This window comes from Trachurus japonicus, chromosome 12 (assembly GCF_045865225.1).
Source record: "Trachurus japonicus isolate A0001 chromosome 12, Traja_1.0".
Lineage (NCBI taxonomy): Eukaryota > Metazoa > Chordata > Actinopteri > Carangiformes > Carangidae > Trachurus > Trachurus japonicus.
In genome coordinates, this window is record NC_140918.1 from 12,879,579 (window position 1) to 12,951,667 (window position 72,089).

At 42.2% G+C, this 72,089-nt stretch overlaps 1 protein-coding gene across 3 annotated transcripts; it reads right to left on the reverse strand.

Moving 5' to 3' along the window:
* Positions 1-2,047: 2,047 nt before the first annotated feature.
* znf462 (zinc finger protein 462) lies at positions 2,048-49,565 on the reverse strand. Of its 3 annotated transcripts, none has more exons than XM_085793282.1 (13): positions 49,261-49,565; positions 26,928-27,178; positions 21,482-26,703; positions 20,726-20,860; positions 17,880-18,262; positions 16,200-16,318; positions 14,337-14,534; positions 11,477-11,732; positions 11,211-11,350; positions 10,057-10,280; positions 7,539-7,875; positions 6,513-6,657; positions 2,048-6,111 (listed from the first exon to the last, which is right to left on the reverse strand). In XM_085793282.1, the coding sequence occupies exons 2-13, from the start codon at positions 27,136-27,138 to the stop codon at positions 5,892-5,894; spliced, it is 7,590 nt and encodes a 2,529-aa protein (XP_085649408.1). In that variant the 5' UTR covers positions 27,139-27,178; positions 49,261-49,565; the 3' UTR covers positions 2,048-5,891. The 3 variants fall into 3 exon arrangements, with proteins under 3 accessions (XP_085649408.1, XP_085649406.1, XP_085649407.1); XM_085793280.1 differs by having other exon boundaries at positions 17,880-18,265; XM_085793281.1 differs by lacking the exon at positions 49,261-49,565 and adding an exon at positions 44,372-44,816 and having other exon boundaries at positions 17,880-18,265.
* Between the last annotated feature and the right edge of the window lie 22,524 nt (positions 49,566-72,089).

The window sequence follows — 72,089 nt, forward strand, 5'->3', positions numbered from 1 at the left end:
TCACCTCTCTGTCTCGTCTTTCTCTTCCATCTCTCCTCTCAGTCTTCTCCCCCTCTGTCATCCAGTTATTACAACAAGAGCAGTGCCCCCGCCTGCCCTGGCCTGAGCACACACTCATCCGGCATTCCTTATGTCGCTTCACTCAGCAGCAGCAGCAGCAGTAGTGTCCTCCTTTCCCCTCTCCCCACTGTGGCTGTGCCTCTTGCTCCTGTCTCCAGGGGTCGTCAGTCTGCCATCAGCCCCCTCTGAAGTGGTGAGCCACAGAGATCACAGCCTGATCTCAGGTGACTTAAAGATATTTTTAAGTGATGATGTTAGACGTGTGAAATAAAGACTTCTACTCACTCATGCCTTCTAAAAGAGGTAGGAAATGCAGAGGACATGTGTGAAACCAAGGTTTTCAATTGAAAAAGAGATAAGCAAAAAATGAAGAACCAGTGAAACATGGCAACATAGGTCATCTGAATGACTTGTGGTATGCAGGGTGCAAGAGCTTCAGCATTTCATGCATGTGCATTACACAGACACACAAACACGTACGAGTACACACTCACAACTGACGTTTGCAGGGTTTGTGGTTTTGGTCAGCAGATCTCTGAGAGGGTGTGGATTAGAGTAGAGTGGAGTAGAGGGAGGGAGGGAGGGAGAGAGAGAGAGAGAGAGAAACAGAAGGGTAGAAGGGTGTAACAGAGTGAGGGCCACTGAGATGCCTTCTCAGCCTGGAGCTATTTCCTGTGGACAAGCTGCTGGCACCATGAGTGCTTGTTTCCTAAGTCTCCCTGGACATGTTGGGAAGAAAAATCACATGTGTCACTGGAAATTGGAAGCATGTTGGACAAAAGCAAAAAGGACTGAGGAAATTAAAAAAGAAATGTGATGAACTTTGGAGGAGTTAAGCGTACAGTATGTAAGTGTTTGTGTCGAGTACTACAGCCTCAATAAACCAGAGTGTTTCCACTGAGTATCATTAATAACTACTAGAGAGACTGCTCACCATGTTCTTCATCCTTGTGTGGTGTATTATGATGCTAATATTTGCTAATTAGCACTACTCAGACCACCAAAGTTGTTACTTTAAATCCTGCAAGAGGCGAAACAGCGATTCACTGCAGTCCAATAGACTTTGGACACTTCACACTTCATACACAGGAACCTTGTTGTGGCACAGCTGGGAACATCATTAAATCACCAAAGTCATTAGGATACATCATTTGGACACCATGAACGTCCGTCCCAAATTTCATGACAATCCCCCAAATTATGTGAAATCAGTCCTGCAGTCCTCCCTATAGAGCCATGCTGCAAGCTGTGGTTAAAAATATCTGGTGCTTCCTGCAGGCCTACTCAAGACTGTCACTCTCAAATTAGCATTTTTGTCCACATATGTAAGAGAAGAATGTTATCAGAGGATGATAAGGCTGGCTCCAGAGGTTAAAGACAGGTATTTTTTCCTGTCTCTGGTCACTTCCTTAGGGGCTTTTCAGGAGCCCTCAGATGAGTTTCAGCTCTTAACAGTTGCCCAATAAAAAATAGTGGTGTCTTCTAATACCCATTATACAGTAAACTGTAAATGGCATAAGTACTCACCATTTGATCAGTCTTGATTGTGTCTTTATGATTAGATCAAAGGTGATTGGATTAGAAAAACACCACTTGTTTAACTGTAGCACTTGTATATTCCTTACTTGTCCCTTTGCCCTTCAAACACTTAACTTACACATTATTCTCGATTTGCTATTCAGCGAGCTTACTTATCAGGGAATTTTAATACTTTGACATCTGCACTGATATGCATAATTCACTGATTTAGAGGGCAGCGGAAGTTATATATTACACCTAAGGAAGTGATATGCGTGATATCAAGAGCATCAAGTATGCAGGAGATATATTAAAAAAATACATCATGTTCGCACAATTTTAAATTTAAATTATGACATACTCTAGCTCAGTCCTATCTTATAACATCCGAGTGTCAAGCGAGTAAAAGCCACATTTCAGAGGCATAATTACATTTTTATGCCATGACAGAAAGGAGAGAAAGACAATCAACCGTTATCTGATAACTTTATTATCAAGTTAAAAAAAGACAATGAATTACAATATTTACAGAATATCCAGAGATAAATGGAATAAAATTGTAAACAATCATTCTAGGCAACATCACAACCCACCATCAGGTAATCAGATTTATATGGGAAGAAAGGCAAGAAGGAGAGATTCTAGTGTCAAACTATGGAGACAACAGTCTGAAAAGAGAAATGCATCGGAAACAAACTAAACATATATACAAGTATCCAGTGTGTTGTCAGCAGGGGTTTAACTTTGGGTAAACTGGGAATATTACAGTCTATAGACTGCACACAGTGAGGGATTCATAGTCATTTCCTATTCAAATGATCACAGAACAACAAATAGTTTTGGGTTGACAGCTTTATTACCCAGGTTGTCCCAATTCATCATCTGGTTTACACTGGGCTATCAAACTGGGTAATAAGCTGCCTTACAAAGCTTATTACTACAACAACAGTTTTAAAACAGTTTTTACTTTCAAAAAGCTACAAGCTGGTCCTGTAAAGCAGAAAAAAGGGCTTTGCGATTCAGCACCAACTCAACTGGTTTTTTAAAGTATTACAAGGACTGAGGAGCAGAGGGGCTGCTACAGTCCCACGATACATTGTCGACTGGGTAGACTAAGGGCAGGCGAGCTGATGCCCCTACTGGCCATGGATAGAAGATACCGGAGTGTCAGATTGTTGGATTAGACATGTGCGAGCTAGATCTCAGAGGGACCTACAGGTTATACTGTAACCCAGCTGGTGGCCAAGCCCAGAAAGACACCGAGCAGTTTGAGGAAATGCTCCCAAAGGAGCTATTTTTTTTCCTTGCCTCCTTACTTTCCCATGTTTTTCTTCTTCAAAATAAAAGTCCTGACCATTAATTATGAGAGAACGGCATCGTTTTCCTTCATGTGTTTAAATATTGTACAACCACACTGCTCTTCCTATCTGCTCATTCCCATCACAGTACAAAAAAAGGAGATATTTTTCATCGTAACCAGACATTGTACAACAGCGTAATAATGTTGGATTGGGGACTCAAAAAGCCCCGAAGGGTAATCTATCATCTTTAGATTTATTTTTTTTATTTTTTAAAAATAAGAACACCTAAAGGAAAAAAGGGTTAAAGTATCCTTTCTGAAACACCACAGTTCAAACACTTAACGAGTAGTTTTGTTTTCTATACATGGCTGCAAACATGTAGTTTACCTGGGTTCCACCAATAGAACTCAAATTCTAAAATTCTATGGTCCAAACCCAGATTTCCCATTTCAATCAAAGGTTCAATGCTCAGGAAAGACAATCACAGCAGCAAACACAGCAGGCTTGGTAAATATTTTGGTACCAAGAACACAATTCGATTAACTGTGTTCCTCTACAAATTTTTAATTGTGGTTACCAGTCATAATATTTCCGACTGTTTAAATGTTCCTTATTGGATTTTTGGGGGTACATAAATTTGACTTAATTGCTATTCACTTCTTTATAAGGCTTTAGGGCATTCAAGCAGCAAATTCCAGCAAATACAATCTCTGCCTTTTGTCAATATCAACAATAACACGACAACTTTATCTAAAAAGAAGCACACAAATGCAGGCTAGGACAGTTGTGTCAATACAGGGGGAGAATTTAAAGGGGTCTTGGTTTGGGGGGGATTCGACACCTTTGTAAAGTCAATCTTCAACATACAGTTCCGGTGGCACATAAAACTCTATGTAGACACAAATGGTTGTGTGGCTTTTTGACCTAATTAACACTTGTCTTTTCAGTGGATTCCTTCATGTCAAAACTGGACCATAGCCAAGTCTGAGGCATCAGCCTTACATTAAGAGACATATTGAAGCCTGAATTTTGAGTTGCACCATGTGCCAGCCTGTCTGTGATTTGGAGCCTGAACATCCAAATATGGCCTCTGTGGAGGAACTTGGATGGAGCTGAGGTAATCATGAGGGCTGGCTGTAAAAGGCCAAGACACCTGGCAATCATGGCTTTAAATATACCCATCTTTGCATGGAATTTCATTTGTGGTGCTCACATCATCGGGAAAAAAAACAACAACATCAGCAAAAAAATAGACAAAACACACACATATACACACTAGCAGCATTTTTCCCCTAAACAGTGTCCCCTCCTTTACTCCAGATAATGGAGTAGAACACGTTCTCAACAGGTTTCATAAGGACTATTCATTTGGTAGAAAACAGTTCCAATGAAAACCGCTCTAACATCTCAATGCTGTGAGTGTAACGAATGAAATTCCCTTCATTTCCACTGGATCATGGTGACAGCAGAAATCTCAGACGAGATCTCAAACCCCTGGTAAATAACCTAAAGCATTTACCACTGATAGGAAAACGTATGTATTTTCTCAAAATCTGGTTCAAACCAAAGCTTCAAGCCTCAACATCCTCTTTGCTCTGAACTTGATAGACGCTTAAGTATATTTTGTTATTACAATAAAGCTGAGTCGAATTTTAATCTAATCTGATCTTAGCTAAATAAGGACTCAAATTGCCACTAAGGCACACGTTAGGAAGAGTGAGAACAGATGTTGAGTACGTCCTGACTTTATATTTTGTGAGAGAGGTTTGGAATTTTCCTAGTTACTCAAAAACAATTTGACTTTTTTTTAAAAACAAAACAATTAAAGCCATACAGTGGCCATTAGAGGAACTGCATTATAAGGCACTTACACGCTGGCATCAATACATCTGCCGTAGTGGTCAACACTTTGGCTGTATGTGGTGGGGTCTGATCCGGTGCACAGCGTAATAATCCAGTGAATCAGACAACATCCAGAGGTGCACGCTACATCTGTAATTAAAAGTATGTGCGCAGAGCTGGACTCTGGCTCATCTCGTCACACATTTTCCACTGAAGAGACAAGTGTAATTGGTGTGTCTTGGTCAAGACGCCACAAACCTGTTGCTATGTTCCAGGCTAACCCTTAACGGATAATTCATGTTACAAATCTCCTGGACCTGGATCACGGACAACATGATAACCTACAGGGAAAAAGACATTAAACGTATTACCATTGTTTCTATGATTTTATCAATGAAATTACTGGACAATAAAATAGTACAGTGAAAATGAAAACGGTGCCACAGGCTGAAGGCTTATACGCAGTATAATATTAAGGGACCTAAGATATAGCAATTTGCTACAAACATTGGGGGGAAATTGTCAGTAATTTCTACGAATGAATAAAAGATGATTGGTGATTTAGCTATAATAGATAAGGTGCGACTCTTCCTCAAGGAAAACCTCTACACATTTAACACAAGGCTAGGATGAAAAAAGGCTCAAACTTCAACAAGAAACAAGAGAAGGTAGCTCTACAGTGGGCCACGGTTGTAAATGCTTTTATATCTTGTTTTGATTCTTCTTGGTAAATTTACAGTGCCCCTGCTTTGGGGGAGAGCAGGGGATTGTGGGGGTTGGGGAGTAAAAGGTGCTTCAAATAATAAAATGCTAAATTTAGTTCATCATTTTGGACAAAGTTCTTTATAAATAGCTTACTTTTTTTTTTTTTTTATCTAGGTGGAATCTTTCACTGTAGATTTGACCAGAATGTCAGCAATAAAGAGTTCTGTTCACTATTGGTTACCAATATATTAAGATCTGTCCTAGGGGACCGCTCACGTAAAGAGCTCAGCCATTTTATGCAGCACAACCTAATACTTATATATGTAACACCTAAAATCTAATAATGTGCCAACTCATAGGAAGTCACTTTTTTCCATTTCATTCTTTTTGTTTCCTTTGACGTTGTATTTTAAGAGCCAACTCAGTGCTGATCCTACCCAATGTTACCAAGAGGCCACGATCTGTTCAACCAAACTGTTGATCCTTTTTGGTGTTGAGCGTTTCTTTGTCCTCCATATACTGGCTTTGACTTCTCAGTGTCAGATCAGCAGGGTTCCCTTCCTCTTGTCTGGTGCTGGACAGGTCCAGTCCCGTGTCCATGAGGACAGAGGAGCCAGTGGAAGAAGAAGCTGAGGCCTCTATTGCAGCAGTGGTGCTGGTTTCCACTCGACTGTTGTTAACGGTCCTGAAGATACGGGAAGAAGCAAAAATAAGTATAAAACCAGAATATGTTAACAATAAGACATTGGCTAATTGGTACTAAGCATTAAATAGAGCCGAGCTGACCCCGAGTAGAAAAGTAAGCCGAACATTTGTGTTTTGTTTTCGCAGTAAAAGGTTGTACTGTAATTCAAACTACTGGACAAAAAATTCAACAACAAAAAAAATACTTGACATGATGATGTGCAAGATGAAAAGACTGAGGATCATCAAAGTTATTACATTTCATCCTGAGGGGGGAACTATGAATGTCTGTGCCAATCTTCATGGCAATTCAACAAATAGAGAGAGAGAGAGAGAGAGAGAGAGAGAGAGAGGAAGGGAGGGAGGGAGAAGAAGAGAAAAAGTAAAAAAAAAAATACTAACATGCCATGTCGAAGGACATGTCGTTCCCACTCGAGGCTGTTGGTGAAGCAGCGGCCACAGAACTCGCAAGGAAGACGCTTCTCGACAGCGCTCGGCCCAGAGTTGCTGCTGCTGCTGCTACTGCTGGTAGGAGATGCAAGGACCTCTGGGAAATAGAGTTAAAGTGATTGGTTAGTCTCATACTATGGTGTTTATTTGCTATTTGTAAAGTTGAACAGACACATTACCAATTTTACATTTACATAACAAACATTATAAGTTTATTAATTTCATCATTGTTACAGTGAGCCAACAGTGGGCCTATTGCATATTTAATTTTCCACCAATCATCAGGTAAAAATACTAAATGTATCAGAAATAAATGTTGCGTCGTCATTAGCGTTAGCTTGTGTTAGCTCTACTTTTTCCTTTTATAGAGCAACTAACACCAGTCAAGTTTCAGTGACTTGCAGAGTTGAAGAATTTAATTTAAAAAAAGAATAACAATGAGACTCTGGTTATTCTGGAAGACAAACAGTGCTCCTGAAGGACAGCTAAAACACATTAATACGTATGTATGTAATGGGGCTTCCAAAGTAAATATTACTCAGGAGGTGTAATTGTCTTCTTACTTATGAGCACATTTATTTGGTCTCATACAGTATGAGACACAGGAGGGTGTTTTTTTTTTTTTCTTTTACACAGATCGCAATTTTGATATAAAATAACTGACAACACGATATTAAACGGCTTTTCAGCAGATACATGACAATGTGATCTCAGTGGGGTTGTGAGGAAGGCAGAGGTGAGATGAGCTCATATACAGCGTTAGATACAGTGTAGCACTTGGATGTATTTTTGACTTGACAAACCAGGTGTGAAGTAGACTACCTTATGTATGTTCTTTCAGCAATTGTTCATGTGAGAGTGTTTTTTTTCTTTTACTCTTCCTCTTTCTCAGTTGAATTAATGGGGTGTTACTTTGTTTATAAATGGTCACTAGATATGAACATTATGTAGAGATTTCATTGACCATCGTCTGTTTACCTTGTAGGGCTGGCTTCTCTTCCTCCACGGCCTTAACTTCCTCCTCTTCTTCCTCCTCCTCCTCGTCCTCCTCTTCGTCTTCCTCTTCCTCTTTGATGTCGTCCGCCATCTCTTCGTCGTCCACCTCCCTATGTTCGTTACCTATGTTTTCTATAAGTTCCATGCCATCGTCATCCTCCTCCTCCTCTTCCTCCTCCTCCTCCGTAGGTACTTTTCCATCTACTACCATCTCCATCATTTCTCGCTCCTCCTCCTCCTCTGCGCTGCTCCCGTGCTCCTTTATCATCTCCAGCTGGTCCAAGTTGACTCGGCCCATCAGCTCAAAGTTGCGGATAACCTGAGCAGAAATATTGCACATTTGTCAATTTGCTTTGAGACACACAGGAAAGAAAAGATACATTTTAGGTTGATTGTTCTTGTTATTCACCATTTTTTATATTATATAACATTTCCCAAAGAAGCTCAATAGGCCTAATCACCAACATTTTTGTCCCTGGTTGTCTGGTTCTTCCTATACTCCTGTACATTGGCCATGTTCCTTGGATCTATGTTCATTAATAGTGACACAAATTTATAACCCGCCTTGACTCAATGTTAAAGACCTAGTAAAAACAAGTTAATGTTTTTCTCAGAAGACGATTTTTCATCAGTAACTTTATGTTCTGAGGCAAAGACACTGCAATAAAAGACTCTGGCTGCAATTTATTTTTCACTAAAGTCCTAAATCAACTGAAATAAGAAGCCTTTGAAGGTGAAGGCCAGTAGTATCAGTCGACAGTCATATGCTCATGTCTTCGTTGTTCCCATTAGTAAGATCTAATTTGACAGAATAAAACACTGCGAGTCTGTGTGTATTGTACACTGTGTAATACAGGTGAGGACTGAACTAAAGAGGATCTGAGATATAAGTCATTTTAACAAAGATGGATGCCTTGATAACAGCTCTTCCTCATCTCATTGCTTATGCAACTTGTTGTACAGTAAATTATGGCACTCCCTCCGAGTAATTCCCTCCTCCCGTCCTCCCTAAAGACTCAGAGCTGGAGCCTGCGATCCACTTCCCAGCAGTGCCTGTCCCTCTAGTCTGCTGTGGATGAGCTGCATCTCTCCTCCTTTTCAACAACAAATACACCCAGGTCCACAACGGATATTCAAGCTTTTCCAACACTGCAGCATACGTTTATAGTATTCAGACAGCAAGAAAATAAAAATGAATTTACTGCCTGATGAGCGATTAAAACCTACGACTCTGTCAGATAGAGAAGTGCTAAATGGTTGCTCTGTGAAGCTGATGACTAATGAGTCACAGCTTTTAAATTATGGCTTAGCTTCTTGAATCCAGTGGTCAGACTGCAGGCAGATCAGAAATATACCCAGGCTACCCTCTTTGCTTCCTCCACTAACATCTTGACCCTTTCTCACCAAATGATGACATGAATGAGGAGGGTGCTTAACTGCGCTTAGGGCCACAATTAAAACTGCATTCATAAATAATACAAATAATGAATACATAATTATAAATCCTCTCTGCGTTTACCTGATTAAGAATCAGACATTCTCTGTCTATTTCACTGAGCTCTCCTCCTCACTGTTCCTGACATGCTTGGTCCCTCCTCCGACCTATATCAGATCCTTCCTAATTTCCAGAAATATCAAGTTCCTCCCTCTTGACAACTGCAGGGTTGGTCTCTTTACCCACGATCCACAGATGTCAGATTCTGGCCACACAGGAACTAAAACAACTTGAGTATTATTGTGGATGTATAGACGCGGGTGGACATGTTAATGTAATAATTATCCATTCATCCATCATCTGTAACCTCTTGAAAGTAACAGGTGGGCTGGACATCCCAGCATGCTTTGTGTAAAATCAGGGATCTCGTCATGTAATGAATGAAAAATAATAACCGTGTGCCCTTTAAAGTTTAATGTACTGTAAACTCCTAAAATACCATCTGCCTTCTCACATCATCTCATGAATTATCCCCATTGAAGCATCCAAGAGATGAAATCTTTCCTCTCCTGGATGTGGTTTCAGTATACAGAAGCTTGAGCTGTCTGATATATCTACCGGTATGCACCTACTCATCTCATCCTATTGTTATAAGTACCCATTTGTCTGCTATTTCTGTCTCCCTACAGTATACGTCAAAGACAGTCTAGACTTTCATTTTATATTCATTAGCTTGTATAGAGAGGCTTCACTTGCAGAAGACATAAGATATTTGACTATAAAAAAAAACTTTGTGAGCCAAATTTAAAACATTAGAACATTTACATACTTTCATACCCCTGATTGACTTTATGAGTGTAACGGATGTAAGTCATGCTACAGACATTATGCAGATTGCCGATTACCATAAAACCACGTTCTCTGACTGTGATGGTGAAAAACCAGAAATGACTTTCAGCTGCAAAATGTGGCCTCTCTTTATAATCACCATAACCAAACAATTTATTATATATCATTTAAAATTTAGTCACATAAAAGTAGTATTTTGTCTCGACTCTAACAGACCTTGTGCTCCAGGCGAAGATGTTCCTCTAGCTGATTCCGTCGACTGCTGTCATAATAGCAGAGCTGGCACTGGTAAGGCTTGATCTCAGCGTGCTTCTGCAGGTGCAGCTGCAGGGCCTGGTCACTCGAGCATGTGAAGGTGCATTTGTGGCAACGAAACACGAGGCCCTGAAGGTGGCGTGACAGCTTGGAGCGGCTTACCTCCAGCGGAGCTACTCGTTCCTCTGGTGTAAGGAAGAGGAGAGGAGAGAGTGATGTGGATTATTAGGTCGGAGGAGGGGAAAAGAAGTGAAGGTGGAGGTGGAAACAGAAGGGGAGATGTGGGGGCACAGGAGAGATATCAAATAACATTTGTCCCCACACACACACACACACACACACAGCACGAAACGTGTAATCACAGTGGCTGTTACCTTTCGGTGGTTTTGTCATTTTCTCAGTTTCAACACAAACACACTTCTAGGTAACTGAAGGCAGTGTGATATAAAAACTACCCAAACAACTCTCATCAACTCATTGGTTTCAGGTTTAGTTTTTTTTGTAAGTTTCGGTTCGTATGAATGTTCTCATACACTGTAAACAAAACTATTTAAAATCAAATCTGGGAGCTACAATTTCCCTTTGTGCATATTGTTTTTACCTGCTAGTGTCACACTAATAGTTCTTATGATGGACAACAAGCTGTATATCATGAAACAGAGTCTGTTCAGTCTCAGCTATTCATTTATATTTGACTAAGTCCTAACTCTGTAGAAATTTCTTACATCTCACATTTAACCAACCATCATTGCAAAATATGGTACAACTGCCAACAGAAAGGTTATGCGGTTTTCACATTTGTGGTGAATTACGGTTTCAGTTTTCAACATTATTCACTGTTTTGCCCAATAGTTTAGCTTCCTTAAAGACTGGGAACTTGGTGGGGACAGCTTGTCTGGGTCCATCCGCAGGTAATACACCTGCCTAAAAAAATTACAAGTTGCATTTTTATGAGGCCATGCTCTTGTTTTGGAGGGGTGCAGCAACTTCCTGGAGTCTGTGCTAAGCTACGGTAACCATCGCTACTGTGTCAGGCATAATCATCTCACCCTATCAGATGAGTTTAATTCCCTAAATGTTGAACTATTCCTTTAAAAGAAAGACTTTCCATGTACCTCTGTGCAGGACAATGTGGTCAATCATATTGCTCTTGTGTTTGGTGTGGTAGAGGCAGAGAGGGCAGCGCAGGTCTTTAGGGAGGTCCTCAGGTGCATTGTTGTTGTGTCCCGCCTCCACATGCATGGTGAAGTTATTCCTGGAACAGATTTACAGGCAGATAGAGGAATAAGTGGACTTCAACATATTGACCACGGCATGTAGCAAAGCATACTAGATTTCATTGATTTTCTTATTTCTCTCCGTTAAGCTGAAGTCTACTCACTTGTAGCAGGTGAAGAAGGAACAGTCTTTGCACTTGAAGAGCTTCTTGCCACCGTGACGGTCCCTGTAGTGGCGACGGAGGCTCTGCATGTAGCCAGAGCTGAACTCGCAGAACTCACAGGTGAGGACGCCTTCTGGTCGATTGTCTGGCACTGTCGAGCCACCAGGCGTCGAGGCGGAAGACATTTGACTGCGGGACGCCAGCTGGTAATGACTGAGCTGCTGACGAACATCAGCCGGCTCCAGGTACGATGGATCTGACAGAGGGATGGAGACATAAAGAAAACCTTATTACACAGAGCTTCACATATTCCCCACTTAATATCAAAGTTTTATTTAAATGAAATAAAAATTTGAAAAGACAGAACCTGATTTCATATAAAATGTTTAATTATGCATCAGTTCTCATTACATTTAGCTAATAAACATCTGTGCTTACAAAAAACCACATGAACTTCACATGTGAAATATCACATGTGTGTTTTGCACATGGGAATCATGTTATTTGCACATGGGAAACAAGTGGTTTTGGCCCAATTTTATGTGAATCACATGTGAATTCCCATGTGAACCCATTTTCCACATGTGGTAACATGTTCTCCACATGTGTTACCATGTAGAGCACATGTGAAACACATGTGAAGTTCATGTGTTTTTTCTGTAAGAGATATACTTTGAAAGGAGGGCTTTACTTCTTATGGACTATATTTATATTTGTGTACTAGTGTTTTTTATGAAGTAAATAATGTGTGCACATCTACCACATCTGGTCTGCAGGTCACATAACGATGACAGTGATGACATAATTAGCATATAACACAAAGCAAACTACTGAGAATTTATATTACTGTACTAGTATATTCCTCTTTCATGATTATTTTCCAACATAGACAGGCAGGAACCAATCAAACCAGATCATGAATGAATGAATAAAAGGATGCTGATATAAAGAAGACCTGGGAGCTAGTTTTCATCTCAAAATGGCCACTGAACATCTGAGATTCATGTCGCACCAACGCACAGTTTCTTTTTGCGCAGCAGAGTGCGGTTTAACCTACTTTATATATTTTCTCCAAGTTGATTCTTTTTGTGAGAGACGTCTGATTATTTCTTCAAAAGGATAAATCTGTGTTTTTAATTTTTTATTAAAAAAAGAAAAGAAAAAGCTAACAGCAGACATCAGTGGAGCCGACCATCCAGAAACTGAGTTGCGCTCTCACCAACTGTTCCCCACCCGTCTCACAGATGCAGAAGTGTAACTGTGACTGTCATCATTCGTCCCCAACCATTTTCCCTCCTCATCCCCTTTCTCATGAGCCTACAGTGAGCGAGCTCATCTTCTCGTCCTACTTTGAGCCTCCGACACATCAATAAATAAACCACAGTGACACTAATAGAATATCTATTCATGTGAAAAATGCCTCATTCAGCACTCAGAGTATGAGGAAGCATGGAGGTGGTGGTGGTGGTGGGGGAACTTTACTTTTTAACTTTTTCTTTATAAAATGCTCGAGATCCAATTTCTCAGAGCCAGAGGAATTCATATGAATCAAACAATGCCACAGTTGGCTCATGCTTTTAATATCCTCTCTGCATTGTGGAGATGTATGGATATGAGATACTGGATGGAGAACAAATTTTGTAGTCAGGTGGTGGTGTGTCTTCTTGAATGGATTAAAGGCCAAAACTGTCTATTACAGCACACTGCATAAATGACAGGTAGATTACTTGTGCAAGGAATTGAAGAAGACAGAGGAGTGGGAGGAGGAGGAGAAATATTTTACAGATGAGGTTGGATTTTAAAGAGTTTTGCGCAGGCAGGTGCAGGTGGAGATGTTAGGACAAACTGCAGCTAAGTTCAGGCCATTTTTAAGAAGTTTAAGTAACAGTATCTGCTAAATGAGAAGCAATCAAATTTTAAAAGACATTCCTCTTCCAAAATAAAAGCACAAACCCCTCCATTCCGCTGGAAACAGCAGAATTTTAGACATTCAAGTGAAGGTAGCTACTTTGGCACAGTAGTGAGACATTCAGTATGTCAGCTCTGTTCTTTCTCAATGCTTCATTTGTCTTGGTGGGGCACAGCTGACAGTGGTGGTTGGTGCATTGAGGAATGCTGCCCTGCTTCAGCTCCAGGGAAGATTCCACAGCTCCAGCAGCAAGGTAACAGCTGCTGCCAAGAACAGTCTGCGAGCTACAGCAGCGGCTGCACGGACACTAAAAACACCTCAGACATGGCATGGCATCAACGGAGGTAGCTGCCGCGCCAACCTACAGTGAAGGTGCTTCTTTAATTGAATATACTCTGCAAAGAAAAGTAGTGTGGGACAACATAAAAAGTAACGCAGCCAACTCTCCTGACTTCTCATACAACTTCTACAATCTGCGCGCACAGCCTTTTTCTCAGATACTGTGGGTTAGACACAGACTTGTTGACGCTGATGTTTGGAGATGTAAACAGGAAGTAAAACTTTGCTATGACCTTATCCTCAGCCCTGATTTTTCTTTCTTTTTTTTTGTTGATCATTTGTTTGTTTAAAATTTGAGAAACTGGCAGCATTAACAGTTTGTTGAATTAACTACTGGCAGTTCCTGTTTGCAGTGTACCCATAGCTGTACAGGCAGTTATTACTGGACTCATGTATTACTGAAGAATGTGATGATTCCTGAGCAACGTCTGGAGTCATTTCAAAGCTCATTTATGGATAATATCCCCAGGAAGTCAGGCTGCATTGACAAACATGTCCATCATGTCTCTGCGTTACAGTGGACGCTCAATTGAGATTTTCCAAAAGAATCTGGCCTGACAAGTATCATATGACGTTATATCCATTAGAATTACATTACACATGATCTCATACCATCTGAGGCCAAGGGAGTCTGCTCTGTGTCACTGGTCAGCCGGGAGGGCCTGAGGGTGGCATGAGCAGCCTGGGTAGCAGCCCGGAGTTTGGGGAGGGTCAGGGCCTCACCGTGGTCTCTCAGAGAGTGCTCCTTCAGCTGGCTGATGGTCATGGAGGAGAACGGGCACGACAAGCACTTGTACGTGTGTTGCTCACCTGCAGGACGAAAAATAATCACAAGTCAACACCTTGACAAGTTTATTTGTACAAAAGGATTATTAGATGAAGACTATAAATCGCTGATACTGAAGAAAACCACATGGTAATAATAAACACATCCTCCACGACAAACAAAACTATTCCCCTCTGAGCCACGCTGAAACAAATATGTCACCTTGCGTTCACTTAGCGCTCCCCTCGGACTAATTAGTGTAATTTCGATAGCGAAAAATGTTGAGCTGCGTCGTTTATCAAAGTTTCATCAAAATTCAAACAGAAACGTCTTGAGGTAATACACACAAACACAAAATCATTAACAAACATATTAAGTCTGATCCACATTCATCTACCTTTAACCTTCTTCTCAGGCAATTTGGAAATGACTATACAAAGAACATTTGGTATTATCTGACAAAAACTACTGCTGCAGTGTGAACCTGCTTTTGTTTTTATTAGCAGCTTTTTGCTACAGTATTTCTCAGTCAGACTTTACTTGACACAAAGACCAAGAGTTTTGGGTAAGAGGTGAAAACAGAGAACAGTATTTCATTATGATTTATGCTGCTGTGGTTTATCACTGTACTTATTCTGTTTTGGCTACCGTGCATGTTTCTGGCAAAAGCTTTGGTAGACTTTTGAATTCACCCAGGGGGGATTTACAGCATCTCGCTTCCTGTTTCTGCTGAATATATTTGCTTAATGCAAGCGGTACCCTGAGGAGTGAAGCCATTACTACCAAATCTGATCTGACTGTAGCATGTTGTTACCAGAAGCTGTTTTAATAAGGAAGCTGCTTCCTTATTGAGCGGCCTCTGGTAGGAGCATGTTGTGTGGAATAAGGCAGGACCTGGGTGTGGATCCATCAACACAAATGTTTCTTTAGCTTGATGGATTTGAGGGTTAGGGCTACGGGTGGATGTGAGGGATTTAATGTACAGTATATATTTTCCAACTAAGAATAAAAGTCAACATAATCACAAAACTCCACTTTCTAAATGTAATCACAACTCAAAATTGGTTTGTCTCAATTATCCATAGCAGTTGTTAACTCTTACTGCTGCTTCTCGTTCGCTCCAATCAGACAGTTGAGAGCACTCATGCCGTTTGAAAATTGGCCTTTCAAGTTTGCCAGTTCTACGATTGTTTCTTTTTCTGTGTGTATTGATTGTTCAGGTGGTTTTTTCTTCTTCTTCTTCTTCTCTTTTTGCATTTCTTGAATGCTTATGTCTTTGGATCAATGTTGCCGTCTGGCTCGCTCAAAAAACAAAAGCGATCACAGGTGGAGAATCACATCAAAGCAAAGACACCTGTATGCCTTCACCTTTTCAGCACAATGAGGATTTCTCCATCATATTCCCAAATAAACAATATTAACAATATATTCATCTGGGCTTGTTTGTGTTTAAATCGGGAACCAATTTTGACTCCTTTTGCATGTGTTTAATTAGGTGTGTCTAATGTACTCAGTGAATGGCGAAGCTGCTCCTCAAGCTAATCCACTGGTTGCTTTATGCTGGATGAGATAAATCAAGCACAGCGTCGTTATGTGGAGGATGACAAACACGAGACTGCTATTCTGGCCCGGGAATACCTTGTTAGTCATGGATACAGCTGTAAGATGTGGTTTAATGTATGTATGTGTGTGTGTGAGTGTGTGTTTACCTGTGTGTGCCTTATGCAGGTGGCTCTTCAAGCGACTCACGTAGGCAGATTTAAAGGGGCAGAGCTTGCACTTGAAGGGCTTGTGGTGCCCGTGGTGAGACTGCACATGTCTGTCCAGGCTAGTGATGACACAAAATATTAAAATAAAAAAAACAGAAGGGGAGGATAGGACATGAGATAAGAGGATAAAAGAAGAGAAAAAAAATGAAATGAGGACAAAAGGATAGCAGATAAAGAGAGAAAGTGATAAGAATAGGGTACAGGAAAGAAAGAGACAGAGCACTACTCTACTGCATCCACTTTGATGATTTCAACAGCAGGGTTTTCAGCTGCATCTGAAGCACTCGATTCTGTTTACCTCACAAACAACAGCCGCACATTTTCCAATGACTACAGAACAAGGAGCCGTGGGGTGAACTCATCTACCCACAATCCCCTGGTGGGAATGAGTGTGTGAGTGCCTGTGGGGACGGTGGCTGTGTTTTTAATGCCAGCCTCCTAGGTGGCATGGGAATGCGGCTTCTTTCTGGGTCAGGGCACATACAGTACAGAGGTATTACACCTGGGAGCTCAGAGGTGATGAGGACTCTCTCCTTTCCCTTTCGATCACCGCTTGTCTGTGATGGATAAAACAAATCACGCCACCAAAAATGTCTGTCTGACTCCTAATGTTTGTCTCGCTCTGTCTCCTCAGAGGCAGCAACTCTTAAAGATGGAGGATTCAACAGGGAATGTGACAGGGTAAACAGATCATGGTGTAAAACTGTGCTAGGCACAAAATGAGTTTAACATCCTGCTGATTTGGAGAACAGCTGGTCTGAGACCTGTAAGGTATACAAGGGTGAGGCTTTAAAATACACTTCTAGCATGGCTACATATAGTGACTCTGTCAATTCTTGGCTTTGTTCTCCTACTAGGCTTTAATGGCTGATGTAAATATAGCAGGAACAGGCACATCATGAGCCTTGAAAGTTATAATCAAACATTAATCATAGTTTGAGTAGCTATTTAAGGCATACACTCTGTGTTTATGTCATTTTCTAGAAGATTTCATTGTTTGTGGAGGAAATCATCACTCCTACGCTTTTAAATTGCCTTCAAGGGAATCAGGAGTTGATGTATGTAACAGAGCTGTATGCTAATGCTGATGCAACCCAAATATTTCCGATATAATACTCTACGCTTTTTTTTTTTTATTGTGGAGAAACGACAAGAAATACACAATGGGCTTTTACCCAGAAGTTTGCACTGATCAGTATCGCTAATGAAAATTGTTCCCACAAAACAAGACAAGGGGGATTTGGGTCTGATTTTTCTTTTTCCCATCAGCGGGAATAATAGAACAAGGAGCAGTCACAGTGAGCTGAGAGATGAAAAGCAACAGGGGAGAGCTACTTGCGCCACGGGCAACAATTATTCACAACTTCTCTGTTAAAACATTTCAAGTTTGTTTGGGTGCATCAGAAAAAGACGCACCAGTTGCATTTGAAGTTGGGGTATCAAACTGCTCTTACTGATGCCGCCATATCAGATCAATCAATGTTCAATCAAAAGAGGTAGAAAATGACATTCTGGTAAATATGTGTTTACTTTTGGCTTAGTTGCTTAGTCCAGTCCTTATAAATCACCACACTACTGCAGAGGAGGTGTCAATCACAGACTGGGTTTGTCTCTACTTACTTGTGCCTGAAGGGTGAGACGAACTGGCAGTACTGGCAGCTGTATTTGTCCTCTCTGCTGAACAGCGCCATGGCTGAGTGGCTCCTCTCATGGGACCTCAGCCCCTGCATGGACATGAAGACTCTGTCGCACTGGGCACACGGGTGGCCCCCCGCCGCCAACCGCTGCTTCAGCTCGCCCTCTGACACCACGGGCGCGAGGGCCGCCGCGCTTCCTTCGACGACGGCGTCCGTTTCCGGGCCGACCGTCTCCGCGGCAACATCGGCGCCACCGGAAGCCGTGGACACCAAGGACGGGCCCTCGGCTTCGGCTGCTTCGTCCCCCTGCAGGTCGCCGTTGGTTAGGCTCTCCGAGGGCAAGGTCAGCGGGACCTCGCTGACTTCCTGCTGAAAAACACAGAGCAGAAGCCTCAGATGTTCAGTGGTCTGATGCATGTGGTTTTTGTTTTCATTATGTGACACACAATACACCAATAACAATGATTTATCTAGATACTAGGACCAGGTGGCAAACTAAGCTGCACAATAAAGTATCACTCAGAGTCTGGCACCTCTAACTCTTCCTACTGCATTATATGTGCGATATTAACAATGCATAAGCAACAATTAAGCATCTGGTTCTGTTCATCTATGGTTCTGTCTACACTGCATCACTACTGTAGTTTTGAGTTATATTTTAGTTGCAACTCTCACTCTGTCTTCCTCTTACTCACTCATTGTGTATTTATGATGGACTGCTGCTGATCAGCCTTATGTTAGTCTGAAAAACTAAAAACATTTGGCCAAAATGCTTCACGTTGTGATGCGAGCCTCCACAGGTGTAAGATAAAACTTTATCTGGTCCAAGAGCGGATGATAAAAAGTGAGAAATGTCGGCGATTCAAGTCCAGTACAGATGAGCCTTAATCGTAAGCTCAGCCAGCAGCTGACTCCAACCCTGACCTGAGACTCTGCAGTCCACCACTGGTATTTATGGACATGCAATACATGATATTGAGTTGATTGCTCTATACAAATGAAAGGTGACAGGAAAATCTGAGTGCAACCTCTCGAATCTGGCAAGAAGCTTTGTTACATATCATTCCTCATCTTTTTATTTATCTGTCAACCACAGAAGTCTTAAGAACAACCATAAATCTTAATATAAAACCAAAAGCATTTAGTGCGAGCGCCTATTAAACTTGTTTTGACTACTAGACATAACAGTGATAGTAAATCACTGACATGACAATGAGAGGAGACATCCCAGGTACGGAGCTTATACAGGATGCCTTACATATTCGCTTATCATTTGACAAGTAAAACAAAACTCCACCTTCAGTTTCTACTTCCTTCATCTGCTGGAGTGCAGACTTGTTTCTGCAGTCGTCACAAGTAGACAGACAATCACCGTGACTTTTTTATTGCCTCAAGGAAGCTCATTCTTTCTGTGGAAGGACCTGACCCTGCACTTCATGCAGCCATAAATAAGATGTGGCATCCACAGGCCCAACCTTGCCATCCAGTCTGCCGTGACTGCACTGTCAGCCTGTTCTTCATCCAACTCTATCAGAAACCGTTGCAGCTCTAGAGCTGAAACAGTATTCGTGATGCTATAAAAAGCCACGTTTATTTTTATCCTCTGCGATGTGTAAAACATACGGTCTGCTCCATCTGGTGGAGATGTTGTACATAGACATGGTCGTTGCGCTGCAGGCCAGCGAATGCTTACAGTTAAACCAGGGTTTCGTGCCTGTTGGCTACACAGAACAACCTTTCATTCCTAAGAGTGAAAGTTGCAGGAGAAACAAGAAGTGTTCCCTTTTTGTTGGCAGATCTCAGTCGCCACAGTGAGTTCAGTCAGTCTTCACTCTCAGTGGCCCCAAACCATCTCATCTTAAATACATAAGAGACAGACTGAGTGTCTGACGGAGGAACCAGGCCTCTCCATTTTGGTGAAGCGATGGATCCTTAGGCCTGTTCCCCTCACTGGCAGCCTCAGTGGAATACTAATGTTGGAATGGTTACCCGCCGCTGCCCTAAAAGTTATGGCTCACCACTCTGTCCTCCTACCACCCCCCCCTCCCCTCCACCTCTTACACTCATCCACTGCAATGGGACAGCGTTGCTTGTTTTCTCTGGGGGAAGCTGACAGACTGTCTACCCAGAAGCCTATGTCAGTAATAAACAAAATGGGAAACAGAGCACCAGAGTCCAGTAAAAGAGATCGCTGCAGAGCAAGGAGGATGGGAGTAAGACAGAAGCTCTCGGGACAGACAGAGTGGCTCTTTCAAGTGTTGTTAATGTTGAAGTGAGGGCAATTAATGCATACTGTACATTCGGATGATCTCTGAAGAGGTTGATACACAATCTAGGTTGATGTTTTAGAAGCTTACATTGCTTTCTTGTTGAGCATAAGATGAGACCAGAGATACAACTTTTGATGTCTGTATGCTAAATATGAAGCCAGCAGCTGTGCAGCTTTGCTTAACATAAGGAGTGGAAATGGAGAGGAACAGCTAGCTTGGCTCTGTCTGATGGTAATAAAATCTGCACTACTTTGCCTGCTTCCAGTAGATAGATTAAGCTAACTGAAGCTCCATATTTAACTAACACTGGACATATGGAAGTGATGTCAAGCCTCTCTTCTAACTCTCAGCAAGAAAGCAAAAAAAAAGAAGTATTTCCTTTAAATATTATTACTCCTACTATCATTTCTGTAATATATTTTACAGACATTTCCATTAATATCTTCCACATTAATATCTTTTAACATTTAAATGTGGACAGTTAATATGAAAATATTGAAGACTTACTGCAGAAAATACAACACGTTAGAAATGTGAGGCTAAATCCAACTCCATTTACCTTGACATGTCCCTCTTTGACCTCTCCATACTGGACGTGCTTCCTCAGGTGGTTGCAGATAGCTCGGAGGGTGGGGTGCACCTCTATGCAGAAGTTACACCTGAATCCTATGGGGGTTTTATTTACAGTACTTTCCTGTTCAGAAAGGACAAATGCAAAAAGAAGGTGGTTCAGTCACAGTTACTGTTTTCTTTTTAATTTGTATTTGAGAGCAGTTTGTGATGATGTTTTTTTTTGTTTTTTTTTAAAGAAAGATGATGAAATGATGTTATACAACATTTTAAAGGCAAGCTCAAACACTGCTATATCTATGAGATTGACCTCATCTCCATGACACTGCCCCTTTTCTCAAATCTCACATTCACCTGAAATGGGAAAGTGGTCTCAGTCTTTTGGATTCCACTGTACTCTAAATGAGATCAATGGAATTTCTAATGAACTAATTATGAATCTAATTATCACACCTCATTATCATGCACTGTTATATACTCCTGGTGACAGTGAGGAGGCCAATCGAAATACATTATTATCACTTTAATTATTTTGTCACTTCAGTTTTGGCAGAACTGGACTATTTAGGGTACAGTACATCTGCAATGAATGTGTGATTATTAAGTTATAAAGTTATTTAACTCTCAGATATGGAGGGTGACCTTTGACCTCTGCAAGATAAGGAACCTAACCTGCAGTATGCTGGCTTGTGCCTTATGCCAGTCTTTAATTTACAGATTTAGAGAGGCTTGCATCTTCACCCACCTTGTCCAGTTTGGTTTCAGGTAGTTCTGTGGCTTTCTGTTTGCTGTGAAGCTGCTTCCTCCTCTCCTGCCTCATGGCCCTCTTCTGAAACTCCTCGTTGTGATTCAGTAGATGTCGGGCCAGAAGTGGAAGAGCCAGGAACTTCAGCTCACAGTGAGAACACTGGTACAACTCGGAGTCCTCGTCCCCAGGACCAGGTGACACCATGAAGTCCCTCTTCAAGTCGTTGCTGTGGTGGTCGTTGTAGTGCATAGACAGCAGCTCGCCCGTGCTGAAGGACAACCGGAAGCATTTTAGACACTTGAATGGCAGCCATTCACCCTCTCTGTCCTGCTCGGGTTCAAGCGGAACCTCCAGCACTTCCTTCTCCTCCTCTGCCATCGCACTCATAGCCATCTTCTCTGGTTCTTTGGCATAGATAACGGTAAAGTAGCGACCAAGCTTGCTAGCATGCTGCTTCTTGGGGAAGACACCTGGATGGCGTTTAATGTAATGGGAGACAATGCTCTTCCTGCTGAAGGCCTGGAAGGCGCAGAGGGAACACTTCCGTCTCTCCACAGCCAGACGCAGGTCTTCACTCATTTCTGAATTGTCTCCCTCTGATACAGCGGGGGCCAACACTTTGGGAGGCTTTTCAGTCATAGTCTTGGAAGCAGCCAGACAATGGGTGTAATAGGCATCGATATCATGTCGCTTCTGGTAGTGTGCTGCCAGGCCTTTGCGTATAGGATTTGTGTATGAACACAGAGCACATTTGAAGACATTGTTTTTGCCCTCTGGCTGAGCACGGACGTTGTTGTGCTTGATGCGGTAGTGGCGAGCGATGCCTTTCCTTGTGGAGCAGAAGTATTTGCAGAGCTGACACTTGAACACGGCATGTTTTTCTACCTTATTGATGGGTAACTGGGAGAGGGCAAGGTCCAATTCACTGACCTCCTGGACTTTTGCTGCACTTGATAGATTACTAGCACTGCATTCAGCTACTGGCTCTGTGTCTTTACCGGAAGAGAAATTAGTCAGAGAGGGAGAGAACATTTCAGAGGCTGACTGATTGTGATACTTCTCATAATGGATTTTGAGTTTCTCCAGTGTCCCATGTGTGTACGGGCACATTTTGCATCTGTATGCTCCGTAGCCCTGCCTTTGAGTTTTGCACTTGTCATCTCCTTCAGTTAAGTCATTGATGTGTTCTATGTCATCTGCAAAGTCTTCTGCAGTGACTTTCACTAACGGGTGTCTTTTCTGATAGTGAGTGAGGACACCATGGATGCGAGAGTTTACATAAGGACAGTGACGACATTTATACACAGAACTGGGGTTGATGTCTGCCTCCTGTGCAAAATCTGCAGCTTTTACTTTCATGCCTGGGTGCTTCTTCCCATAGTGAGTGAGGAGGCCATGGAGACTGTTGTACTCTGACAGACATACAGTACACTGGTAGGGATTGTTAGAGATGGAAAGACGTGGGTGGGAAGGATGGGGGTTGTTTTCTTGAGGTGGAGTGGCGATGACCAGTGCTCCTTCATCTTCAACAGGCTGGCAGTTGAAAGCAGCATGTTCTTTGGCGACCTGCTGGTGGATCTTTTCAACTGAGCCGTTCCCTTTGATGATGTCCAAAAGCACTGATTCGTCCCCTTTGACGGCCCAGGGGTGGACAGCCTGATAGTGACTGGTGATGTCCCATATCGAACAGGCCTCAAAGGCGCAGTCTCTGCATTTGTAATGTTTGGTTTCCATATTGCCTCCTTGTTGTTGGGTGGTTTCCGGCCCAGCCCATAGCTTGCTAGCCATGTACGTGTAATCGACATTGTGCTCAGGATGGCGTCTTTGGTAATGGAGCAGCAGACCCTGGGGTTCAGCGTGGGAGTAAATGCACCATTCACAGTGGTAGCCAGCCTCCAGGATGCCATCTTGGTAAGCCCAGTGTAAAATGGTCATGGCTGTGGCCTTCACAGTGGGGTGCTCTTTCTTCAGATGCTTCTTTATGGCGTAGACGTATGGGGATGTGTAGGTACAGTGTCTGCACTTGAGGGAACGCAGGGCCGTGGCATTTTCAGGGTCAGGGGGGGCTGGGGCCATGGCAGAGGAGACGCTACCTGATTGGACCATCTGCGCACGCTCCCGCTGACTCCGGACGACCGCGGTGTGACGACGTACGAGGTCAGCGTTGGCCTTGGTTTCCCTGTGCTTCTTCTGGTAATGAATGAGCACTCCTTTTACAGTACGGTTGCCATAATCACACTGCTGACAGAAGAACAGCTCATCCTCAGCTTTATCACCACTTCCTGGTTTGGGGCTTGAATTGTTAGAGCCGTCATGGCCGTTATTTTGAAACTGCTTCAAAAACTGTTTGGGAGTTGCAATTTGCAATTCATCCATTAGTTTCATCAAACCAGGGGTGGGGGCGCCATGTTTGATGTATTTTGCGGTCACTTTTACTTCTGGATGTCTTTTCTGATAATGGACCAACACACCAACAACAGATCTGTTGCTGTAAACACAGTGTTTACAGTAGTACATTTCTTCATCGCTTCCATACAGTGCTGTACTTGATTGCTTGGGGGGCGTGGACATGCTGAGGTTGAACGAAGAGTTGGCTACAGGCTGCGACTGATCCACTGACATGACCTTCATTGTTTTCTGTATACGGAAATAAGACGCTTTTTGCTCTGGGTGTTTCTTCTGGTAGTGTACCAAAACGGAGTGCATGTTGGGACTAGCAAAGGAACACACGTCACAATCGTAGACGACAACGTTACCCACGGCTTCTTTAAGAGGGTCTGCTGCTTCAGCGCTGGCTTCTGGGGTCTTGGAGACGATTTTCTGCAGCACTGGGCTGGTGGAGGATCTGGGCGTGGACGAGGCCGAGTTAAAAGACTTGGGGCCAGAGTTTAATATTTCCCTCAGAGTTTGGGATTCACCTGCTTTGTGGGGCTGCTCCACTATATAGCTGGAGAAGATCATGGCATTGTTGATCTTCACAGTGGGGTGCATTCTTTGGTAATGGGGCATCAGGCTCCTGACGTTGGGGCTCGTATAGGAACAAAAGCGGCACAGGTACAACAGGTGTGGTTGGTTGAAATTGAGCACATTGCTTGCTTCAGGGTGGTGATCCATATAGTGTTGGTGTAGATCATTGTAATTTGTGTATTCAATGTAGCACTCTAAGCAGCGGAAGACCGCACTCTGGTCTTCAGGGTCCAGGATGTACTTAAAGCTGAACTTGATGTACGGGTGCATCCTCTGGTAATGGGTGCTGACGCTACGAGCTGACTTGTTGTGGTAATCACAGTGTTTACAGTAGAAACGTGCAATTCCGGTGTCTTCTGAAAACTCAGTGTTCTCCTGGACAGTGCTGTCGCTGGGATCCACTGAGATGTTTTCACTATCATCTGAGAGAGTCAGAGATATAGGAATGTTTCTAGGTTTGGACTTGGGGTTACTTTTTCTTTTCCCTATTCTGCCTCCCTCGTGAGAGATTATCTGCGTGTTGTAGGCAAAGATTGGGTTTTGGCCGTCATGGTCTCTCCCCTCTTTATCACCACTGGCATGATTTTCTCCTGCATCTTCATCATCCATGTCATCCAGATTTATGATCATGTCTTGCTGGCTTTGGCTTATCTTACTTTGAAGGTTACTTGCAATTTCATCAATTCTAGTTCGCTTCTTGACTGAGGACAAGTCCAAAGGCAAGTCATTAATGGACTTCCTGGCTCTTTTCCCTGTCACAAGGGGCTTTTTGGTGGCAAGCCCTAAAATGGAGGTCTGGGTTTTTTGTAGAAAGATTGGAGAAGCTTCCACTTCAGAGTCTGGCTGGTCAGTCAGCTGGCTTTCAAAGGCAGAGGGATCTAGGTCATCACAGTAGGAATGCTTATGCTGCTGGTGAACCCTCAGGCCTTTCAGAGTGGTGGTGGAAAAGCTGCAGAGCGTGCAGCGATGAGGGTTCTGCTGGTCGTTGGGTGTGCTGGTTGTCTTTTTTCCATTGACTTTGGAGCTTACATTACCCCCATTCACTGGCTCTTCTGTGTTTTCACTCTGAGGTTCTGGACTGTCATTCGTTAGGTCCAAGGTCTCTAAATCTGAGGAATTGTGGCTCTGTTTGTGCGTGCCTAGTTTAAGAGGACTGGTGCAAATGAACGGGCATTCATCACATTTGTACACTGTGGTTTTGCCAGAAAGGTGAATGTTCTCAATGTGGCGGGAGATGCTCCGCCTGTGCATGGTGAGGAAGGAGCAGAACGGACACTGGAAACGGTTCATGTACTTTCTGAAAGGTATTCCTTTAGTCTCCAGCAGTTTGTTATCCTCATCAGTTAGAAGCTGCTTTGCGTCTGCTGACAGGGTTCCAGTATAGCTGGGATCATCTATGTCGCCCAGCTCTTCATCATCATCATCCTCTAAGCTGCTCCTGGAGTCGTCTTCATTGAGTAGGTTGGCGTCCATGTCTCTAATGCTGTTGGGAGCATCGGCTGAAGCAAACCTCTTGGACAAAATAGAAGAACCTGTGCTGTTAGGTGTCGCTGCGCTAATCTGAGCATACTGAAAGGATGGGATCTCTGGGGCTGACTTCTCTGTTGTGTTATCTGGTGTTTTTTCTCCCGCCTCCTCGTCCTTCTTCCCACTAACATCAGCAAAGCTCATCTTTGATCTAGACGGGCTATGGGAAGAGGAGGGAGAATCAGGCTTGGGGGAGTTTGCACTCGTCTCCCCTTCCAGCTCTGCAATGCAGGAAACTATCTTGACCTTGTCGCTGTGCTCCTTCACCACGTGATTCGTCCAGCTGTCCTTCTGGTCAGTCTGATAGTCACACCATTCACAGGCAAATGTTCCCTTCATGAGTCCACTGATCTGAGATTCCTCTGCAGTCTCAGCGTATTCGGAGGGATCTCCAGCGCTCTCTGAGGAAACCTTGCTGTGATACATTAGTTGGTGTTTCATTATCCTTGCTCTGCGCGGAGACTTGTACGTGCAATACTGACAGGAATACACTTTTGAATGGTCGTTGTGCATTACGACGGTGTAGCTGGGCTGCTTGACTGTCTGCGAGGAGATACTTGCATCCGGATCGTCCTCGACGACACTGTGCACTTTTTTGGTGTGGTTTCTTAAGAATGACTTTGATCTGAAGTAACGGACACAGAACTTGCACTGGTAAAACGGCAGATGGGTTTCAGCTGTCTGCTTTTGTGACGTTGGGTTGGAACTGTCAGCAGAGGTGGGGCCTGAAAAAAAAGAGAAAGTATATGAGATAATAATAGTTAATAGTGGAACTGTAACATTTTGTTGCCATTAGTTAGTCTTTCTGTGGTTTTTCAGTCATAACTCAATACATTTTTATGCTCCTCACTTAAATATATGTTCATCCTACTGTAAGAGTTCTCTGAGGAGTGTTTCCTAATCCCCCAACAAATTAACAGTAACATCGGAATTAATGTGGTAGACATACTCGTTCCAGCTTTAGGAGGCGTATAATCCGTGTCATCCTTATCCTCGTAGTCGTCCTCTTCCTCCTCGTCCTCGTCTTCGTCTTTCAGAGAGTCGGACTCATCTGCATCTGCAGGCTGCAGGAAAACAGTGTGTACTTCCTGAATGTGGGTCTTCAAGTCGTCATATGACTCGGCGCGGAAGTCACAGCCATCACACTGCAGTACCTCCATCGCTAAAAAGAGGCAGCACTCCCTGGAAAATCAGGGAAACCTGCAGAGAAAGGGAGAGAGAAGAAACAAAAAAAACATGAGGACGTGTCATTTTCAAAAGCGTAGATACGTAGAAGAATAAATGTTTAATTCAAGCAACCATGAATGACAAGAAAAGCAATTTATGAGAATCATGTTAAACCACGCACAGCAGCCATCAGTGATGCAAATGAAGGGGTATTTACAATAAACAATCACAGGGAGTCTTGTATAAACAGAACCATAACAAAGTTTTAACACTGAAGTCATTTCAGGACTAATGTCATCCTGTAATTCTTCAGTATTCAGTGCTGTGAATGCTCCTCCACAAAAATGAGCCTGCTATTATTACATGATTACCAATAACAATTCCAGCTGAGAACAAAGTGCACACCTTGCCTACATAACAAGTAAGACAATTTCAAATGAGAAAATATAATGCTTAGAAATGTTTATGATTGTGATTATGTGTTCAGAAGATGTCCTTTTAAAGTCTCATTTGCTGGATTTATGGAACGTCTTCAGGTTGCATTTGCCAGACTGGGCTTCAAAGTGATGTGGTATATTGTGTTTTTCCCCATGCTGCATTGTTGAGGAGGGGGAGCTTTTTTTGGGATAAAATATTATTGTTATTGCGCTTGAGGACGAGGACAGACACAATATAATTTGCATCTATTTTTTATGATTACTTTAAATCTAAGAAATGTCACAGAGGGATAAAACGGTGCAGTAAAAGCTGAAGTTGAAAAATAAAAGCCCTCAAAGTCTAAATCAAATATGTCACTGAAACACCTTCTTAACAAACCGTGTAAAATTAGAAGTCTTGAGTTTTGCTCCCAGAAACGTTTTTTTAAAATTGAACAAAGACAATATATCTGTGTATTATGCAGAGCCACCACAAATTCCTGTTGTCTCATTATTTTGACAACGTGGACGGAGTGTCAAAAATTCCTATGAAAACAATTTATCATCTCTACTCTACTCTAACGACCGGAGCCGTCTGCAAACTCTGATGGAAAACGCAACAAAACACGACAAAGAGGAGAATTCAGATGATGCTGATGTTACTCCGAATACTAAGAAGGTCCCATTTTTTAGCATAGCATCGTTCAAAGAACAATGGAGGGACTGAGGAGGGATTATGGGCTGATTTGTCCCATTTTTATTACCTTGGGATAAGCAACAGCTGGAGAGCAGCTCCACAGCTCAGTATTTAGAGCAGACTATTCCATCAGATTGTATCAACTGCTCTGAAATAAGATTGAATGAATCAACTGAGAGATGAAGGCTTTATGTCTTTGAGCTCCTCTGCGGTTCGGACTTGGCCAGCAAAATGTAAGCTGTTGATGTGGCCATCTTTTCACTGCTCTTTCATCACAGCTTTCTAATCAATTGTCATTTTGTCTCGTAAATATTGCAAATAGGATTTGTTGCTCTCACTGGTTATTAAATAGGTAGTTAAAAGGGCACAAGATTGCAAATCAAAGCCCAGTCAATCTGATTCCCTTTCACTTTTCTTTCAAACACACGCACAAAAGAAATGAATCAAAGTCAAAAATACAAAATCTGATAATGAGAGAAACACATCATGGTGCTCAGATACTGCGGTGGAGACATTTTGAATATCGAACTTCAACACAACGTAAAAACTTCATGAGGCTAACAAGGTGAGTCATATTTTAATTGTAGGGATCATAATTATGCTGTATGTTTATGTCAGGTCAAAAATCTGGATTTTCAGGATCAGAGCCCAAAATTGTCAGTGTCCAGGTGCATCAAAGTTGCCAGTTAAATATATACACACTGCGATGACAAAAGAAGCAAACCAGACAGAAGCCAGTCAATAAATGAGCCACTTAACAGAACAGCTATGTAACCACCTCTCAGCAAAACATCTCAACAAAAGCAGGTCAGAAGTTTTACCAAGGGCAAGGCCTCCACATTGACACTGGAACAAAGCAAGTGTGCAAGGACACATAAGCTAGAGTAAATATGGAGGGTCTGTAATGGTACGGGTATGTCTATACTATGGGACTCATTAGGTCTTATAACTGCTCTCAATGGATGCATTATGGCCAACACTTAGAATATGAGGCCATTTCACAGGAGCAGGTGCACCCTCTGGTACAAATACTGGTCCCTCATGATGTTTCCATATTTCAGGGTGATTACACCCTCAAACAGCTGAGTAAGTTTAAGAGTAGTTTTATTATGAACACTATGGAAAACTTAAGCTATATAATCTCTTGCACAGTTCAGACCATGTAGGACTGCATTTCAAGATGGGGTTAAAGCAGCACTGAGTGATGAATCGTGGAGTGTTTCCCTTATATTGTCCACCCATTCTATATGTAGAGGGAGAAAAAAACAAAAACTCGAAAGACGAGACTAAAACAAGGTTGTGTACACATCAGGAGCAGGTAAATTCAAACACTGTGTACACTGTGTGTCAGTTGTGTTTGTTGCAGTTAAAAATGACCAGAACATAAGCCTGAGGATGCAACAACCTTTTTTTGTTTTCTGAAAACACTCTCTTGAGGGCTGACAAAGTAAAAAAGTATTTTAAGATTTATTTTTATTTTTTTGCCTTCATTGTACAACTTGACAAAACAATATAAAGGAGAAAATGTAGGAAAAAAATGTGGCTGACATATTTAACTTAGAGTACAATAATTAAATGTAATTTAGAATTAAGATGTCTGCACACGTTCGTGTACATTTGTGTATTCCATTAGGCAAAGACTAAAATATTTTGCAAGTATTCAAAAAGGTTTAATGATGTTGATTCATTGTTCTTAATGAGACACAATGGCTCCTGTCTCAGTATGAGTCCAGTATGACCCCTATGGTTCTTGTCCAAGATGAGGAGGAGTCATCAGTGGCTGTAATAAAACCCAAAGAAATAACAATGGAATTATAATAAGAAGAAATTATAAAAAAAAAAAAAAAAGGTGTACTTGTGCTTTTATCGCCAAGCATGGAGGTATGCGTTTTTTCAGCACAATAAACTTTATAGAGATTGCATCTTTCTTTTTTCAGTGCAATGTTCTACATAAGGAGCAGGGGAAACATCTGAACATGACATTATGCAATTATCATATACAGTAGCCTACTATGATATAATTTAGATCAACTGTTAACCCAAATCTGATTAGCAATTAGTCAATTGAGGGTGCAAATTAGTGGAAGTCTATGTTTTCATTGGAAATACTGTAGCATAGCACCATACAGTATAAGCCTCCATCTGCCCCAGATAATTTTGATATCAAATAAAATGTGGTACAGCTGCTCAGAGTTGACTGTGTTGATCGTATACATCAAAGTGTCACAGGACTCTGGAGAGAGGCTGTATAGGTGGAAAAAGTTGTATACACCTTTCGATGGCTCCACAGAGGGAGCGGAGCTAAATCTGATAAAGTGCCTCAGGTGATGTCACCTGAGTCAGTGTCAGTTGGGGCTGAAGACAACAGACCTTTGTAGTCCAGTCCTTATCTCTGCTCCAGTCTATCAGCTCCAGGCTATGCTATAGCATAACACGCCCACATGGCTAAGCTGTTGGCAGGGAAGTTGCATTGTGGGTAATGGAGGCATCCAAAAATGATGCTACATCAATTTTTTTAACCTTGTTCTTTTTTAATCTGTCTATCATGAGTGAAATTCTAATTTAGTTAAACTTTGAGAAAATGAAAAGCTGCTTTAATTGCTAATGTGATCAAAGAAACAGTTTCAGGGTCATTTATTTCCACTGAAAATCAAAAATCAATTAGTGTAATTACCCAAAAGTGAAAGCTGACAAACTAAAAATAGAAACTGTTGTGTTGTGTGACAACGTAATCTTTGATGTCACCAGAAATACCGATGAAATACAGCGTCAGTATCACTATGATATTCAGTCAACTGCTCTGGACATTGAGACCAAGAAATTTCAAGTGAGATCCAGCCAGGGACAGTTGGGAATCCCGCCCTGCTTCCCACACCCAACTGGCCAGCCAGTGGAAAGCTCCATGCGAGCCGGCCAAGCCGCCAGTATGTCCCTGAGCAACCAGGGGATCCATTGTTGTCCAGGGTCAGGTTACAGCCTCACCACGGGGCCCCACCCTGCTCTCTTGGCAGTTCACGGCAGTTTTGAACAAAGTTGCCTACTAATGCCAGGTTCCTTGACATGGATATGAAGAGAATCCTTTCGGAGAAGGAGGGGAGAGGAATGCCCAGAGAGGGAAAGAAGAAAAAAAAAAGCCTCCTACACAACCACCATCTGCCTTAGAATTGGCTGTGTCTTTTCAGCCAGTCAGTCCCTACGCCACACCAAGTTAATGGGTGAGATTGTGTAACTGCTTTCATCTAGTCAGCTGGGGCTCTAACAGGCAGCGACTGAGCTGCTCAGATCCTCCTCTGAGCTGAGCTTCAAGGGCAGCCATTTTAGGAGCTGACTATGTGCGCTTAGGTGTTCAGCCAGCACACAACATGGACCCACAGATCTGATCCTCTTCCTCAAAGGCAGGCAGCCTGTCACTGGAGAGCTGCTGACAGAAATCTATCTGCCAGATGTACAGCGCTGTACCCAAGCCCTCTGCCCACACTGCTCAGCAGAAAACATCTCACACTCCTGCCAGCCCCGACTTCTGCCTAGTCCTTTCATTTCTCGGGGAAATTATCTCTCACATCAAGAGATTTTCAGAGAAAGACTAGAATCCCCGTTCCAAAGAAGGAACAGAATAGGTCGGCGCGAGCGGCATGCACCAACACTTTGTGCAAAAGAAATACTGCAAATGCGTTTCGTAGGAGCTGCCAACTGCTTTCCACAAGGGGGTCTAAAAATGTGAGGCATGTCTGAACTTCTTTATCTCAGAGCTCTGCAACCCCGAGCCCCGAGGAGAAGACGAGAGAGAGAGGGGGCAAAGAGAGAGGCAGAAGGGGCGAGCGGCCTGAAGGGGAAGGGTGGGAGGAGAAGGGAGGCAGCGAGAGAGCATGACGGAGCCACCTGGAAGACCTTCACTGGTAGGCAACAGAGGACAAAGCCATCAGACAGGGCTCCCCAGATTCCAAAGTCTACTGACATTTGTTAATCACCAACCGGTCTCTCTGCATCGGTGAGCTCTGCCAGCAGTCACACCCTCTACTCAAACTGGCTGACAGCAGCTGCTCTGTCTGAAAGAGGGCCTTTGAATAAGCCAGCATTAAGCTGATTAGAAGTACAGAGGTTTTGTCCTTAACTGTTGGTTAGTGCTACCACCTCACGCCGTCGGGGGAGACAAAAATCTACGGATGTGTTGCGTTCTTACATGGCCAGCATCCTGGCGACGGGATAATTTATCTGGCAAACAAGACAGGACATGCATCTTGTCAACCTGCACAGCCTCAATAATTAATGACCCATTGATTGAGAACGACAGGCCGCTTTTTAAAGGAAAAATACAGTCACAACAACAGCAGGTAGCCAGAGACATGGAAATTGATTTTTGCCGAGATGAGATGACAACATCAGGGGAAAATCAATACATTTTTAGTTTCAAGAAAGTTATAAAACAAAGAGAGGGAGGGATGGAGAGAGAAGAGCGCAAAGGTAACTGCACAATACTTCAAATGCTGATCTTCTTTGTCCACTGTGTTCACCAGGTTCACTCAGAAGAGAGTAGAGACAAAGAAAAAAAAAAGACAAGCAGAAAAAGATCTCATTGTGCCTGCAGAGGAGCAGAGAACGTTGCGTCACAGGACCATTGAGAATTTGGCCTCTTGCACAAACAGGAGATAGAGAGCTGGAGATCAAGATGGCTACTCCCATCCTCTGATGTCAGCAGCCCTGGAGAACCCTACACACCGGATCTGATAGTGTGCTCAGCAGTTGCTCAAGCGCAAATAACACACAGTGCATATCATCGCGCAATCCAGTGCAGAAGTGCCACAGACTGAGGCTTCAGAGCACCTTCACGGCAAGGTCCTGACAAAAATAACCCAAAAAGTAGGTAAGTTATGATTAAAAACTAGGCACAAAATGGGAATTTAAGCAAAACTGCTCTGTAAATGTTACGCTCACATGATCGTATTCATTAAGAAAGCTCATAAATTATCAGGTTTATTCGACTAATTACATTTGAACGTAGCTCATAAAGGACCATGCCAATGACAACATGTATTAAACCTCATTACAACCGTAAACTGGAGGAGATAAGATCCAAAACATGCCTCCAAACATCCCCTACTGGATTGGGGTATAGCTGAACACTTCATTGGTACAAGGTTGCATGGATTCAGGTTGATTATTTTATCATATATAAATTACTAGAGACAAGACATCTGGTGCACACCACCGTGGCAAAGCAAACAGATTCATAACCAGCTTATGCATGCTGGCACATTGAGTCTCTGCATGTAAATAACTAATACTCACGTTATGCGATGGGGCGGTTTTCACAGGCACAATAATCACATCAGTGCCAGAAATCAGCGTCTTTCCCTTTTCTCAGTGTCCTCCTCGCCATCTCGGCATTTTGCTCACAGTGATAATATTGCACCTGTCTTTTACCTGACAGATAATTCCACTTTGAGACACTGTGTGCTATGAAATATGCCAACCTGCGACAGGATATTGCAATAACAGAATTCATTGAGCGCCTAATTGCACAACTTTTACAACTACTGAGACTGAGGTGCTGCATTATATTGAAAAACCGATGGAAATGGGCGGCAATGATGGCAAGCACTGAAGCTGATTGCAACTAATAATAGTCTATTGATTATTTTTCATTGTAATAATCAATCTTTTGATGTATCAAATGAAAAAATGCTCTGAGGATCAAGTTGAACTTTTTTAAACCGCTTACTTTATGTGACAAACAGTCGTCAGGTTTTTTCAAGGACCTCTCAGCCGATTTCCTTCATCACAGAATGACAAACCTCGACGCAGCCTTTAAAAAAAAAAAAAAAAAAACTTTGGATCTGAAGGCTCAATCATTCTCCTGAAATCCAACATCTGCTGATGCAAGTGTGGGCCAAGTGAAGCAGCAGCAAGAAATATTTATTTTGGCATCAAATCTTTAATCATTCTCTTTACCAGATACAACTGAGAGACTGTGAAATGCTTTGGTTTGACAGGCTACATCTACACCTGGTAAGTGCGTTATTAGAGCCAGGCAATAAGATCATCTGCAGCTGGTTTGCATTGACATTTAATCTGCAAATACAATTTCATCATTACTGAGTTTTGTTGACTGACAGGAATTATTTGTGTCAAAATTATCCGACAGTCATTTGGCACAAATACAAATTTTCATTGGACAGGCTTGTTTTGTTTTTTTTTGCTTTTTTTGCTTAATATTTGAACTTAATCTGATTAGACTGAAATCACAGTGCATTAATCAATTGGTTCATCAATAAACAAGTAATCATCAATCTCTTATTTGCAAAGATCCTTTGCTGTAGCTCTAAATAGTGCTCTGGTTCCTTCTTCTTTCTTTACTTTTGCCTGAAGTGTGTGTGGAACTTGACTGGAGTCAAAGTGAATTGATTGGCGATCAGTGATTCAGGCGAACACCTGGATAATACCCTCCCTACAGGGAAGCAGGGTGGACCTCAGACTGGGGCGGGGGTTCACCTTTCAGGTACGGCGTGAGCTGAATCACGTCTTTGACTCTCAGTGAGCCCACGGACCATCTGTGGGGAGACCTGAAGATAGATGGAGCTTGAGAGGATCTAATGGGAAGAATGGGATGAATTGCCCAAATCCAGCTGTGCACAGCTTGTACAGACTTGTCCAAGAAGTCCTGAAGCTATCTGCAACCAGAGGGGCCTCTACAAAGCACTGAATTAACAGTCTGAAAACTTTTTTTTGTAAAGGAAAGATTTTAATTTGGGATTTTTAATAAATTTGACTTGTTTTTAATGTGTCATTATGGGTTTTTGAGTATAGACCTATTTTTCTTCCATTTATAATTGAATCCATCATGATAAAGTGTGTAAAGGGGTTTGAGTCCTGTCTAAAGCCACTGTAACCGATGCCTACAAAGCATGGAAGGCTATAAAAAGATATTAAAGTGCTTCCAGTCTGAACTCTGTGCTGTCCAACATGTCCTTAAGAAATGGCAGCGAATGGGGAGCTGTGGAAGTCCAGACAGCTTGCGGATAACCACAAAAACTTCTGATAAAACCGCGGAGAAGCAAAGCAAAAGCCCCATATATGAGTGCAAAGGCTCTGCAGTCAGCCAACATGGGACTGGTGGTGTACTATGTCACTGTGCAGCACAGACAGGGTCGACATGAAAGAGTTCACCTGTGACCTCATCAGAAAAGTCAAAAGTCTGAAGTATGCAAAGCAACATCTGGATAAGCCAGAGTGATTCTGGGAGCAAGTTCCAAACTAAATTGAACCTTTTAAGCACAATCACCACAGGTCTCGAGAGAGAAAAAGCGGTGCAGCATTTGATGAATAGAGCACCTCGGCAAAATTTAAGGATGGAGTGGAAACGTCCTGCTCTGGGGTTGTGTGGCACAGGAGACAGAGGTGGAGGGAAGAGATGGATGCAACTGAAACTGAAACTGAAAAGACGCAGATATCTCCAACCGTGAAACCACACCTTCCTCTTTAGACACTAACACACGCATTCAAAGAAACACAAGTATTTTAATATTAAGTGGTTTCTGTGATGTGCACAAAGAATATCCTCAAATCGCATTTCTACCAACAGGTTTTCATTTTGTCTGTTAAAGACATCCAACACACTGCACAGACTGCAGTGAAACTTTTGAGAAAACACTTGAATAAACACTGTGAGTAAACATAAGAAATTCCAACATGGTGAAATTTATTTCAAATCTGTTCATAGATCACAATATGTGCAGCAAGACCTGACAGGATTGTGACCGTATGAGTTAGTAGTCCAAGTTAAAACAGATCCAGAAGAGGCTTGACGACAGCATTTTCTCTTTAATTTATTAAACCAGTTATTTCAAACCCATATCTGGGCAAAAGGAGAGTGTAAGGTATAACTTCTACACATTAAACAGTTCCCTTCCCTGTCAGGTTCACTCCATCTGGGCTGCAACTAACAGTTTTTTTCATTGATGAAACTGCTGATTACTTCCTGCATTAATTGATTATTTGTTGTCGATAAAAGGTGCAAACACAGTGTCCATTGTGGCTCCCCTGGGCCTTACAGCAGATTTCAGGTCATGTGTAGTTGTCTGACCCACAACTTTACATTATGTTTAACTGCAGCGGGCAGATGTTTTGAAAGGGAAAAGCTCTGTACACTGTCCACTACCTGCAGCTCAGCCCCCAGCAACAGACTGGCAGCATGTAAGGATTATCATAGTGGAGCATTGAATGGCTGAAGAGCCAGATGTTACTGCAGGTGTAGGTGGAGACCACAATCATAGCTAAAAGAGTGTATAATGGATTTAAAGGTCACAGACATTTAAAGTTTAAATTTAATTAAATAATCAAATAAATTCAAGTTGGGTTCTACTGTATTGTTAACACTGTTTTGAGGGGAGACTCATTTCAATATAATTCCTGCTCACACATAGATGTTGCTGTTAGAGGCCCCAAAACCACAGCCGAAGGCTAACCAGTAAGTAGTTAACATCTGTACTATCAGCAAACATGCAGCCATTTGTGCTTCCTCAATTCACTGCCATGCACAAACAACATTCAGTTGAAACAGATTACACACACACACACACACACACACACACACACACACACACACAGTCACTGGGCACCGTCACCACCTCAAATACACAGAGTGCAGAGAACTCCAGCGACAACTTGTCTTGGATTTTTCACAGCTTAGCTTCACCTGAAAGGTCTCAGAACACACATTAAAGCCACAGGGTCTGAATATGTCACACTGCATTATTCCCTAAAAAGGATCTCCCAAGAATTTCTCCTTAATACACACGCTTTGGAAGTTATTTTGGTTCAGATTAGGAATGGTGCCCTCAAATGCAAGCCAGCCAAAATAACTGCATCTGGTTCGTGGCAATTCTTTGGACTGTGTGCAGCTTACACCCTTGTTGGCTCACAGTTGGGCTTTTATCTGTCGGCACTGTAGCAGATAACAACACTGGTTCAAAAGAGAAAAGCTGGTCCGACCTGACTGACCTTCATAGTCCAATACTGCGCTGCTGCCTCATCCTCTCACTGGAGCACATATTGACAGATACAACCACAACATGCATGTTAAGTGGAGATACGTTGGCACTATCTTTGTATTTTTTTCTAACAGATTCTACCGAAAAGCAAATCAATTTCAACTTATTTCCACACCGGTGTTACATCCCCTCATACAAATAAAGCGTTAGCTTTCCTGCTACAGAGAAGGCACCGACGTTTACAGTAAACAGGACCTTCATGCAAGGAGGATGCCGATGAACAATGAGAAGGAGAGTAAATCAGCTGCTAATTTTCTTAACTTACTCACTTTCCATATATTCAATAAAACATCAACAAACCCCAGTCACAGTTTCCAACAGACCACAATGGTACTTATCTTTGTTTTTGTGCTTTAAGGGAAATGTCTCAACAACTGTTCGATGTCATAACATTTGGTACATTTCACTTTTGTGTTTCTATCAGGATGTATAATAATAATTTTTTAAAAAAGAAATTAGACACTATATAAACTACTACATACTGTTTCGGCCTGTGAAGGGGGCTGCTGCTTTGACCTATAGCACCTTCATTACTACATGCATAATAATAACGCATTTAAAACACACTTTGATCTCAAAGCCTTTAACACTCGGATTCATTTACAATACCACAATCTCTACACCTGAGACCGACACACTGATATCCTGTGGTGTTGATGAGCATATCTGTTTCGTTGCGACTGTGCTGCGTCTCTCGTGTGATAACATCAACAGTGAGGTGGCCAGTACCCCCCACCTCTCCCTCCCTCCCTCTCTCCCTCCCTCATCTCCCATCACCCCCCCTCCCTCCCCTGCCAGAGCAGAGAGCTTCCTTAAATGATCACATGGTGCTGCTCATTTGAGGAAGACTGAATACACAGAGATGAGACATCGATCCCACCTGGACGATCAATGGACCAGGCCTTTTCAGGGGAGATGTGAGGAATCAATAATGTTCAGTATGAACGTTTTGTCATAACATTCTTCAGACATCTGCCGAAATGGAATGAAAGGGATGGGAATGGCATTAAGTACAACAGAAAAGACCAAAATAGAGCAACAGCAATGCCATCACACTTCTCTCCGTAAATCGCTGGAAAACATTTCAACTTACAATGTTTTGATTATACTTTAGTTTAAGTTTAGATTAAACCCAGACTTGAGCATACTTTCCTATTCTGATGATCATTTTTATAGATTCTGTTTTGGTTTTTTGGTCTCCGAGGTCAACGTGGTGAACAAAAAAAAAAAAAGGGCAGATTGAGAGGCATTATTAATCATCTCTTAAGCTAAATCACGCAGCCACACATCTGGGTCCTCTCATCATGGTAATGCTGAGGCCACATCATGTTAATGATGAATCAAGCAACTGCGGACAGGCCAAAAGTCCAAAACTGTCTCTGAGAGTGGATAAAATCATCAACAGTGTCGTGAGATAATATCTGCCACCTGACTGAAAACGCTGGCGTTAATCTGACAACAAATCTGTTTCAGGAAGCATATGGCATTCAGAAAAGTAGGTCAACCATTAACCAGCTAACAACAGCCTTCACCACAGAGTATTCTTCTTGCACTCCTTCACCATAAGCCCCAAGTCCATCTCAAATATCTGATGTCAAAGCAAAATACTCTAATTAAAGCAAGGTGCCATCCATATTGAAATGAGAAATAAGACATTTTTCATTTTACAATTTTTCACATGGTGATTTCAAAAGCATTAAAACACACCTTCACCATTTATGACCTTTCTTCCTTTGATGAACTAGCAGCTACAGAAACTATTCAGACTCCATCACTTAATTGTGTTGTAGATTTAATTTGAAATGGATAAAATTGGCATTTCTGCCCTTCAGTCCACGCTCAATAACCTATGAAGACAAAGTGAAAAAATGTTTTTGGAACGTTTATCAAAAAGAAAAACTGAAATGTGTGATTGACAAAAAGTATTCAACCCTTACTACGCTTCTTTGTATAGGTTACAGCGTCAAGTCCTTCTGGTTCAGGCTCTACTAGCTTTGCACACCTGGATTTGCCATTTCCTATTCTTCCTGGATGATCCTCTCAAGGGCCATCGGGTTGGGTGGGAGGCATCCAAACTGCCATCTTCAGGTCTCTCCACAGATTATTCTACAGGGTTTAAGTCTGAGCTTTGGTCTGACCACTCACTGACAGCCACAGACTTGTCCTGCAGTAGTCCAGCCTGGTCTCGGCTGCTGCTGCTTCCGCTTACTGTTTTGCAGAAAGGTCAGGTCGCCTCGGTCTAAGAGCACATGCTTTCTGGAGAAGGTTTCCTGTACTTGGCTGCATTCAAACTTCCCTTATGTTACTATCACCACCAGGCGTCATATGACTTTTACTCAAAGAGATGAAGAGGTCATCCTTCTGGCAGGTTCTCCCATAACTGTAGAGAAGTTCTGTTGGACTAACCACTGGGTTTTTGATCATCTCTCTGACAGAGATAATTAGTTTAGCTGAGTCTTGGTGGTTCAGATTTTTTTTTTCAATTTCTCAGTCACTGAGGCCACTTCCTCCATGACCTTTTGACAGAGCTCTATGGTGTCTTGATCCTGAATTATGGGACCATGTACACACAGGTTCCTTCCTATACAATGTCCAATTAACTACATTTAGATTTCTAGATTAATAAAAATGTTCATTTGATTGAATGGTTTCCTAAAATTAAATTAAATTTGATTCTATTTTAATCTATAACACAGTATGTAAACATTTAAGAGGTCTGAATACCATTAGAGCGTTTACCATTACTTCATAATTGCTCTGCGATGCCCCAGTTACCACTGTTCAGCCAAAGTTACATCAAACTGAGGAAAAACCATTAAGAGGAGAGTCTGCACATGATGTAAGATTGCTCTACTTGACTGCACGGGTTCCCTTTTGGACACAGGAAGTCATTTGCCGTCCAAGTATTTGAGGTATTTTCCCATTAAAAGTAGGTTTATTGAATTAGAATTTAATTCAATATTTCGTATTGATTTGGAGTTGCTGGTGTTTGCTGTTGGATATTATTCAGCCACAAGAATATAAGAGTTTTTACTTTCTACCTTGGATTCACCAGATCACAAGTTCCATTTATTGTCATTAAAGACAGCCACATTGTTGCAAAATTGTACTTTTTGTCTTTGTATTGTCCTACCACTCATTTTTATAAATATGTAGAACACAAAACTCCTGCTACGCGCATGTTGTGAATCAACTCTGCTATACAGTCCCTCAGATATTTTTAGCCTGTTCTTGGCCCCTTGGTGGTTTTTCCTTTAGAGCTTCCTCTTTACATGAGCATCCATCATAGAAAGATGACCTGATCCAGATAAGGTCCTGATGGTGCCATTATTCCTCCAAGTCTTGAAGTTTGTTTCCAGAAAAGAAAATGTAAAGGGTCTTAAATCTGATTTTATGTCTTTTTCCTAATCTGAGACTTTCAGCAGCAAAAGAAATGTTGCCACGGCTCCTTTGACATTCCCATGAAATCTAGTTTTACTTGATCTAATTAGAATCAGTGCAGTTAATTTGTGCAAAATTATCTCACGTCATGATTTTCAATGTAACTAATTGAATCTCAAAACTATTACAACCCCGAATTAATGAGGTATGTGCGTACTTCCTCAACTGAAATGTTTACCCATTCTTGCTGGCATTGGAAACACAAAGAGTAGGCTTTTGTGTTTAACTTGGTTCCATTGGTTACTTTAACTGAATGAGAAAAGAAAAGGTGAGGTGTATTTCTTTCTTTGTGGAACCAGCTCAGTAATCCCAGAATGTCTCATAGGACTGGTAAATACAGGTGCAGAGCCCTTCAGACGCTGCAATCCAGCTGGCTTTGCTGCTCTGTCTGCAGCTTGACCTTCACTATAGTGTCACATTCAGGGGGCATAAAAAAAGAAGCTTCTCACCGCAGCAGGCCCAGGTGACCCCTAAGGATTCTGGGTAAAGGAAAAGTTTGTGTAAGCTAAGCACCGTCCTATTAAATTGACTGAACGCAGGTTTAATGGAACAAATGAGGCGAGGTGATGCAGAACTGAGTTACACACTATTACAGCCCTTAAAACTGGTTTACTTAACAATGTCATGCTCGAGATCTCATCTGATTCAAAAATCAAAGCAAATGCATTACACAATATGAACATGTAGCACTGCCGTAATAAAGGACAACGAGCTCAGCCTGGAGGATTGAAGCATTTTGATCTTTGGACCTCAAAGTATTCTGCTGACTGAGGGCCTTCAAGCAAGTTCTCACATCAAAAAGAAAGACAGAGGAGCTGAAAGAGGCAGAGAGGGATGTCATTAGCATGACTTTCAGTTGCAAGACTAATCCCAGAAAGAGATGATAATTTTCTACTTTTTGTCTGGGTCGTCCATACTGCAAGGTCAGACAGTGCCTGTGTCAGCCTGTCTCTCTCTGACAGATGGTTACCTGACATCACCCACCCAGTCAGACAGGCTTTAATACTTAATATCACTGCACTCACTCTCCTCTCTTTATTCCTTCTTTTCAAACCCAAGACATTTCCCCTCGCAATCCAAGACATCCAACTTGCTAATTCCATGTTTCTTTCTAAAGCTGCAGAATAAAATAAAAAAAATAGAAGCTGGCCATCATGGTACAAGTAACCTTGCTCCAAGGGTAGCCTTTGTGCTTAGCAAAGGGCTCAGATTGTTCCTCCTGAAAAGAGGGACGTCTGCAACAGAGAGCACTCAGTAGCAACATTTGGCCTCTTTTGCACTGAAGATAATGACCAGGCAGATTAAGAGGAGACGAGCATTAATAGCCATCTTTCGCGAGGCTACTGTCTTCAGGTTGTCATGGTGAAAAGTCAACATAAAAAAAAAAAAAACTTCTCCATTCAAACTGTAGCGCTTCCACTCTTTTACATCTCCCGCATTTACGTTTTAATCATGAGCCTTCAAAGATAGTTGTGTGACCTTGCGAGCTGAAATTTTCACAAAGCAACAAAACAGGGGGCTGGTAAATCCCTCGGCTAAAGCCTGCTGGGTGTGAAGGTTAGATAATGAATACCCATACATAGTCACTCTCTTCATTCCTGTTAACAGCACCAAAAAAAAAAAAAAGAACCTTTTCATCTTAGCTGATCTTTTCTCGCGCCACCGCCATCGACTGCTCGACGCCAAAAAAAAAAGCACCAAATGAAAAATTCAGTTAATAACGTAAAGTCAGAACCTAGGAAATCAAGCAGCTGTGTGAGGAGAAGAGGTGGAAGCAGGCTGACATGCATGGCTGGAGTTCACTGGAAGTCTACTGCAGCTCAACCTTCTTTTAGTATAGTCACCTCACTTGGCTGCTCTCTTCCTCTCTCCCTCTCTCTCTCTCTCAGGGCTGACAGAATTATCTTCTGCATCAGAGCTGAGGCTGGGCCAACGCTCCACACAGAGGACTCCATTTCACACAGCCAGCCCCACTGTGGCCAAGGAGACACACAGCCAATCACACTGGAGTATCAGTGGCATGGTCATCCACCATTTTGTGCTCCTCAAGGTCTTTGACTGTCCTGCTTGGCTGAAGTGGAGCTGCCTCTGCTCCGCTCTGCTATCTTGTTACACAGATGGAAGTGTTTAACTTTAAGAGCACAGACCTGAGCGAGCATGCAGCTTCCCCTCCTGTCGGTTCCTCTGCAGACTGTCATGACCGTCAGCAAAAGCAGAAGTGAGATGTGTGGTTTGTGTTCGCTGCAAAGATGGCCACCTAGAGTGCAGCTCTGATGTTCTTCATCATAAGCTGCAGAGATCTGAGAACTGTGCCTCTAAATATGGAGCTTTGAACCACCCTGTCACACCAAACTTTAAGAAGATGTGCATATGCCTCTGTAGATAATAATACAAGTGACCTGACATGTTGGAAACATGTTTTAGTGCTTCCGTGAGAGAGCTACAGTGCAGATTTTCTAAACTGAAAAGCATAAAAAGATAAAAACTTGGGGCAACCCTCTGCAACATTATTAAATATTCCATCCAAAAATGATTAAGTGCACAATTTAATTAATAGCCTCAGGCGTGATTATTTTTACAATTTTATATGGGAAGGAATAGGTAGATATATTTGGTTTTCTCAAGAGGTTTCTTCCCTTGAGCTTGAAAGGGAAAATTCAGAGAAAAAGGATTCTATCAAGTACTGTACACAAGTAGGCTACGGCTCCACACACAATTCATACGTCTAAGCCGTGCACGTTCACGGTCAAGACATGCAAGGCTAGAATAAAACATGATTCATCCAGATCTCCTGTAACTGCAGCACATGGGTTCAAGGGCTAAACAAACACTGCTGGAGAGTCGGGTGGCTGAAGGATGCCCAAGGACAGATCTTGCAGAGAAACCAGGAAGTGCATTTCCACAGGACAATTACTCCAGGAAACCTAACATTCCACACAGCCTTGTAGACCATCTATCCGAGGAAACCATTTCCTGAAATAAATCAATCTGCTGCCGTCTGAAATAAATTCTGGTCCATCTCTGACAGTATCTGGACCCAGTCAGTTCTCAAACAAAGTAAACTGGTGATCCAGTGTCTTTCTCAAACCATGTTCCATTGATTATTTCACCTCAATCAAAAGTCTAAAACCTTGGTTTCATTTTCTCTATCAAAATTCCTTCAGCTCTATCTACTTCCACCAATATGCTTTTTAAAAGAAAACCGAAAAAGAGCTGAAGAAAAGGCTGAGAGATGCACTCAAGGGTTTCTTATAAGTGGTGCTCAGTGGACAACTGCCAGAAAACACTGCAATGCTGACTTCCTTGTAAGCCTGACATGGCAGTTACTACAGTTACAGGGAGTGGGTGAGGTTACAAGCTAGTCAGGATGGAGTATTTCAGAGTGACCAAAAGAGGACACAGGAAGCCAGAAAGAAAAAAAGCAGAAAAGTCAAAGTCAGCCTGGTTTCTGCGCAGAAACGTTGGATGAAAGGCTGTGCAGCGATGGCAACCTTTTTAAATCTACTGGTGAGTTTATCTGAAGAGAAGAAGTTTAGTTCCTCTCCAGGTTCACCAAACTGACCTCTCGAGGCAACTCTACAAGTTTGAGAAAGGAAAGATGAGAGACCCATCAATATTAACTTACCACTGAGACCTCCTTTCCAAGCTTCTAAATATTTAATCGTCCTTGGACAGCTCTGTTGCTTCGTAGGCCGAGCCAGTGTGGATCCCTTCTACAAGACCACTCCTGTTCCTCCTCAATGAAGGCCTTGTCCGGTGGCACCACACTGCCCAAGGAACGGGCGTCTCCAAAGAATTCAGGATTTTTTCCACCACAGGCAGCTCGAGGCTGACAGAGTTGGTTCACTGTGTCTTATTAGAGAAGGGCATAAATCCTGAGCCTAGGCTGGAAACCTGAGGACGCCGTACAGACGACTTAATTTATCTCGTCGGACAAACTGTTTCATCAGCACGGCCACGTTGTACCTGAAGCCTCCGATTTCTATAAAACTAAGCCCCCTGTGCTCTAAAATGTGTCAAAAACACTGGCAACAGACGCAAGTGCTTCAGCTGCAAGGCTTTTTTTACAGGAGGGGAACGACAACGTTAAACTGTTGATGTTCTGATAGAAAGTAGAGAGGAGGAACCAGTTTTGCAGCAGTGTAACGTGGCAACTGACAACAGAAACTGGAATGACACCTCTAGCAAGCCACTTCCTTCTTCTAACCCCCAGCATGATGTTGTCTCATGGTCTTTCAAACAGGCCAATACCGAGTTACACGGCCTTAAATTATTCATCTGATTATCGTTGCTTTAAACAAACACAACCCAACACAATCAAATATTGTGGTTCAAGGGAGAAAGAAACATGTTCACAGAGGGTAGAAGGTCAGAAAAATGCAAGAGCAAGTAGTGAGGGTGTTTTTTTCTTTTTTTCTGCTGTGCTGCAATGACTTCAGTGTTGTGGATGTGGGGCCTGTGTGTGTCAGCACACTTACAAGTGTAGCAGCAGGGCCAGGCTGCATCTCATGAGCCATGCATCATGTCAAGAAAGCACTCACTGGAGCATTTCAATTTGCTTTTGTGCGCCTCCCCAGCCTTCTTCACTGCCCCAGGTAGAGAAGAATGGAGGAGTGCATCACCCAACGTGAGTGAGTGAATGAAAAGAGAGGGAGAGAGAAAGAGAGAGAAAGAAAGAGAGAGAGAGAGAGAGAGAGAGAAAGAGAGAGAGTGGTTGTGTGTGTTTGAGTGCAAGAGACCCAGAAAGAATATCTGTGTGAGTGATGAGCTTCAGCACCGCTTCCTTCCAGTGTTCAAACCATCACAGAAGTCTCTCCTGTTTAATCCTCTGTCCTCTCTGTTGGGCTTTTCTAGCGTAATCCTGAAATACCTTGCAAAAATCCAGTTATGTAATTTTTTTTTCTAAAAGTATCTACCATAGTTCACTTCTGCCCTGTCACCTTAAAGCTGAACTGCAGTAACAATGTGCGTTAAATATTTCATGCAGAGTTACATTTCAACTCTTTTGATTTCGACAGCCATTGTCGCTCTCCAGACATAACACAAATATTTACTTTGCACCATGAAACTATGATTAAACTTACAAGAGACCATATAATAAAAAATATCCCTGAAATATTGATATCAGTGTTAAATGTTAAAGCTGTCATGACATAACACAGTATCTTATAGCATGTTGTAAGGTACTTTGAATAATTCACTGCTGTATAGACACACGTAAAACACACACACACACACACACACAACCACATTCAAACACACACACACACACACACAGATATTCCCTCAATGCATTTAGCCTCAAGTGCCAGAAACAGTAAGTTGAGTGCTGAAATATTATCAGGCCCCAGGGTGCTCTGTGTCATTTAGCTCACGATAAATTGATTACACACAAATTTATTTAAAGATATGCACCATGTAAGGAGAAAATTAATTAAAATACTCAAGATACTACATTCAACTTTGGGGGAATACGACTAATAATCATTTCCATTCCAGATTAAATCTGATGTTTATTCACTTGATTAGTCGATTCATATTTTTGTCTCAAAAACAAATCCATTGACGGCATGTTCAAAATATCTTGTTTTGTTTCAAATCCAAAGTGCACTGTTTGACAAAGGAAAGCAACAGTTTATCAGTTTGGGCTGATCTCATGCTGGGGAAGCTGGAACCAGCAGATTAACTGAGACCGATTCATTTTCTGTTGATCAAATAATAAATTAATTAACTAAGCTTTATAATTTAGACACAGACCTTAAAGACACGGTGTCAAGATCGAGTAGAAAGCCACCTTTGGACCCTTTTTAATTCACATTTACACTTTATATGACCAGACAAATTTGTAATAATTTTAAATTACACAGAGGACCCGGGGACTTTTAGGGGCCACGGAGAGTCTGCGGCCCCTCAGCTGTTGCCCTATCCAGTTTTGCTTTACTACAACACTAACTAGTGGAAATGCCATCTCTGCCAGAGCACGGGCAAACAGCCCTGACTCACATGACCTTAACCAGGGAGCTGAGCAGAAAACCTGAGCACACAGATCAGATCAGCAGCCGCTGAGGCAAGAATACACTTTACAATTGAGAAGGAGTCAAGAATGTGTTGAAGACTTGTGAAAGTTACAGCAGGAACTCTAAGTGCAAAGACACAGCACGCCATGTCAGAGATGAGCTTTCTTTAAAAAAAGGGAAAAAAAAAAAAAAATCATCACAATCGCATCCAGGTTTACATCACTGAGCTCATTTGAAGAACATCTACTATCCACCAGACTATTTCCATTGCACCCGTCTGTGAGACAAATGTGTCGACCGCAGCAGATTCCTGCCCGGCCGTCCTCTATCGGCTCCTCCTTGAGAACCTGTTTGCCCTGCCACGCCAGGGAGAAGGAGCATCGCCACCATTTTGATTGCTCTTCTCAGCCCCAGCATTGTCGCAGCACAGTGTGTCAAGCTCACAGTCTCCTTGTCAGCAAGATTTCACACAGTGGCCAGGGGAACTGCAGAGTGTAGCACAGCCACACTCTCTCTCTCTCACACACACACTTAACACACACAGCAACTGCCACACACACGTACACACACACACACACACACACAGAGACCACGGCTTGCAAACACACCTCCGGTCTCCTGACAGGCTGGTCAACAGATACCTTTAGGATATAATGCGTGAAACGTCACCTGAGGTTGTACAGTGGACGTTACAACACACAGCCTGTTAATAAATGACCCACAGCTTAAATGCATTAGTCCAAATAACTTTTAAAGGTGATTTAAACACCAAATAAATCACTGTAATTATACAATAACGTGCACATGTGCAGCCCAGTATAAACACAGAGGACTCCTGTGTAACCAGCAAACACTTGACTTTCACATTTACACCAACAAAGCTGTAATTTGACCAAAGGTTCAAAGAATCAAGAATCATCTTGAGAACTTCCTTTCAGAAACTATCTGCAACAGCCTGTCCTTCATTCACACACACACACACGCACGCATGCACGCACACACAAACAGAGGAGAGAGACCGAGAGTGTGTGTCTGTGTTTCGAGACCACTTTGTTGAACATTAACCGCCTGCACGGCCAAAACACTGCATTATTCAGCATTAAAATTCCTATCTCATCCATGTGTCCCTCAAGCCATCACAGTCACAGACGTGTATCCTACCGTCCAAAAGTGTCAGCTGCAGGTCTTTAAATAAAAATATAAATCTCACAAGTCAAAAGTTGTGTTATAATTGTGTTAGTTCATGGAGTTAACCTTGAAAGACCCAGCAAAAATGATCTGGTCTGACTTTTTCAGAGTTCTTCTGCTTCCTCTTCACTGACTAAAACTTCAGAGCTGAAAAAAGCAGAAAAAGAAGCAGAGGAAGAGGAAGAAGAAGAAGAGACTGTGGTCGATCTCTTTCTGCTGTCCTTTTTTTTTTTTTGAACACAACCTTTGTTCTGGCGTGAGGGATCCTGCCTGTCTGACTCCAGGGCTCTCCTTGGAGACTCATCTGCTTTCCTCCATTTTATGGTGAAGCCCTACTACTATGACACATACCTGACTTGAGACCAGTGACAAGCACATAGACATCCACAACAGTGCAGGGGGGGGGGGCAGAGAAGCACAAGCGGCTAACAATGTAGCAATAAGCACCAGGAACAAAAAAAAAAAAAAAAAAAAAAAAAACACTAATCAGACTAAAGATACAGAGACACACTGCGTTTACATTCATTTCACCAGCACCAGGACACATCAAGCTCCAACCCTGTGGAGACCCGAGAGAAATCCGCCACCAGATTGCTTTCTTTTTTATATATACATAAGATAGCCTCCTCACACTGGACATGGCTTTCATGGTGAGTGTGTCTGTGTGTGTATGTGTGTGTGTGACTGTGAGTGTGTGTGTGTGTGTGTGTGAGTGAGTGTGACTGGACCAGCGGCTATGCCAGCTCCTCTGTGTCGCTAATGGAGGCTGGTTGGGAGAGGAGAGCAATCCGTGCAATGGCTTCTCCATGAAGCTAACGCGCAACAACACGCACGGCCGGAGAGGGGACGCACAGCCGGGGCCAGTAATTCCCCTGACCAGACATGTCAGAATAACAAAACACTCCGCTCCGGTGCTGCTGAAACACGCAGGCGAGCCTCTCTCTACACACAGCCGCGTCCATTTCCGTGTGTCACTTTGACAACAAACCGAAAGGCGACATAGCGAGGAAGCGCTAGGTTGGTTAAGGATATTAAGTGGGAAGCGAGAAGACCCACTTGACTTTGGGCTGCATGGGTGCCAGCCGGAGCGCCCACCCGACTAAAATCTCCTCTCTCCTCCACTCCCAAGTCGGCAGGACCTGGACTATAAGGAGGAAAAAACGGGGGGTGATCAGCTCTTTCCAGGTCATTCACGAGGCGCTCTCCAAATTATATCCCATGATCTACCATACCGACGTTCTCGCAGACCTTGAAAGCCCAGCCGAAATCTTGGCGAAACTGGAAATATAGTGCAAGAGGAAAAACTCACTAGTACAATCTTCTCCTCAAGCGATCCTCCCAAAAGTTGTCCTCGTATTTCATGCGTGCGCCCGGTCGTTCTAATGGATGATCGCCATCTTTCCTGCTTCTCCTTTGCTGCAGCTGCAGATGACCTGAGATCCGTCTGTCTCTGAATAATGAGCAACCACACAGACAAGGAAGACAATCTGCAAAGCAGGCTACACAAAGAAGTTTGGGAGACTAGCAAGCACCAGAGGGTGCACAAGAGTTTACGACGAGACGAGGGAGCATCAGCAGGATGGACAGCGTCTATGTCTGAGAAGCTCATCCTTCATCTAGACTGAAGTCAGATCGCCTGCAAAGCCTTATCAGCGGCTCAGACCACCACCAGATACATGCGGCCACCGTCAATTTTATATAGGCTTTCCATACTGTGTCTGCCACGTCATGGGGTTATCTGCAGTTCACTTTGGTGGTGGTGATGATGCTGCTGCTTCACCACTTCAACCACACAAACATAGATAGATAGATAGATAGATAGATAGATAGATAGATAGATAGATAGATAGATAGATAGATAGATATAGTCAATATGCAATAAAAATATAAAAATATGTCCTCAATTGAAATAATAAATAAATAATAACAATTCCAGTAACATTCAACACTTTATATACATTTTTTATATAAACCCACCATTCACTGATCACACTCCCACCATGGTTTTTATCACCTTTACTCAAATAAGGACAAAACAATAAATTAACATGAGTGTGTTAATTCATTGTGTCCCTCATTGAAAAACAAACCAAAACCAAATAAATAAGAAAAAAAAGAGGAAGAGGTGTGTAAGTGTGTGTGTGCATGTGTGATGTGTTGCAGCACGTTGTCATTACACAGTAAAGTAGACATGATGCTGCTGCTGCTGCAGGCTGCTGCTCTGTCCACCAGCTGCTAACAAAGAGGGAGCCCAAGACAAAAGGTGCAGGGTCTTGCTCAGATGTGTGTCAGTGGAAGCGATGGGTGGGTGACGGGTGGGTGGGTGGGTGGGTTGTTGGGGGGAGGTTTGAGCGGCACGCCGATGAGGGTGGACAGTGAGGAGAAGAGTCTACTTTGTATGATTGAGTGACAATAACAGCATTTGACAGTGTTTATCTGAACAACGTGTTAATTTGGATTATTACCATTAATGTTGCACTGACATGCAGTATATTTAGATCAATAGGACTCTTTGTCATGTTACTGATGATTTATAGTCAATTAACTCACTGATAAAGATGTGAGATTTGAATGTACATAACTCACTTTTTCCAATAACTCACTTTAGTTTATCGAATAAATACATTTTGCAGCTACGTTGCCATGGAAAGTCTTAGGCATGTGCAAAATGTGAGGCATGTGTAATGTGAGATAGCTGTTAAAAAAAAAGTAATTATTCATTTTTAATCATCAGTTCACTTCATATGAGGTTCAGTAAACACAAAACTCATTTTAATTTAGTGTGACCACATTTTGTACCAGTTCTCCCTGATCCACTTGTGCACATTTGCAGGGTTTTAGGTTGTTGGGGGGAGAGAGAGAGGGGGGTGCTGGAGAACCTGCCACAGTTCTTCTGAGGATTTAGGCCATCTCACTGTCTTCTGTCTCTCCATGTAATCCCAGACAGACTCCATGATGTGGAGATCAGGGCTCCGGTGGGGGCCACACCATCTGTTGCAGGACTCCTTGTTCTTCTTCTTGTTGCTGAAGACAGTTCGGCTGTATGTTCACGACCAATCAGATGTCTTCAGGATGGTACTGTGTGATGGCTAAGACTCTAAACATCACAGCACAGTTTATATGAATCATACATTATATAAAGGCGAACATATGGCATTTCTTGTCTTGCGGAGTTATTTCAACTGCTTAAAAAGCAAACACTTTAATAGTCTGTCTAAATGTCTGTATGTTATATTATTTGCATCTGATGCCAGTGTGTTTATTTGTTAATAGTTTATAATAGTAATTATCTTCCTCTGCATGATGTACGCAGTTGTGTGAGTTAGATGCGTTGTTTTTTTCTCTGCCTTTTGCAGTCAGTAGATGGCAATGACAACTTCTACTGTGATTATTCAAATAAAAGCACTTGTTCTCTGTACTGAGTTTCTTCCTAGTTAAATAGCAACTTTTTTTTTTTACTCATGCAGAGAAAGTTTTCTCTTTTCCTAACGATCCCGACTGTGACATTGAAATACCTGAAAAACCTCAGCCACAAATCTCAGAGGCAGGCTCTCCAGTGATTGTTGTCTGATTTACAGGCTGAGACACTGTGAGGAATTAAATTTGTATAAGATACAGACGCAGTTAATCATGTTTGACATGTGTTGGTGTTGCCTCTTGCGAGGTTCAGTTATGATTGATAGATGGTGGACTGCATTTATTTTTTACGGAATTTATTAGAAGAATGATATGTGGTCACCAACTTGCTATCTGTGTCACCAGTGCTAATCCGGGGCTTGGGTCTCTACAATGCTTTTTTACACAGTAGTGATACTCGCAGTGTCTGAAGTGTGTGACACCCTTGGAGCTGAATCATGTGGGAATATGAATTATATAAAAAGTGCTGTTAAGCATAAGGCGACAGATGGAAACAGGAATGAGCCTTTTTTTAAAGCACTTCCATAGTGCCAGTTCTCCTGTTGCAGTGACGTACATAGCCCCATGTATTTCCCATACACTGTGGCAAATGAGCACTTGCTCCAAAACTGACTTCCTCCTCCTTCAGGGTTACTCTCTGATGGCCTGTTGTTCATTCATGTTTTTTTTTATTTCCCAGAGCCACTTGAGGATTTGAAAAAAAAAGAAAATCTGTCTTATATTCCAGTATCATTTTGATGTCTCAACAGATCATTGAAGGAATGTCTCTGGAGGAAGGACGTGTGAAATATACACAGCCTTGCAGACACACACACACACACACTGTGTTGACAGTGTGTCCTGTGGGTGCCAGGTAGCAGCCGGGGTTTATCATGCTGCTTGGACATATGGCTGCTGCGGCAAATCTGATTAATATGGGATGGCCGCGGAGTCCAGCGTACAGTGTAGGACAGACTGCACCAGGACATCCCCACTGGTCCGGCCTCCCCCGCACACCGTGCCAGGCCTCCATCCAGCACGGCTAAAAACAGACCAGTCGTCAAGGATTCAGATGGTCTGAGCGGTGGGGGGGTGGGAGGAGGAGGAGGGGCGCGGTACGGATTTAGAAGGTGACCAATGACTTTTTGGGCACATTAATATTAACGTATCATTTTCCTGGGAAAATCTAATTGCTAATAATAATAAAAAAAAGAAACCATCTACATTTAATTTTGCAAATGAGCAGGGTTTAATGATGTTTGACATTTGAGGGGTGAATTCAAATTTTGACTTTCTGTACTGGTGAAAATTCAAATGCGGCCTCTTGAAAAAGTTCCCAAGACTGGAACTGAGACACAGCGGAGTCTTGTGCGGGTCAGTGAACATTACGAGAGGCCAACTCTGTGTGTGCTAGTGGAGAGAGGACAGAGGAGATACAAGGAGATAAAATGATTGCTGCCCCGATAGTGTGAGTTTTCATGGACGACTACCTCCAACTACAAGTCTGCTTTTGTTTTTTCTTCTTTTTCTCTTTCCTTTACTCCTCTCGCTCACAAAACACAGACAACCGCACACATACATGGTGAACACATACTTATAATTCTGAACTGTTTGCACCGGTTCAATTCTGATGTAGTTTTATATCATTGAGTACGACAGACAGTAGAATGAAAGGATTCTTCCAAAAGAAAGACAGATTTTGACACGTCTTCTTAAATGAAATGGATTTTTCTATGAGATCATGATGAAAGAAATGGCAATACATATTGTTTCTTTTGTCAGTATCTACGCCATCTCTCCAGGATAGTTTTCTTTCCCCAGACGTAACACTGCAGCTTTGAGAGATCGCTTAAATTTCGAAACACAACAATGTGCGTAAAATAGGAAATAAAAACCAGTGGCTGCAAGGACTTTCAGACAGGGATGCTACATCCGGCACATTGTCGTGGCATGTGCCTTAATGGAGGAATGATCATGAATTATTAATGCTTCAATTACTATTTCATTTAGATAAGCCCTTTAACTTGTCACAAATGTTTCAGAAATGACTTCATGTTTTCAGTATCAGCAGAAATGCTGCTCAGGTGTCTGTAGTGTAAAACAGACCCCTTGTGTGTGAGAGTGAGTGTGCGTATGTATTTGTGTGCCTTCCAACGTTTTTTAAGATGCAAATCAGGTGAATGTGAGGACTTACATTGTGCTTGTCTGTGTTTTACCCTGCAGAGTGTGAAGTCTGTGACCATCGTTCACTTCATGCCAAGTCCAGCTCCCCATGACTCTGAATGACAATATGCAAATAAAGGTAATGAAAAGAACGAGAATCTGTGAATATGTTGTACAAAAAAAGTAATAACAAGCTTTATGAGTAGTATCCGAGGTGTAGAAAGAAAAAAAACCCACTGAGTTATTCAGGGTGTCTCTGAACCTTTATTTAGTTGGATTTTTTGCACCGTGTGTAGTTTCAACTAACATTTCCCTCCAAATCAAAAGAGAGCAGGCGGTGCAGTGATTATGCTGCACTTACAGTACATATCAAAATAGCAGTGTTAACAATAGACATACCTGCGGTGCAATCGGAATGGGGTTTTCAGCAGTTGAAACTTAAAATGCACTTTTGAATAAGAGCACTTTATGTATTTTTCAGAACACAACAATTTGTGATGTCTGACAAAACAAGAGGCTGAGAGTGAGTGTTTCATTTCTTCTGTCACAATTTTTGTTTTTAAAAAGCTGCTGCTGTTTCCTTTAAAATATGCAAATTCAAAATGTTCCTAATCACATTTACAGAACATCTTTAGTTATTAAGAGCAAATTGGAAATAAACATCCGAAGACAAAAAACATTTTTAAGGCAGAGCATGGCTTTTCAACTGGCCTTCAGATGAAAAAAGAAATCAATTGATTTAAGTGAACAAGACAAAATCAGCATTTTCCCTCATTTTAGTCAGTGCCTAACAAATGTTAAGCCATTCATTCCCGTACACATCCAGGTAGATGCTAATCTAAACCTTTGATACAGTTTTGTAGATATAGTTTGTAAGAAACTGGGCCAAACATGACAGAACCAGCATGGCTTTAGATTGCCAGGTGCCCAGTGATTTGCATAACCCCTCTACAGCTCATTTGGCTATGATAATCTGTAAATGTTGTCACTGGCTGTATCACCTTTCTAAAGGGCTGACGGATTGCTCTGCCACTACTGCTTATCCCTCGTCTCTCTCATAGCTGACTAGCTGTGACTGCTCCTCCGGTGCTGATGGTGCTGATGGTGAGAAGGGGCTGATCTGTGTACATGGACTGGATGCAAACAAATGGGGTGTGTCTGGATGCCGTGCCTGTTACTTCGTGTTGGAGTGCTGCAATCTACGTTTTCTCAAAGCATGAACACAATAAGCTCTTAATGTAATTAATTTAAGGTTAAATAGATAATTGAAATACAAGCAAATGTTGGACCTATCATATACTGACTATGAATATTATATGTAAAGGGCAAACTCATGCATCCACATAATGCTGCATTTACATTACAAGTCCACAACCATTAAGCTCTGAGAAGCTGTAGGCTACTAAAGCCCACTTGCAGCTTGAGGTAAAATGCTAACCCTAATGCTAATATGTGCCTTTACCTACTGTAATATCACCATGTTAGCTTAGCATGTTATTAACCGATAAAATTTGCGGTAAACTCAAAATACAGCTGTGGCTGTTGGATATTTTGTACAATTCATCCCAAGGGAGCTAATAATTGTCTTGACCTGCCGCCACAAGAAACAGTAAGATACATCTTCTAGGAACAATTAAGTATTTTTTTTATTTTTATTTTTTATTTTTTTACCAATCCATGGTGCTTACATCAGAGGATCAGAAACGTATGCAGCCTCCAAGCATCATGACTGTCTGTAGCCTACAATGTTTTATCCTTCATTACTTGCTGATATCAATGAGTGGACCAACCAACAGACAGACGGTCACTTCCATCCCTAGAGCTTTGTTTGTTGCATTGTCTTGCTGCATGTTTGGGGTTTCTATCTGCTGTAATAAGCTTTGTAGGCTACTGTTGTTTTTCCATATTTTGCTAGAAAATACCAGTGGAAAATACCATTGTGTGCGCATGCATGTGTGTGTTCCCAAGTGTCCGTTGGCGGATAATTTCTCATCGTGGGGAATTTTATTGCTTTAAAGTCCTCATTCTCTGACCTCAGTGAAGTGATTGCTTCTGATAATGCCATTAACCACTGCCCTGCAATTCTCTGGGGCACAGTGAAGAGACTGAGAATAGAAAATACTTTTATTTCCGAGAGAGGTGTGGATGTTTCTCACTCCTGATTTATCAAAGGGCAAAAATTGACCACATTTTATTTGCTTCTAACTAACTGAATCATACATTGATCGGCCCTCACCTACTAAGCCTTTCATTTGTATGCTGGTGGCTGAGACAGAGAAGGATGGCAAAATGAATTGGCAGAAACAAATGGCGCTCTAATGGTAAAAGGCATGTTGGCTGCTGTAAACAGCAATGGGACAAGGTGTGATAATGGTCAGAGCATTTTATTACAAAGAAAAATGACATTAATACAATTTAATTTCACTTGGTTTGTATTTGGCTATTATACAGTAAAGTGCCAATATCCCATTCGAACGGTCCATCACCTTTGTCCAGATTTAAGTATCTCAGCAACTGTTGGATGGGTGCCATGAAATTTGGTACACATTAGGTCAGTTTTTAATTTGTCCAGTTCTTTTGCTTAATGAGGAAATCCACGTGAAGCCACTGACCTTTCCATCAGCGTCAGCTTTTTGGTTTCATGGCAGTTAGCAAATGTTACATCTCCAACACATAGCATGCTCATGTTAGCTTATAGCTGAAGGCCCCTGGTACTTACGTCATGTTAAAGTCAGTGTTATGTGGAGCACTTTGAGCTGCAGGTTATGTATGACAGGTGTTATGCACATTACATTCCTGTTATTGTTGCATTATTTAACAGTCAAGTAAATTCATATGTATGACCATTGGCAAGGAATTGATGTGCTCAGCAGCTCATGCATGTATACATGCATGTCAAACCTATGCATTTGAATTTGCATCTCATAGATTCTACCATCTGCATCTGCCCCCATCCTCTTTCTCCATCTCTCCCTCTGTCCTTTCTATCTACATTTCTGTCTGCAGGCGATGTCCAAGGTGCCTAGTCTTTATCCTCATCTATGTAACAATAAATCTGCTCTGCCACAGGAACTAAAAAGTCCCCAGGTGAGAGCTGTGCAAGGAGGCCCTGCTATCAGGGAACAGCCAAGCATACAGTGGACAGTGGCATCTCTGGGATTAAAAACTGCTGCATCCACTGTTCCCCTGGCCCACTGACGGATGGATAAAGCCTTGGACTTCACCTTATTGAAAGAAGGAGAGAGTGCCCGGGGAGCCATGAAATCCATAGACCCTTCTTTAAATGGGTTTGTAAGAGGCTTCCGCCTAGCAAACCACAGCTGAAAGAGCCCATTAAATAAAGCCCAGCTCCTCAGCAAGGAGCTGGGGCAGATTCATCAGAGAGAAGAAGGCAAAGATAATGATAGCTCATGGCCAGATGTGAGACGCTGGCTCCACTCGCATGTCATGTGGGACCATGTCAATAACAACAGTCAGGCAAACGGTCTCTTCTCACTTTCTCCTGCCGTCGCTCTATGGGGATTGTGTCTTGCAGAAGCGTCTAAATACAGACAGACACATTATGTGTGCACAAGTTTGTGACAGAAAACATAAATTAATTGGACCATTTCCTTATGAACCACCTTTGGTTTATTTCAGCACTAATTTCAAGCCTGGGCGCTGGATGTGAGTTCTGCAGAGCACCACCTACAGCACACGCGCTGTCATTTTTATATGTCTAGCCATGGATTAAGAATCAGGGTGGGGACATTAACCCACCTTCTTTCTCCCTCGGTGGTTTGGCGAGACCTTCACAGCGAGAGAAGGTGGAATGCAGCCTGGGCAGATTTGAATATCAATGTGGTCAGATAGGATGGGAAGGTGCTGGAAGGAGGGAGGAAGGAAGGCTGAGGAGGGCCTCTGGCAGGACAGTGGGAGAGATGGAGAGAGAGAGAGAGAGAGAGAGAGATGCAGGGACGGAGAGAGAGATTTGTCATTTGCTCTCCGTTCCACCTGCTCCCCTGTCATGCATCCTGCCGGGGGGGAAATACACCCTGATGTCTGAGGGAGACTGAGGGAAAGGGATGGGTGAGGTGAAGGGGAGGTGAGGAGGGGGATAGGGGAGGGTAGAGATGGACAGGATTGAGAAGGAGACAAAGGAAGGAGGTGAGATAGAAAAAAATAAAGACACATTTGTAGAAAAAAAGAAAGAAAATATATGCATACCGTTGCGTATTTGAGGTGCCAAGTCCTGAAATGCAGCAGCTAACTACAGGGGCTGGCAGGTATGCAAATAGGAGGATGTACCAGTGCGCCACCAGATTACTTTTCCTGCATTTGCTATTCATATATTTGCAAGGTGACTCACTTCAGACAAAGCAGGTGATCAAGAGCTCTTTCCTTTTCCCTCTCGCTTTCCTCCCTCTCTCTTCCTCCACATCTGAATAGCAAGAGAAGAAGGGAGCAGGCAAGGCTTGATGGATCCACAGCCTCAGCAGAAGTCATAAGCCTTGCAAATGCCGCAGCCCACAATTGCATGCCCGCAGATTTGATATGTATTCCGTCAGCAAACCCCATTTAATCCATTTTGCTGTCAGCCCCCCTTGAAAGCATCTCCACTGATACAGGGAGAGTATAAAGTGCAGGAGGGAGACAAACAAGACACCAACACGCATGGCTAACAATCACACCCCAATCACTGTGAAACATTTGAAATGTTCATCTTTATGCTTTTCACTTACTTTCTCTGACCATTTGGCTTCAAATTGCTCGCCTCTTGGTGATTCAAGCTTGTACATAAAGGGCTGACTTCCCTGAATGCATCCCAGCATCAGCATTAATGACACAGAGTCAAACTTTCACTAAGAATATTCTCTGCACACTATCTGCCTCTACATCTTTTTGACTGGACAGTTGCATCTCAAAATCTCCTGAAGCCATTAAACCAATACTGAGGTCTGAGACCCTGGAGCTCCCAATGGGACCTTCCCCATTGATGGTGAGACCGGGGCGGCATCAGCCGCTGTTAGTCCTTCAGCTTCTCATATTCCTTCTTTTTGATGTTGCTGCCACATGGGACCACTACATGTATTTCCACTGCTGTATTTTCTCCTTTGTCCATTACTGCGCTGACTGCTTGTGTGGTCACCACTCATTTATCTTGCCAGATCTGGAAGTCCCACAGGATCCCAGCTCTGCTATTCTTAACATTTTGCGCTGTCCCTCATGAGGATTTTGCAGGAATCAGCCTGTATTCACCTTTACCAATGCAGCCACAAGCTGCATGTCAAGTTCGTCTGATTGGATTATGCAAAGTGTAAAGCATAAAGGAGGTCAAACTCTGTCTTTTGATGTAAGTTTCATATTTCTTTTACATTGATAGTTGAGTTTTTTTAAAGGGATAGTTCAACATTTTGGCAAATTGGCCCATTGCCATAATCCCTAAAGTTTTAGGACTAGGTTCGTTACCTTTAATTCTTCGTGCAAGCTATTTTTAGAACAGCGGAGCCGAGCTGCAAACTGCTTAGAGCTACGCTACGGAGGCTAATGGGATTTCTTGGTTTCCCTCATCAAACTCATCAAATACACAATCCAACAACTCCTTGCACCAACAATTAAAGGTAACAAACCTATTCCTAAAACAATAGGGATTATGGCAATGGGCCAATTTGCCAAAATGTTGAACTATCCCTTTAAGCAACATCCAACAGTATAGGTTTGATAAAGCTGCACTTTGGCGGTGCTTTGCTATGGTGAGGTTTAGGGTTATCCCGTACAGCTGAGCGTAATGGGAGGTTTATTAGTTTCTAGGTATTTTACCAGAAGCCGAAATACTAGAGAAATTAACATTTTTTGACTTGATGATGGAGCAAAAGGCAAAGGGAAATATTGTTACAATTAATTTCAAACCGCAAATGTCAGCCTTGTGTCCACCAATAGACGGGCACTGCCATTCATGTACATGTACATATATATATATATATATATATATATATATATATATATATATATAATATATATATATATAGATGTATATATATATATATATATATATATATATATATATGTGTGTGTGTGTGTGTGTGTGTGTATTCAGCATATTGAGCAGGATGACGGACTTTTTTCCTGTCCTTGATACAGGATCTCGACAAGCCTCTGGGGGCTTTGTCTTGGTAAGATCTGAGATGAGTTCTTCCTTCCAGTTCTATTTGATCACAGACTTGTAATCTCTCAGTAAACACAAGGGAAAGAACTACGGGAATAACATTCCCTTTAAAATCATGAATTTGTAGCGTTGTGCCATCATCTGAGGGGATACAGTGCATAAAGAGGATATCTCTGATGCACCCACAGTGCTACAAGGTGCCACACTCTCTCCAAGGTCACACTTCATCTCTCCACCAAGGCTGTCATGCAATCACGAGAAATAAATGAAAAGCATGCAGCATCCTGGGGGGTGGGGGGTGAGGTGGGGCAGACCACAACAAACAGTGGGCTGTGGCCTGAAAACTGAAAACCTGAAAAATGGACATTTTGAAAACTGTCCATGAGGTTTCATAAATCATTCTGTATCGGTTGCATTTCAATTTGAGGGCCAGAGAACTCCTGGGCATGTTGGGAAATGTGCACAACTGTTCAGGATGATAGACCCAGTGTTTGTGAAGTTCATCTTGGGGTGAATTTTTCTTTTAGGCTAAATCTCAGGAACCAAATCCAAGTCTGCAGGCAGCATAATGACCCATATTGTTTGTGTAGCTAGTTCCCTCACATGACTTCACCCAGTTCTTGGTAATGTTCCTTCCTGATCCCTAATGCTGTCTTTGATCATAACAGATATACAATAGACCATATTCACATGGCGGCCATTTTCCCCTGATGTCACACTGACAGTGAGAAGCCTTTTCCCTGCTACAGTCCACTTTAACATCAATGAATAAATGAGAAAAGCAAAATAGGGTGGAATACAAATGTTTCTATATGATTGTAATATACTATATCATATTATACAATGTAATTAACCAGAGGTAACTGAGCCAACCAGGATTAGAAGATGAATTTTCTCCCCAAACTTAATAACAGCTTGTATGGATATTTGAATAATATAGTTTATGCTCTATACCTCCAGTCTAAATACTGTAAAGGGCTTAATACGGTGACCAGTGGTAAAATCCATGAAAGGACACCTTATTACACTGTGTTTCTCCTTGATTCCTTGAACCCGGTTCTGCTAACATCAAAGTCATCAATAAAAAGATAAAGAGGATCTGGAAGCAGGTATGAAATATTAAAGCCGGGGTGTAACTCCAGGAAGCACAGAAGAAGTTGTCGGCATTTAATTTCACTTCTTTGTTGAGATTTCTTCCTGAGACAGTTGGCGGCGTCAGCAGATTCCTGCCACTGGCACGAAATTCATGGGACAAGTGTCCATGTCAGCAGTTTCTCCCCCTTCAGCCGGCGTGTAAAAGGACATCACACTCGTCAGCTGGGGTAAACCGAAATTATAAGGACAAATGAAACTGTGTGTGTCTGTGAGTGGGGCTTCTCAAAGAGCATGTCCTCTCGGCTGAACAACATGATATCTGGTATGGGAGTCTCACATGGGCTGACAGATCCTGCAGCTCCACTGTTGGTGTGTGTATGTGTGTGTGTCTGTGATTAAAGGTGGAAGTCAGTGTGGATACATGAATAGGGAATGTTAGGAATAGCTGTGACAGTGCTTATGGTTTACACCCTGAAGCTGAGGTGAATTGCAATTTTTTCTCACTTTTTATGTAAAGATATATCCTGTGAGCTTTACTGCAGATAGAGGAAGGTGTTTGCACAACAGTTTTATACATATTCATATGTGGCCATTGGAATTAAATGATATTACACATCATTTTTAGTGTCTGTCTGCATAAAATCAAATTCTCTCTACTGAAATTGTGAGTTGTTACCACAAATCCATGTGCCCTAGAGCGGTGGTTCTCAAACCTTTTCATATCAAGGACCCCTAAACTTAAACAAATATATCACAGGACTCCATCCACTGCTCTAGAGACCCGTAATGTTGGGGACACTGTCACAGCAAAATCATTAACATGATTTAATTCTTCTTTTTGTCTATTGCAATTTATACAAAATACGTGAAAAACAAATGCCAAGGATATTTACTAGCTCCTTAGCTAAAATGAATTTGAATTCCAATTCATCCCAAATATAGGCCAGTAGCATTTGTCATGAACTGTTGTCAAGTTGGCATCAACACACTCTTACTCAGTGTTAGTCTGCAAGTGAGTGTGAGGTGAGTCAGGTTAGGAATTAGTAGCTGGTAGGTGTGGATTAAGGTTTCTGCTCATTAGACAGAGGTAGCAGAGCTGTAATCCACATCCTCCCTCACAGCATATATACACACAAACACAAACTGTAGCCCTACATACAGTACACAGATGGAAACAAACAGCCAGCTCCAATCCATTAAAAAAAAAAAAAGAAAAAAGTTTACATTCATTAATTTTGCATGGCCAAATGGCAGGAGCCGCTCTGTCAGGTTTTACACGCAGCGCTGCTGATGTAACAGGGTGGAAATGACAGGAAGGGGAGTTGCAGCAGGTATATAGGTTGAGATTTTATCTGAGAAAACTGTGGGAATGGCTGTAATGTTGCAGTGCCTGAATCTGGATTATGGCTGCACTCCTTTTTCTGCAGCTTCTGAATCGGTGAGATGGAGCTGAAGCAGAAGTCTGCAAAAGTCTAATCCCCCTCCCTCACCCCCCAGTTCTATCAAAATCCTCACAGGGCATCGTTATGAAGTTATTGATCTGACAACCGGCTGTGCTGAATGTCACCGCAAAGATAGAGACAATTTTCTTGATATTTTGAAGGTATCAAAATTGCGTGTACTGTAGAGTAGCAGAGAAAAAAACAGTCAGAAATTGTAATGAGGTTTAATTGTGGGAAGTGACATTATGTGGGATCTGACACGTAATGGGAGAGGAAGTCAAAGTGAGGGTGAGCAATCCACCAGCAGCAATCAGTGTTTATTATTGCGGCATCTTCACAGGACAGTGGGGGTATACAAAAAAAAGAAAGGAAGAAGAAAAATCTGAATCCTCAGACTTGTTGAGTTGGTCCAAGGTTTTATCTCCATGATTAAAGGAAAAGTTAATACAAATTAAAGCCTCACTTTTTGCATGACTGACATACTTTATGTTTTGTGTGTTACAAAATCCATCTCATCCGAAATCAAGCAGCTGTGGAACAACATCATTGTTATTATTTATTTATTTTTGTGTATGTGTGTGCAAATTTCTGTTTTTCTAATTTTTTTTGGTTTACACCAAGGTGTCACAGTGTATCGTTTTTTCATTCATTTCTATTTAATTGCACAGAAGAAAATAACTCCACAGGAATCTCACTTAGTTGGTGAAGCCTATTCACAAATCCATCAGAAAGGTTTAACTGAACATCCTGCATATGATCAAAAAATATTCTAGTGATTCATTCAATTTAAATAAAAACATGTACAGATGTCAGTGTGATCCTGCACACGTGAGTTTTCACTCATGGTGGTCTGGTTTGTGCACAGCTCTTCTGAGGGGAACCTGTTGCTTTCCCACGGTGAACATTATTTTCACTTCCTCCAAACTGAAGAGACAGTGCTTTGTGTGTGTTTCAGTGCTGAGAGACAACTCATTTTGTAGAAAAAGCTTTTATTTTAAAAAGCTATTTATAAGCTTTGCCTTAGCAGTGTTAACATTAACAGTTGTTTACTTTCCAGTCCGGAGAAAATTAAAGCACCAAACTTCATTCACCATCGCTGATGTTGACTTTTGTCTCTATCATTTTTTTTCTTTAACTTCCACTGATGTAAGCACACTAAGCAGCTTCCAACTGCAACTCAGTGTGGCTTCCAATCTGCCCTGTAGAAGTATTATAACCTCTTTCTTGTAAACACAACAACGCCTGAAGCTCTTGTGAAGCAACAATCAGCGCCACCCAGCAGCAGAGGAAACTTACAAATCGACCCTCTGAACACCTGAAAGTCAATATTCTCCCACCACTGCATCTTTTCCCCCTTGGTTTTTATTTATTTATTTTTTTAAACAACTAAAAAACATATTGAAAACAGTATAGTTTGATGCGTACCATAATTTGCATGTTGTTGACTGCAGTGCAATTTGAACGAGAGTGATGTCAACAACAGTGCAGTAAATTGTTAATGATTCAGTCAGTATGTGAACTAATTGGTATACATCAACAATGACAGCTCTGAGTAGCTCTGGAGAACAGCTTGGCTTTTGAGCGGCAAGGTAATCATATCTGCTTTAAATAAGCAAAACCCCTCTCAGTGTGGGAGGGTAGGTCTCAGTGGGAAGTAAATGTGTATGCATTTCTCAACCTTCATTTTCTTGCCGTTGATAGGCACGTATTCTGTCTGAGTGTAAGTGTCAGACAGCTTCACGAGCACGAGTGGTAACATGCAACTCGTTTTCTGTGATAACTGTCATAACCAAAATCATGTTTCTTTCTGAATTTGGGCTTGTTTCTATGCATATTCTGCTGTTCCATACTCGTCTCCCTCCTGCATTATAATCATGTGGGAGGGCACTACAGCTCACAAAGGCAGCATCTTTGTTAAGAAAAAAAAAAGAAAAAGAAAAAGAAACTGAACTGCATCTGAAGGAGCTCCACCTTATCTCACCGAAGGCAGCTTGTCAGCCCTCTGATGTTTTATATTCAGGGGTAATATCTGGATTCAGATGAACAGAGGAACCCAGGTGTATCTGGGCACTGCCTGTGCAGAATTCAATCAAAGCCAAGTCATATCTGCTCCAACTCCCTCTTCCTTTCCTCCCTTGCTATTTCTCTTAATTTCACTTCAACCCACTGTGCTCTATTGGCATGAATGACAGATGAGCAGCATCACCTCGGCATCTAACAATAAACATTTGTCTCTTTTTTTTTTGGCCATTCTGTCTCTTTGTATACTACACATATCAGGGGCCTCATTTATCATTGTGGATACACGCTTTTTTACACGCTCTTTCCCCCATTTTGTGCGTACGCACTTTTCTCCGCCTAATTTGGGATCTATCAAACCAAAACTTGTCGGGAGTAAGAGCAAAAATTTACGACCAGTCCGACCATGGCGTACCGGCATTTACACGCTTTTTGAGGAACAGGAGGAATTGGCGACGCCGCTGCAGAGTCAGAGAACTGCAGTATGCGAGGGAGAGAGGAGCGCGGACACTGTTTGAAGTAGCAAGTGGTGGTGATGATGACCCCCCCCCCCCACCACCACCACCGCACACGTGTTGACGTCGGCACTTTACATGAAAAGCACAGCGACTCAGATTTTTCCCCTGTGCATTTACACTAGTTTGCTCCTATATACTGGCTTTATAAAACGAATTTCGTTTTCTTTTGATATCATATTGATATTTTCCCCTTGCATGTAGGCTACACCTCTTCCACAACCAGTCTGTCCAGTCTGGAAAATAATTTCTGCGACGTGCGTGTGTTACGTAGCCAGACTGGACACACACAAGCAAGCAGCAAGCACAATAATGTCGGCGCAAATCAAAGCAAATGAGAAAACATGATCGATATTTTTTGTGTGAATAATATTTATTGTATTTAACAAAAATGGGTGCTAGCTGCCCAACATCAGGAAAAGTCACAGACTGGTGGACTTCAATGTTTTTTGTTTTTTTTAATATATAGCTATGCACAAATGAAAATCAAAGTCTTCCAGTGAATGGAAGTTGGGGGTTAGTGGAAAGGGGTGCAAAGTAGTACTGACTGGCAGTGGAAACCCTGCTTTAAATTATTATGACATAATCTAAAATAAGAGGCAGAATAAATATGATTCTTCTTCTTTCTGTTCTGTTTCATTTAGATTTGGGAGTTTTTTGTTTTTATTGAAGCCTTTCAATGCAAGATGATGTTTCTGACTGATATTGCCGTGTTACCGTGTATCTCGCTTTCAGAGAAATTCCGCTTCTTTCTCCGCTCTCCGTCCGTCTGTTGTCTTCACCGTCTTCCACTGACGTCATTCCACACGTTTCCAGAGTGCACATGGCTACTTAATATGCACGTAACTGATTTGCATTGACCACTTATGGTTGCGTGGGGCCGTTTAGGGGGCTGGGTATGAGGCGTGTTCTCATCCACGCTTTTCTCAGGTCCGGTGTGATCTATCAAGGGAAATACCGTGCAGCCGTGTGTACGCGGAGTTTGATAGATCTGAAAAGAGTGTATATTTTTTGGTCGTACGCACATTTTGCCTTTCCGTCGTACTGAAAATTTAAGAGGACTTTTACACGCTCTTTGATAAATGAGGCCCCAGATGTATTCAGCTGCCAGGCTCCTTTGTTGCAGCTCTATCTCCCTTTTCCATCTTTATCGTTATCATAATTCAGTTCATGAATTTCAACCAGGTTAATTAAAAATTAATTTGACTTTTATCATAACACTTTGTACACTCTGCCCTTGCTTTAACTTTAATGTGGATAGTTTTTGGTTTTATTTCAGATATTTGTATTGGTAGCTATAGACTTTCTACTACAAAAAGTGTCCATTCTGTCCTTTGTCCTTGGAAAGACAGTTTAAATATTTTAAATCACTCCAAGCTATTTGTGTTGCTTTTGGGGTGCTACATATCCAGCATCAGCATCAACAGCTGTTTACTATTCAAGAACAAGCATGGCAAGTTCAGCATTAAAGCAGAAGTAAGCGATCCAGTTGTTTTGGCTAACTTCCTGTCAGCGGATGGAGTTAGCAGTCCCCGCCCTCGTCCCTACGTCACCACATTCACGCGCATCCCTTGACTGCACACACAGAGAGGACTGCCCCTTTATGCTGTTCTCTCTCCTCATTGGATAAAGGTTGTAGGATACAAGAAAAGTTTTCTCCTCAGCTTACAGCAGAGCAGAGTGACTGACAGACCCGTGTTTCAGACCAAACACTCTATATAAGTGATTGCCGTCGGAAGATATAAATATTTAAGACTTATATTAACACAAACATTCCGCTTACTTCTGCTTTAAACTTCAACCTTTACTCACTAAGTGTTGAAAAGTGTGAAAGCAACACTAATGTTAATTCTTGTTTCTATCAAATCTGTTCTTCTACTTAAGTTAGCATGCTAACCAGCTAGCCTGTCTCATCCCTTTCCGATAGCGACTCAGTGTAGCCTCTATTCTGCATTGAAGAGGTCACACTGTTGTGAACCTCTTTCCAAGCGACAATCATCACCACCACCACCGCTGCCTGGCGAAAAAACACATTTGGTGGTAGAGAAAACTTGGAACCAGCCTGTGAAAGATCCATATCAGTTATGCCCTTGAAAGCTGAATTTCTTTAATTCCAGGTGGTTCATTTTACTTTGATACAATTCTATTCATCACATTTCAGAGGAAAATATAATACTTTTACTCCACAACATTGTTCTGATAGTTGCAGTTACTAAATATTTTGTGTTTAAAAGCAAAAAAAAAAGCAATTAAGAATGTAAAAAAAATAAATTAAAAAAAAGCTGTCAATTTGCCTCCAGCTTGAATTTTCTAGAGTAAAAGGGAACTGTGGCAGTCAGGACCAGATGTAGAAGGCCAAGAAAACTTTCAGGTAAAAATATGCATCTGTTGGATAGACAGGCAAAGCAAAATCTCCACAAGACCAGAGAGGACCAAAACTAAATAAATAAATAAAGAAGGTTGATCTGACACAGGAGTGGCATCAGTAGAAAACATCCGCTGTGACCTCATCACAAAAGTCAAAGTCCGAAGTAAAGCAACATCTGGAAAAGTAAAAGTCATTTTTGGAAACAATGCTGTGGGCAAATCAAATTAAATCTGAGTTTTTTGGCCACAATCACCGAAAGTGCAGATTTGGATGAAATGCTGGTCACTCTTTTGTAGGGTGGAGATATTTCGTCTGTGTCTGTGTCTGTGTCTGTGTCGTGGGACAGGAAACATTGCAAAGAGAGATGGACAAATAGATTCCACTGAATATCAGCAAACTCTGTAGTGATATGAATGTGTTTTTACTTAAATATGGTTTTGGCTGCAGGACTTTTTGCTATAATGGATTATTTTTTACATTTTTGCACTGGTAAGTGAGAAATTCATCTGGGTGAACCAGCATTTTAAATTACACAAGTTGCTGGCCTGACAGAGGGGAAGCTCTTCATCCAGCCATGCTCTGTGGTGCACATTTGCTTCTGTGTGTGTTTGTGATCACACTTTGTTGGGAGGGGATTGGATTTTCTCTCTCCATTTGGGCCACCAGTGATTAGATGAGTCTATGTCTGAGAGTTTAATCCTTGTTGGAAGGAGCACCAAGTTGCATGTGGCACGCACGCACGCACACACACGTTGCACACACACACACAAACGTGCACACACACTCACAATTTGAGATCCAGATGTATCTTTTTTCTTTTTTTTTTTAAAGTGGAGCTGCATCTGCAGGGAGGCATGCAGCCCTCGTGGCACAGGCCCAAGCTGCTTATTGATGGGCAGATTTAGCCTTCATTTCACTCAGACATTCCTTTGTCAGACCCCTCACCCTCTCTTTCTCTTGCAACACGCACACACAAACACACACGCACACCATGTGTCAGATGACACCAGCGGGGTCTGGAGACTTTGTGCAACAGGCCAGACCTTAAAAAATGAGAACGTCTTTTTAAAACACTCAGTAACATAATCCACTATTTACTTTTCTTTTGTCGTCTTGCTTGCTTTCTGTTCCTGCTCGTCCTCTAAAAGTATTTCTAAAAATGAAAGCTGATGGACTAAATTGACGATGAAGCGTTACATCAGTGCATATTGGTTTTTAAATCTACCGCAGACAGAAGGACAGAGTGGTTTTTGCATAATAATGCAGCTTCCCTACTGTACATTAATATTCATATTTACAGACTCTTCTGCTTCTCTGACAACTTGCCTTTCATTGCATTCTGCCAGACATCTGTGACAAAGTGTGTCTTTGCACATTCACTTTTTTTCTCTTTTACCTGTGCATTTATCAGTAACATGAATACACAGTAAGGGATTGCTCTCTGTTAGAGGAATGTTTATTTGGATGAAGAAATGAATAAACTGAAATAAAACACTGAGCAATTTATAGAACGTCCAAAAGCAGTTGGAAACTGCTGAAAGTCAAAAGTCATTTGGGACTCTGCTCCATGTTGCATCACATCAGTTCTGCAGATTTGTCATCTGCACATCGATGCTGCCAATCCCCTGTTCTGAAACATCTCAAAAATGTTCCTCTGGATCCACAGCTGATGACTGTGGATACACCGAGGTCACTGCCATGTCCATGCAACCAATCTGAGATGACTCTTGAACTGTGGCACAGTGAGTGCATTATATTTAGGCAGCCATTAGAAGATAGAAGGTAAATGGTAATGGTCCGCAGCAATACTTAGATAGGTTGTGGCAGTGACTGATTGGCATTGAAGGGCCCCAGTTTGTGCCATTAAAACAAACCTCACACCATTACACCACCAGCAGTAGCCTGGACTGTTGACACAAGGCAGGCTGAGTACATGGATTCATGATGTTGTTGCCAGAGCCTGACCTTACCATCTGCTGCCTCAGCAGAAACCAAGAGTCATGAGACCAGGCAACAGTTTTTTTTTCCAGTGTTGGTGAGCCTGTGTCCACTGCAGCCTCAGATTAATGTTCTTGGCTGACAGGAGTGGAACCTGACATGGTCTTCTCCTGTTGTGCCTCATCGGCATCAGCCTGGACAGTGCTCACTCTGAGACCCTACTCTCTTCACCACAGTTGTAATGAGTGGTTAACAGAGTTACCATGATCTACCTGTCAGCTCCAACCAGGCTGAGCTCTCTCCACCAATCTGAGGAGACACAAGAGAACAATGTTGGTGTAAACACTCAAACCAGCCTTCATCCTGCTCCGATACCTTTGCCTCCATCTGTGTTGCCAAGGTAATTTTTTAGTGATTGATTTTCTTGATAGCTCACTAAAACACATCTCAAGTACTTGACAGAGACAGAGAAGTGGGAAACATGTTTTACTGTGAAAATTCACTCATGAATAAAACACTTCATTAAACATTTATTGAAATTATAAGTGAATCAAAATGTCTCAGAACAGTTAATATGAGGTCAACGTGACCATTTTTGTGTAATATGTGGGACTTTGGGGCTTGTTGTTAATTTTATGTGTTGATGAATCTAGATGGCAAACCTCATAATGGATTTTTAGCTCTATAGACAAATTGCAGTGAGTTACAATCATTAAATCCTGCATTGCCTTCAACGAAAAACTAGAATATTATGGGTTGAACTGGCATATAAGCTTTTGTTTCATTTTGTGTTTCACTGACCCGTCCCGTGTTCAATGACCTGAAGGAAAAAGTTACAGCGACAGACTTCTGGGCAGGTGAACCCTCCAGTTTTTAAGGAAAACCTTAAACTAACATTAAAAAGCATATTGATATGAGGGAAAGCCCCTTGTGGAGAAAAGTGTGACTGTTGCCGGGGTTTTCACTTGCTGAGGTTTCTGAGTATGCAGGCCTGTCTTCGTGCCACAGCAGCTGCTGTTTCCTCTGTCCTCCAGAGCGACTCATGCATCCTCTGGCTTCAACACACACCATGTTACTCATACCATCCTAAACCACACACACACACACACACACACACACACACACACACATACACCATCTTACTCATTTCGTCCCAAACACAAGGCCTGCTCAGAGCACATTTCATCACACACACACACACGCTATCTATAAAATGGGCAACAAAACAGGGTTACCGAAGCTCCTCATTGCTTTTTTCATATTTCCTTTTCTGTGAGCAGCCCATTCTCCTTGAGAAATTTCTCCATGCATATAATGAAAAGGCCTGTAGATATAATAGAGACATGAGATATGGTGAATAAGCTGCCTCTCCACCCCTCCAAGTCCCACTATGCTGAAGACTTGTTGATTACATAAAATATACTTTGTGCTTTCAATTCATTTGTGTCTGTCCCTTTGTTTCTGACCTTTTATTTAAGTGGTAAATTTGTATATGTGTTAGCGAGACATCTGTTACCTGGGCGACTCTTTCTCCTCAGAACTGTAATGATTTTACATGTCACGCCAGCATTTCATTATTTGCGATCATCTTTTCTCCCGGGCAGGAAATAACATATCTTACAGCACAACAATGGGAGCGTGAAGGTTGAGAGATGCATCAGAGGAATCGTCTGATATCCTTCGGGGAGAAAACAAGAGGTCTGCTTTTGGCATGTAATTGAGAAACAAAAGCAAAAGTGATTGCTGTGGAATTAGAACTGGGAGAGGGGAAGAAACAACAGTTGGGATGTGGGAGATCACCAGAGGCTGAGAGGAACAAAAGGTGGTTTTTCAGGATTTGCAGATGAGGAAAGACCGTGTTTATATTACCACGTAGACTTTTTGTCCCCAAACAATCACATTTCGTCCGTGTTTTGATCTGCACCAGTTCTCCACGGATGACGCCGGATCTGAGGTATTCGGCAACCTGTCTTGGATGACACTTTTTATTGCGACAGAGACAGTGAAAAATAGTTGGTACCTTGCATAGATGTCTCGCTCATTCTCAGAGGTGAGCATGGCGCAATTAGTATGCAACAAAGACACCTCAATGTGGCCACAATCTGAATAGAGAAAATGAAAGTTGTGGAAAATATGATGTGTTTTCAGAGCCTTGGGAGAAAGGAGCTAATATGCATGTCAGTCAAGCCTACTGGCGGCAGATAAAGCCCAGCGACCATTTTGTGCCAGAGAGTGACTAAGATATTGGTGTGAACTAACTGACCAGATGCTTTTTTCAGTCAGTGACCTCCAAACAGTGATTTATGCAGAGCAGGGGAGTGAGGGAGAAGGGAACAGTGATTCTCATTTGTCCAAGGTGTCATTCAAATTGGGAGTAGAGTGACACTTCAATTAACTCCCTGTCCTCAACAAAGTTTACCTTGGTCTTCAGAAAGGCGCAGTATTTCGCCTCATCCTGCAGGATTAGCTAATCATATTTCCAATCTCCGACCTGTCACCATGGTGTCGCTGTGCAGCAGCTGGTAGTCATAATGACAATCTATTCTTCAGGAAGAGAAGGGCTGTTTTTCCCTCAATTTTCCCAACCAAAAGAGGAACGTTGTGTCTTTCCTCCCTCATAGATCCCTCCCATATACAGTTTCTAACTACCTTGACTTGTTGCATGCGTGTCCATCTGTGCCTCTATCTGTCCGTTATATAAGTTAGGGGAATTTAGACAGGTTATTTTTCATGCATGTCACATTTTCCCCAAACTGTGAATGCCGAAGAGAATTTGTTAATTTTTTTTTTTTAAAGGTCATTTAGTCTTCCCTTGCTTTCCACCTCTGGGATAGGTCACACCAGAGTTTGGAGTGTACCTCACAGAGAGAGTTGGCCCTGGCCAGACAAGCAGCAGAAACACCCTGGCATGAGACCAAAGCTTTGTGTCCGCAAAACCGCCGCCACGGCCTGGAGGAGGGATTCTGCTTTTCACAGGAACCTCGGTCCAACACCTTCCACTCCCTGAATGAAACCTGCATCACGGCGTTAAAGAACTGGGATTAGGGTCGAAGAGAC

What these genes read in the sequence shown, in the direction of transcription:
- znf462 (XM_085793280.1), bottom strand. Translation starts at nt 27,138, where the DNA reads ATGGAGGTACTGCAGTGTGATGGCTGTGACTTCCGCGCCGAGTCATAT. An exon ending in GCCTCCTAAAGCTGGAACGA is followed by an intron (nt 26,704 to 26,927) that starts GTATGTCTACCA and finishes CTTTTTTTTCAG; the next exon opens with GCCCCACCTCTGCTGACAGT. An exon ending in TCCTTCTTCACCTGCTACAA is followed by an intron (nt 11,351 to 11,476) that starts GTGAGTAGACTT and finishes AATCTGTTCCAG; the next exon opens with GAATAACTTCACCATGCATG.